Consider the following 72,089-nt stretch of genomic DNA (forward strand, 5'->3'; position numbering starts at 1 on the left):
GGAGCACAAGATTCGCATCGACTTTTGGGGAAAACAAAAACACCGAAAAACAAAACACTCGCGGAGAAACCAGCAGCAGCAACAGCCCCAGGCACCCGGGAGCAGGAAGCCGCAGCCCCGCGAGACCCGCCGGGTTGCCGGGGCGACGCTTCCGGCTGGCGCGCGCAGCCCCGGGAGCAGGGGAGTTGTGAAATGGGCGGCTAGATCTGCCCGGCGCTGTGAATTCGCCAGCGGGAGCGCGCTCGCGGCCGCGCGTTCTCCGCTTTCCCGGTTCCGTCGCTGACGCGTCGTAGACGTTGGGGAGCGGGAAGGCAGCGGCAGCGGGGTCGGGATGAACAGCGGCGGCGGCTTCGGTTTGGGCTTAGGCTTCGGCCTCACCCCCACGTCGGTGATTCAGGTGACGAATCTGTCGTCGGCGGTGACCAGTGAGCAGATGCGGACGCTTTTTTCCTTCCTAGGAGAAATCGAGGAGCTGCGGCTCTACCCCCCGGAGTAAGTGCTGGTGCTCGGCTGGGGGAGGGGCGCGGGCGCCATAGAGACCTCGGGAGCCGAGGCGTGGGGGAGAGCGCGGACGCGGGCGCGCGGTGCGTGTCACGTGATCGCCCGGGCTTACCTTAGTGCCCATATTTGATTACGGCACCGAGTTCCGCCGTCCGGCTCTCCTTACTAGTCGGATTTGGGGGGTTAACTACTGCACGGAGCCCTTACCAAGGATTTAGAATGGTTGCCCTTTCCGTGCCTCCGGGACTTGTGTTAGCTCATGGGTCTTCGAATTCCGTGCCCCCTCCTCCTCATTTCCCCCCGAACTTAAGATGGCCGCAGGTGGGCCCGGAACAGCCTTATGGCAAACGCCTCATCGCGTTTTTGCACTCTGAAAATCGCGGGGACCGCGCGTGAGCCACTGTCCGGTTTTTAAGGCCTTGGTGTCAGGCCGTTTTGCTGACGAGAAAGCCTGCTGCTGATGACAAGATGGAACTGGGGCTGTATTTGTTTCCCAGGACGGTCACACAAAACTTAGCATCTTGATTTATCTAACCGAGCGCATCCATGTTCCCAAAGATATGTCTGTTCGCCGTTTTGGCAACAGATTAAATTTTTCTCCTGAAAGGTCACACTGTCCCAGAGCTTTCAGAAAAAGTGTCAGTCGGTGCAGGGTTATCCCTGCCGTATACATTTAAAATCCAGATCTTGGCTGGCATTCACGGCTCGCGGCCACTTCCCAGATGGTGTATTTTGGAATGGTAAAATTTCCCTCGTACGATATTATCTATTTAGAAAACTCGCAAGGGGTTTGCAGGTTGTTCACATTCTTGCACACATAAACATTTTTTTTTTTTGATAGTAGATCTTACAGTATTAAGATCCTCTGTTTTTTGTTCGTTATATCAAAATCCTTTGAGGGAAGGGGTAATTGTTACCCAAGATTTCTTCCTTTAAAAAAGAAATTGATTTATTTCCTAGTGATGCATTTAGACCTGTTTTTCTTTAGTTTTCTATCTTAGGTTATAACAGTGCTGCTGCATAGCTATGTAAAAGTTGTGTGGTTATTTTTTACTTTTTAAGTTTTTCTTGTCTGCTTTTTGTTTTGGAATATTTCATCCATACAGAAAAGTTGAAAGAGTAATACATTGAACATCCATGTTCCCTTCACGAGCATTTTGTCTTTTTTTGGCTACAGTTGATTATTAAAATTTCCCCAGTTATTCTAATAATGCTTTTTTGTCTGTTTTTGATGTAGTATATAATTAGATATACTGTCTCCCTTGAATATGCCAAGTAATCCACGTATTAATAGTTATCTCCTTTAATCTGGTACAGTCCCGTCACCTTTTAAAACATTTGAAAGTCGTGACATTGACATTTTGTTCTGTAGTTCATTTTGTCTTGTAAAATGACCCATAATCTGAGTTTATATAGATGAGATATATAGAGATATGTGCATATATATCTCTCTCTCTTTATATTTCTTCATGACGAGATTCAGGTAGTACATTTTTGACGAGAATACTGCATAAGTGCACGCACATACATTTTGATTGATTAACCATGGCATTATTGCTTTAATTAACTTTTGGAAATGCTTTCAGCCATCTCAATTTAAGCTCTCAGAACATTTCTTAATAATTGAGAATTATTTGGGGTGAGTGCCGTATCCTGCAGGCATTGGAATCAATCAGTAAAATATTTTGTACATGAACCTTTGTAAATCTTGCTTTCAAGGCTGTGGTAATATGGTATCTCATAGGTAGAAGAAATACATTGCAGAATGTTCTTCATTATCAACATAACATTTATTTGGTTGAAACCTGGGTTTGGGTGACAACACATTACCAGTTATTAACTGACAGTAATGGGCTACTTTTTTGAAATCAGGTGTTATTACTTGGAGTTTAAAAGTCAAAGAGAATAAAAAGTACTTAAACATATGGAAGATTACGGTAGTGTGTGTCACAAACTGTAACACATAAAACAAAATTATTGCATACATGTAACATATATGGGCCAGGCAAAATCCTTAACTAGTTTTTCCGTAAGTGCAATACTAGATCCCTCATTCATGTTTTAAAGCAGTATTAACATGCTTTATTCACAGGTTTTCTGCTTCGTAATGAAGTTGTCATTGCCTGGTCCTTATATTAGAAGACGTGTTTGCAGATTTGGACCGAAATGGATAAAAATTGCAATAGTAGTAGTTGTATTGAAAATATATTGTTTTACAGTGTCACATAAATTATTTTATGACATCTTTAGAACCGAGTAGAAAATCGTTTTAAAATTGGAAATATATTCATATATTTATTTGCATATATATATTTCCAAGTATATTGGAAATACAGTAATAGAATGTGAAAATAGTTTCTCATTTAAATTTTATGATTGAGCCAGGTGTGGTGGTGTGCACCTATAGTCCTAGCTACTCAGGAGGCTGTGGTGGGTGAAAGCATAGCTTGAGCCCACGGTTTGATTCCAACCTGAGTAACATATTGAGATCCCTATCTCTTAAAAACAAAAAATGACTAAGTTGCTAATATGAAAATTCAGATTTTAAACTTAATTCTTTTGGCATGATGCAGTGATTGAGTTTCATCTTTATATTTTAAACGTTAAGAATTTTTTAAGGTTAGGGAATTCTTGTGAACATTCACTGTAAGCATTAATTTTTATTTGCAATTTGTCATCCTTTTTTTGTGCTGCCAGTTGATAAATATGTAGAATTACTATTAACTTTTTGTATGATAAATCAATCTCACAGCTTGTGAAAACTTCCTTACACAAGTAAGAAATCCTTGTTGTTTTTTCGGTAAATTTTTCTTTGAGGTTTAATGTACCTACAGAGAAGTGCACAGATGGTAAGCGCAGATTGGTGAATCTTTACAAAGTAGACATATACCTGTATAACCAGCACACAGGATTATCTGCACCCTGTAAGTTCCCCGTGACCCCCTTCAGATAACTAAACCCTGAAGGGTAAGCCTATCCTGATTTGTTACACTAGATATTTTTCCTGTGTTAATTTTTTTTGCTTGATTTCCTTCACTTCTCTGGTCTTCAAAAGTTCTAAGAAAGAATGGAAAAATCTGTCAACTACTTATTTAAGTTTATTTAGTTTAAAAAAAATAACCACTAAAACCACTTTATAGAAAATAGAGAAAAGGAAACAGCACTTGTGATCCCACCACTCTATCAAAGCTTCTTTCCATTTCCATGTATTTCCCTGCAGTCCTTTTCACATGCATTAATAAATATTGGACATATTACCTCATTGGTTTTAAAAATAATTGTATAGTGCTATCATTATGTAACATATGTAATATAGTGTAATCAAAGGAATCATACACTGTGATTTTAAACTTTTTTCACTTAATTTGTCATAAGCATTTTCCATATTGCTGTTTTATTTATAGTAATATTTAGAGATTAGTAATTTCTGAGTGTATTGTGTGTTTTTGAAATTCTATTGTTGGATATTTTGATTGCTTTTTTTGGTATTTCAAATTAGTGGATTTTAGCTAGAAACATCGGTAGGTGTGTATTTTTGATTGTCAACAATGATTGGAGGGTCTGTAGGCGTTTAGTGGGTAAATGTTAGCAATGCATAAGTAGTCTTAAGCAGGAGGAATTGTGCTAATCCATAGGGCCACTGAAGCCCAGTGGAGAAACCCTGTTATAAATAATGCACCAACTAATATTTTTGTACATGATACTGTATACTTTGCTCATGTTTTGGCGTATCTTTTTTGTTAGGTCCTCTGTCCTCTAAAGGATGTATATATTAATGTACTGATAAAATATTGGACATATTATTACCTCATTAGCTTTAAAAATACTGTATAGTGCTATTATTATGTTTAATAAAAGACAAAATAACCCATTAGGGCCAAGAAATTTAATTGATGCCCAAAAAGTTGGTTCTTTGGTTTCTGCGTTTACTACCCAGTGAGAAGTTTTAATTGTTTTTGAAAAATTGGTAAGATTTTGTATTTTAAAAAACCAAAACTTAAGTCAACAAATGAGATCAAACTAAAATCTGCTAAATTTGGGTACTGCTACTTTCTTTTTTAAAATTTATTTTTAAAATTTTATTTAATTTATTTAGTAAGTAGATTTCACCATGTTACGCAGGCTGGAGTCAAACTCCTGGGCTTAAGCAGTCTGCCTGCTTTGGCCTCCTAAAGTGCTGGGACGACAGATGTGAGCGACTGTGCCTGGCCTGCTTGTTTCTATAGATACATACATTTAGACCAAATGGAATATGTCACCCCCTTTTATTTGTTTTTTTCCCCAAGGTCTTCCTCTGTTGCCCAGGCTGGCCTTGAACTCCTGGGCACAAGCAAGTACACATTTGTTTGATGAGCTGTCTGTATGTTGGCTTGCCACTCTAATAATTTTAGTTTATAATGGTCAAAATAAAATAGTGTTACCTTTCCTGAAAATTCCAAATATTTTTATTTTTATAAAGTAAATGTAAGTTGATCTTTATTCTGTTTTAAGGAAGGTAATTGGAAATGAAAATTAAGAAAATTGGCTGGGTGCAGTGGTCCACGCCTGTAATCCCAGCACTTTGGGAAGCTGAGGCAGGCGGATCACAAGGTCAGGAGTTCAAGACCAGTCTGGCTAACATAGTGAATTCTCGTTTCTACTAAAAATACAAAAAATTAGCTGGGTGTGGTGGTGTGCACCTGTAATCCCAGCTACTTGGGAGGCAGCAGGAGAATCGCATGAACGTGGAAGGCGGAGGTTGCAGTGAGCCAAGGTCCCGCCATTGCACTCCAGCTTGGGCGGCAGTGTGAGACTCTGTCTCAAAACAAAAACAAACAAACAAAAAACGTTGCTTAAATTAGTGGAGTAGCCATACCTAGTATCCATACTTCCATGATAATGCTGTTCAGAAGAGACCAACATTTTTTTAACTAGTTCCCAGGCTTGTGAAATGTTGGTGGCATATCTTCACGTACAGTTACATTACAATCCAGACTCAGAGTGCATATTTCTGTGGATGTTTTAAATTTGAAATGAAGTAGATTTCAACTAGGGGTATTTGGAAATGTGGTTTTAGTTTTCAGTAGTTCTTTCTTACGTTTACATTCCTTCACCAAAGGATTGGTCAATTTAGGAATTGTTGCTTCAGTGATGACTGTCAGGCTCTTGAAGGTTTCAGAGGCAAAAGAGTTACTCTTGTTGGAATTGCTAGGGCTTTAGTAGGTTATTGTAATCATAGACTGCTTTCGGTTACAAAGGACAGAAACAGTGTTACCCAAGGTAGATCAAGAAGAGACATTATTATTAAAAAGAAAGATTTCACTACATTGAAAAATAAAGATTGTAGTACAGCCAGGCCTCATGGGAACTATGACTGGGAACTGAAAGGGTATCAGCAATCAAGATGACTGTCTGCTTCTTTCTCTCCAGTGTTTATTATCAATTCGGTTTATTTCTATCTACTCTATTTCTTTGCATACCTATTCTGTACTCATCATTTGGCTTACAGCTTACTGTAAATCACCTTCCAGCCCAATAGAGAGAACCTGATTGATTGATCTAGTGCATTTGGTTGAGCCTGACTTCCCAAATTATAGGTTGCTGGTCACCCAGGGAAATGGGCCCTTGAGACTGGTGACTAATCACTTGTGGCTAGAGAAGCTTACAGGATCTGTTGAGGGTTTCACATAAGGAAACCATGCTAAGGCCTGTGCCGAAGCAATATAGAACGTCTTGGTAGCACATGTAGGAGGCTGTACCTAATGATTGTGGTATCTTAAGATGGTTTACCAGAAGACTTGGAAATTTGAGCCTTGAAGAATAGTGGAATTAGCATTCAAAATGGGAGTTAGGTTACCATAACCAAATGGAACAGCATATATGAAGATCCTTATGTTTGTGATGTGTTGTTGGAACCACAGGTATAATTTTTGGTTATCATCATTTACATGATGAGGCAAGAACAGAATAGTACTTTAAGGAAATTTAATATGTGGAGTGACACAATGAAATTTAGTGTTTAGAAAGATCACTGTGGGAGTTTTTGTGGAAGACCATTAATAAGGATTTGAGGTTGGGTGCTGTGTGATTTGTTAAGGGCTGTTTAGTAATCCACATGAGAAATGATGAGGGTCTGAATTAAGGCATTGGTAATGAGAATGATGAAAAAATTAATGTGACAAATATTTAGAAGGTACTCTAAGCAGGATTTATTGACCAATTGGATGAGGAGGACAGAAAGGTCAAGGATAATTTTTCAGTTAGAATAAGTAGAGTTTTGGAAATAACTTCAAATCTTTGTAGTTTGACAATTTTTTTTTCTTTTTTGAGAGACAGTCTCACTCTCTTGCCCAGGCTGGAGTGCAGTGGTGTGATCTCAGCTCACTGCAACCTCTGTCTCCCGGGTTCAAGCGATTCTTGTGCCTCAGCCTCCCAAGTAGCTGGGATTGCAGGCGTGTGCCACCACAGCCAGCTAATTTTTGTATTTTTAGTAGAGATGGGGTTTCATCATGTTGGCCGGGCTGGTCTCGAACTCCTGACATCAGGTGATCTGCCTGCCTCTGCCTCCCATAGTGCTAGGATTACAGGCATGAGCCACCCTGCCTGGCTGACAAAATACTATTTTTAAGACTAAATTCATGGGGGTGGGAACTTTATTCATTGTGGTTATTCATTCTGGGATGAAGTTGATGAGTCCCAACCATCTTTTGAATGTTGCCAGTCATTGTGGCAGAGGAAAAGAGCCAAATAGTGGTTCTCAAAGCTTCTTCATAATAGTGACACATGTTGGTTCTGCTCATATTTAACTGACCAAAGCAGGTTACATGGCCACACCTAACTTAAAGGAACAGAAAAAGGAAATTTTATTGTGTACCTGGAAAGAGCTTTGGAAGTAGTTGGTGGGCGGCGCTTAGGAAGGTCACTCTAGTGACTCCTAGGTTTCAGACTTGGGTAATATGATGGTATCTTTCAGACTTGGGTAATATGATGAGATATGGAATATAGGGGACAGAGGGCAAGACTGGTAAGGAAGGAGGTTGATGAATGTATTTTGGACTTACTTAGTGACCGTCAAGGTGTAATATTCCAGCAGGCACTTGGACCTGGGAGTCTAGAGCTCACAAGAGGCCTGAATTGGCGATTTGGTCATGTAAAGATGGTGAGTTAAGTCTGGATGTGGATATGATTACCTCAGTGTCAGTACACAAATTGATTTGTCTTAGGTGTTGGGTTGGGTAAGGAGGGATTTTCGGTGAGGGCTGATGTGAATCCTGAATTGGTTGCCCTTAGGTAGAAGTGAGTTGGATGCTAAGAGGTACATCTTTTATTTTCAACTTTGGCCTTACTAATTGTGTTAATAATGTTAATAGTTTTAAGTTCTAAATGCAGATACATTTTATTATCACATTGTTTGGTTAATAGCATAAGTATATAAATTTAACCATTATTAATGTGGTTATTCTACATTGTTTAAAGATGGATTTATTTCTGAACGTGAAGAATTACAAAGAAATCTGGATTTTTGGATTTTAAAAATGACTGTGGAATTGCTAATTTAATAGTATATCAGAATGGTTTAAAGATTCTTGATTAGTTGAATGATTACAGTTGCATGAAGTTTGGAATTAGATGATTAGATGTTAGATGTTAACTTTGCCATTTACTAGTTCTAGAATTGTAGTCGGTTTTCTTTCCTGTTTTGTAAACAAAAGTAACTGACGATTAAGTCATGTATTTTTCAAGTGATCTCTCTTTTTTTAGTGTGAAAAATCTTAAATGTTTCAAATAGATTTTAGGATAAAATCTATGTTACAGTTTACATATATACTTAGTTTCGTCCTGCTAAACAATTACAGATTTTAATGAAAAGTAATTATGGATAGGCTGACAAAATGATTATCCATGAAGATAGTGTATTTTCGAATCTAACAGGATGTATTCATTTTAGGAAAGGTTCCTTTCATTTGTGCTGTCTGGTTCATTTTTACTATAGGCCTGCCTGGGTTGAACTGAATCAAGTAGGACCAATTAGAGTCTATGCTGTTTTGCCTATAAAATATGTAAGATTTTGTTTGTAAAATCTTTTGTCTGGAAAACCATATCACTGTACAGCTCTGGTGTATGCAAAAGACCTTAATTTAAATTCCATATTACCTGATTGTTTCTAAGACTTGTGAAGTTTAGTCATCTAAATGCTTGGGAAACACATTTAAGAAGCGTTGGAATGATGATAAAATTTGAAATCTTGAGGATTGGAGCTTTTATAAAGGGATTTTTGCTTACATATGATACACTTTTTGAGTTAATTTTTGGGTTAAATTACCTTTTTTTTACATTTCACTCGAATTAAGGATTGATTCGAGTTCCAAGTTTTACAAGTAACGCAATAGGCCTGCCTCGATTGCCTTCTGTCTTGGTAGACAAATCACCATTAAATGACTAAGTTTCACTATTTTATGTGTTAATGATCCTTAACGACAAAAAGTTTTAAAGTCTTAATTTCGTAAGATTATGTAAAGATTAAGAAAGAAATTTTAAGTGAAAATGATAAAACCAAGCAAATGTTTATTAGTTCAATTGTTTTTCTTTTTATCTTGCAGCAACGCACCTCTTGCTTTTTCCTCCAAAGTATGTTATGTTAAGTTTCGTGATCCATCAAGTGTTGGCGTGGCCCAGCATCTAACTAACACGGTTTTTATTGACAGAGCTCTGATAGTTGTTCCTTGTGCAGAAGGTTGGTATCTCACTTTTTTCCTCTTATTTTAATTTCTGTCCTGTCTGTTATTGCCTTTAGCTTTCCTAGAGATTGGCAAGTAGACAATACTCTTGGTTTTTGTGTGAAAGTAAGAATGAAATTTGGAGAAGGTAAACATTTTTACCTAATAGTATTATTAAAATGGTTAATTTATGACTTATGTACATTTGAGATTTTACAATTTAACATTCATAAATTGGCTTCTGGTTTGCTTTGGCTTTCTGTAGTCAATTTGCAGATTGCAAAGAAAGCTTTCTGAAATAAAAAAAAAAAATTGATATGGGAAATTACTTTAAATGTGTAATTAAGCATATACCCTGTGTGTTCAATATTAATACTATTACAAATGAAAACAATGTACACATTTTGGCAAATTGGGGTTAAGTGATATTTATAAGAAAAATATTTGTAATTTATACTTTCAAGTACACTCTTAAGGTAATTTACCTTAATTGTTACTATGAGATCATTATTTTATATTCAGTGTAATTGTTTGCTTTGCAACTGGAATTTAATTTTTTCTTTTATTGGCCCCAAAAAGGGGCAGGAGGAGTGTTGGAAAAAAAGAAAAGCAATTTTCCAAAGCCTCCATAAAGGAAATAGTTCTTGAAGATAGGAACAAAGGCCTTAAAGTATCCATTAAATTTTATGACCTAAACTGCTTTAAGAACTAATTATTACTAATATTTTTTAGTAACTTCTATTTACAGAGCCACTCACGTATAATAGACTGTGCTGAATTTTGACACTTCTGGTGTGTAATAAACTTTTATTCAGAGCACTGACTAGCGTGTGTACAGGATTTTAGAATTGGGTTATTATAAATTAAAATGTCTTTAAGTAGATTTTCTCCAGTGGATGATTGTAACTGAGACTGTTTTAAACATAAAAGTTTATGGGAAACAGTTTGATGGGCTTTCATATGTAATTTTTAAAACCTCTTTTAGTGGCCAGGCTACCATTAAAATAATATATAATAAGCAGTTTGCTGCGCTTTCAAGGTTTTATGCGTATTTCAGAATGCCTGTTCTGGGACGTCAAAAACATTACAAAAACATTAATACTATTACAAATGAAAACAATGTACACATTTTGGCAAATTGGGGTTAAGTGATATTTATAAGAAAAATATTTGTAATTTATACTTTCAAGTACACTCTTAAGATAATTTACCTTAATGGTTACTATGAGATCATTATTATATATGTAATATAGTGAGTACCAGGCTGGCATTTTTGAAGTCCCAGAATAGGACATTCTCAGTATTTTTCAGATAAACTTGGAAGTGTCTTTCCCATGCTTGGGGGTTAGAGTAGGTAAGGAAGATAAAAATGGATTAAAGTTCATTATTGGCCAAATATATCTTTATCTGCTGATCTGTAAGGCTACAGTGAGCTCCAGATTGGTGAGGTGGGAAAGGAGCTGGTTAATGGTTTCGTTCTACGAACTTTGTAGTGAAATTTCATACTGAGAAACTGCCTGGGAAAAAAGAAATCAGGTAAAAGGTTTATTAAAGTGGAATATTAATTATATCAGAAAATTAATGCCACCAATAACACAGGATCTTTTATTATGTTAGCTTATTACTTAATTGGAAGGAATAATTTTATCAGTGTTGCTTGGTTGGAAACTGCTATATTCCCATAGAATCTTTCATATATCTGAGAAGCCCTACTGTATTTTGTTATAAATGTTCAAGATTATGGGTATGTAGATGTCCCTTTTATTGTTTATTTTACTTGATAGAGATGAATAAATGCACAGTCAGATGTACCTTTTTAATATTTTTAATATTACAACTTGGACAGTTTTACCGTTTTTGAACAGAAAAATTTAAGCATACTTTTATTGCAATTTATAAGTAAGTAAATATTTTAAAACACTAACCTGCAATTGGTATTGGTGAAACATTCAGATATATGTTTTTCATTAGTTGTGTTAAATACAGCAGAGATGAATTTAGGGAACCTTGAGAATTTCACAGTGAGCTGTTGAAAGTCTGATTATGCACTACAAGCAAAGAAATAGTGCATTATTGTATTAAAAAAGATAGCAGAGATAGCAGAGTGAGTGTGAAATAACCAAAGGAAAGTATTCCAGTGGAGTACTGTAAGAGGAGATGTGCTGTGGTGCTATACGCAAGCAGTGTTCTGTTGACCTCACTGACTGCATCCTTTCCTTGATGTTGAACAAACAGCATCATAAGTGAGAAAAACCATAGAAAAAATTTTAAGAAGTTTTTTCAGTTTCTTTGAATTGCTGTTTTTTAGTGCAGACAGTAATGTGAGAAGATTGTAAGTTGTAAAAGTAACATTTGATGTGTAACAGTTTCATGCATATTAAGCCTTAGCCTTTGTTAATAAAACATGCCATTTCAAAATAAAATATGCTTTCATTATACTTGTCCAAATATGACCTCTTTTTGTTGTTGCGTGCATTTCAGATTTCTTTTTATAAATGTTAACACGTAGAAAAAGATACGGTCAAACATAACAAGGGTGTCAGCCTAATCATCAGTCATAACTTTATGTCCACATTTTCTAGTAGATGGATTTTGACTATTAATTTGGTTTTGTATGTTTTCTCTATGTGATATTTGTGCATTATTAGATGACTAGACTGGCCAAGGCAGACCTGTTACACTTGCCTGAGTTAGGCATTGTTTGCCATGCCACTAAACCTGCCGTCAAGTGAAATCTTCATTGGGGAAATGAGATCGGAGTCTGAACCGCAGAAGATGGACGCCCTGTCTCTGTTTTTTATTGTTTTACTTTAATTTCATTTCTTTTTCTTTATTTTGTCCCTTTTTTTGTTTTTGTTTTTGTTTTTGTTTTGTTAAATCTCTTTCACTTTAACTTGTGAGCTGGTTTTCCCAGTTCTTTGTAAATGGTATTTCATTAAGGGTTCATAACGTGTTGCAAATTATATTGGGAGATGATTAGCAGAGCTCAACCTTAAGATAAAGCAAATTTTCATGTGGTAAATTAGGATACAGTGTTGTGAAGCTCAGTGTGAGTCTTAATTCGTGTGTATGGACTGATAAGGTACATTTTGTTTTGAAACATTAAAACACTGATAAGTATCTCAGGAACACTTTCTGATCTCAGCGCAACATTTTTCCAGTGTTTTTTTTTTCCCCTAGTATACATCTCTCATAAAAACTGATAGCTTCTAATTTTTGTCCTTCCCCCTGAAATTTTAGGCATACAAAATCGTCAAGGAAAATAAGTAAATATAACAATCTGGGAGTAGAGGAGAAGAGCCTTTCATTTTTATAATGGTTATTTATTATAGAACTTATTTCCTTGACTTACGAAGACTTTGTTGCCTATGTGGGGAATGGATATTTGAGAAACTTACTTGCATGTAGGTTTTTGTTAGCTTGAATTTTTCGTTGAATATTTTTCAGAGGTTTTTAGCTTCTAAATGGATTCTGAGATTAGGACTATTACTTTAATACAGTGAGAGATGTTTTCCTCAGTTGATTTTGAGGAGTATAGTTTGGGAAAAATGCTAAATGCTTATTTGTTTTATACTTTTATAAACTCTGTTATTTGGAGGGTAAATTTGGTAGAATTCTGTCTTGGAAATTAAGCAATGGAGCTTTTTCTTAAAGTACTTTTACCATTACCTTTAGGTATTAGAATAAGTATATAGAGTAATTAGAATGGTAATTAACAGTTAATTTGTTTAAAAATGTGCTTATAGTGGAGTTATACATTTATAGTAGTTTATTACTCTTGTGAAAGGCAGTGAGAGTCTGACAACCTACTGATATTTAAGCTAAAAGTAAAAGACTTCATAACACTAAATAGTCAACTTTTGGCCGGTGTTGAATACCCTTTTTGTTTGTATAGTCTTTCTACAATGTCTTCAATAGGTAGTTTTGCTTGTTAATGGACAAGTAATATTAAATTTGGAACATTACTAGATTAGAACTCTTAGTTTCTTTAGGTGCATACATTAAGGTAGTGAAGATGGAGTTTCTGCCTCAAAACCTCAATTTATCAAGAATGTTCAGGTTTTACAAACCTTTTAAGATACCAATTTATAACAGATAAAACAGGTGAAATCAATATAAATAGTATAGTGTATATGTGGGTATATATAAATACATGTGTTACTATCAATAACTAATACATATAAAGCAGATTATTGTTATTTGATGTTTTCCATAAGGCCCACCTGCCTTTTGTTGATGCATGTTAAGAAATCTGTTCTCCAGAATTTATACTGAAATAATAAAGATAACTTTGTTTTTGAAATTAATAAAATAACATAAACTTAGAAGCTGCAAAGTTAGAAAATAGTAGGCATTTGCTAAAGCTAATAAAACGTAATTTTTATTTGCTTCCTATAAAGAAGACATAGCCATTATTTAAATCAAGTTTTAAATTCTGACTTGAGTTACATCCATGTTTAGAGATATATTCAGATAATATTGTTTAGGGATTTATCTCTGCACATCTGGTTGTTTTAAATATTTTTACAACTGAAACCAGGCATGGTGCTTGTGAAAATTTACTACATATGCTATATTTCAGTTTAGCATGCTTTTGTACATTGTCTTTTAAAACACTTTTGGAGAATTAATAATGGAAATGCTTCACCAGCTACCGCCTGAGTGTTATTCTAAATATATCCACATGTAGTCAACTATTTAAGAATTTTTTTTTTTTTTTGCCTAAGGGGATAAGGAAAAATAATGAGAAAGTTGCAGTCCTTATCAGAAGTAATTGGTTAGAATTCAGAAATGAATATGACAAATCGTACTTATTTCAGAGTAAGTTTCATTTTTTTAGGTTGTAGGGATTTTTTTTTCCTAGTTAATGTTATTAGATTATTTTAGTGTTACTATTTTTATTAGGCAGTTAAAATGTTTTTAAGCAAGCTCTAAATTGGTTCTAAAAGTTAATATTTTAAGAAGTTTTCTGAAACCAGGGAACTTTTTTGTTTCCTAAAACATTTTTAGTAGTTTCCCAAGGCAAATTTTTTGGTACTGAATTCTTTTAGGCATCTCCGACGTTGGTGAGATGCCTTATTAACTGAATGGATGTAGGCTTCCTTTTACATTGAAGTTGATTACATGGAGTAAGTTTTTGTTTTCTATTTGAAATTAAATGGAATCTGTTGGAGGGTTATCAAAATTGTTTGCATCACAAATAGGTAGTTTCAGTAACAGGATAGGGGCACTCATTAAGAAATTTCAATTCGCACATATTTGTTTTTTCTTTTTCTTTTTTTTGACTAATTTGGTTATTTGCCATTTCTGGGGATTAAACTTTAAAAAATGTTCTTCTTTTCTGTATCTGATGTTCTGTGTGCTATTAGTGATGCAGCCAACACGAACGGTTGTCATGTGTAACACAACTTTCGATCACCGCGAAAACACCGTCCTGGGAAAGCGTCCATGCTTGATATCGTTTGGTTCATGAACATTAAGTTTCCAGTACAGGTGACCCATAGCTCAAAGTGTTAAATAATTGTCTACATTATTCAGTTTTTAAAATAATATTCCATTAATGAGATTGTTAATATTTGAAGTTTTGCTCACTTTTATTTTTCCTAGTAGAGCAGGATAAAAGGAAAGACTTAAGTTCTTATTTATTTCTTTATACGGATCTGATAGATAGATACATTTATTATTATTATTTTTTAACTGCAAGGGTAATTATAAAATCATAGTGTAAAGTTTGTGTGGTGTTTCTGCTTTTTGTAATGTTTGGAACTTGCCTCTGCAGGTAAAATCCCAGAGGAATCCAAAGCCCTCTCTTTATTGGCTCCTGCTCCAACCATGACAAGTCTGATGCCTGGTGCAGGATTGCTTCCAATACCGACCCCAAATCCTTTGACTACTGTAAGTACTATAAGCCCTCTTATGAAAGAGGTGAACGTTAAACTATGTGACCAGTTGAATAGAGAGCTTCAAATTATTTGCATTTGGATCTTTTTTTTTTTTTTAAATGGAGAGGATTCAAAAATCACTGCTTAAACTTTTTTTTTTTTTCCCTCACTTTATCACTGACTTAAACTGTGTTTTGGATTTACTCCTGAAGTAATAGGGGATTCATTTAAATTTGAGAACCCAAATAGATTATTCATTAGAAAATCAGTTATTAAAACTCAATATTTTAAATAGCATAGATTATCTTGGTAACTGTATTTCTCAGTTAATGAGGACTAAGTCCATTTAAAATATGTGAAATGATCCACAACTTTGGTAATGGGAAAAAATAGGCCTTTGTCTGATACTGAGAAAATGTGATAAGGTGAAAACATGGCAAAATATTTTTCCATTAACTATGCAGAATTAAATCATAATTTAGTAATGCTTCCTTAGTGATTTCCAAGTGCGATTTAAAAAGGATGTTACTGTTACTGGCTCTTGGTTTTTGTTTAAAAAATTCTGGCCATATTTATTTTAAAAGAAGTGCCATTTTTTTTCAAAAGGCAACCTAAAGCAAAATAGAAAGCTCTCCTTAATTGGAAGTTGAATCTAGCTTTGTGGTGTTGGATAGGGATTGAATTAAGAAATGAACTATGTGATTGTAGTTAATTTATCTAGATTGTAAGAGTGGTTCCTGAAATTTTGAAGTGCAAAATTTTAGATTTGTAGTTTTTACATAACATTGCTATGCTAAAGACCTACATTCTGATTCTTGGGGGGAAATGTTTTTTAATTGAACTTATGTGTTCAAGGAACAGAATGGTGGTCAGTATGGGTGAAGCATAGTGAGTGAGGGTCATGAGTGTTTGAGATTGGAGGGGATAGATAGGACACAGATTATGGTAGGGCTTTTTAGACCATCGAAAGAGGGGTTTGAATTTTATTCTTAAGGTAATTAGAAACCATTCATGGGTTTTAAGCAGGGATATGACATGATTTGACATGTTTTAAAAAGATCAGACTGGCTGCTGCGATAATAAGTGACATTGATTTCTTAAACTTCTGCTTAGGAAGTGCCGTTACTTAACAGTTGTTAAATCTTAGTTCTGCGCCATGTTTGTATATATAGTCATTAATGGTCAAAATGTTCTCTAATAGCAAAGTGGAAATGAAAAGAGTTGTCTTTTTTTTTTTGAAAGCTCTTTTAATTCTGAAAAATTTTTTTCTGCTTTCAAATTCTGAGATCTTGTATTTCTTCTAGTTTATGTTCACATTAAAAATGATACGTTCCTTAATGCTGAAAGTAAAAATTGAATTTAGTAGTTACAGAAAGATCATTCAAAGTTTTTAAGGTTTTTGTCCTTTTCCTACCATGGCATAAATAAGGGCTCAATATTTTAGATATATATTCTTAGGTAAACTTTCAGCATGATAATAATATCCATTTCTTAGGGTTGATATGAGGATTAAGTTACTACTTCAGTTAAATTCGATGCTATGATAATTGTTGACTATTAGGAACGCATAGTCTGTGTTTTTCAATGACCAAGGTACAGTTTATTCTCATTCTTGTGAATTCTGTATTTTTGAATTCACTTAGTAAGTAAAATTTTTTTGAAACCCCACATCAACAGTTGCAGCACTTTTGTGGTCATTTGTGGACATACACAGAGTGATGAAAAATTTGGGTTCGTCTATATGCATGGAGGTCAAAATCTTCTTGTTTCGGCACTCAGGCTGTAAACAGGCACGTAGTCTGTTTAGTGCTATGTTCTTCGAATTGTGCTTTTTGTTGGTGATTTCACTGTTAAGATGGGCCCACAAGTGTAGTGCCAAACTGCTGTCTAGTGTTCCTAAGTACAGGAAGATTGTGAAGTGCCTCATGGAGAAAATATTAAATACATGTATTAGATAAGCTTCATTCAGGCCTGAGTTGTGGTGCTGCTGGCTGTGAGTTCAGTGTTAATGAATCGACAGTATATAACAGATAAGGTGTCTTTAAACAGAAGCACATATAAAATAAGGTTAAATATTTTATTAGTTAATGTAAATGTGACCAGAGGCTCATAGGAACTTCACCCTGTATTTTCCCTGGGAATAATGGTTCAATATTCAATAATTCATTGTTTGTGGAAACTATAGAACATAGCTACCTCAAGTAATGAGAAACAGCCTGTTTTTTAGGGTCAAGTTTAAAAGTGGCTAAAATATCCAGACAGTAAAATACATTTTGAATTACATTTAAAACTAATGTGACCTTATTTTAATAAGTCAGACATATATATGAGTTAAAGTTTGGAGTCCCTAGTCTCCTTTCATTCTTGTTGAGTTCATTCTTTTCAAGATTAGAGAATGGTAGCTTTGGATACTAATAGAAAATATGTGTTCTGTGTGTTTTTTTTCTTCTTTCGATAGCTTGGTGTTTCACTTAGCAGTTTGGGAGCTATACCAGCAGCAGCACTAGACCCCAACATTGCAACACTTGGAGAGATACCACAGCCACCACTTATGGGAAACGTGGATCCTTCCAAAATAGATGAAATTAGGAGAACGGTTTATGTTGGAAATTTGAATTCCCAGGTAACTAATTTAGGAAGAAACAAAGCAGCAGTAGCCCTTATTCTTTTTCTCTTCTTAAAAATCGTATCAGTGGATACAGTAATATTTACCTGATTTTTTAAATGGATGTATTTTATCAAAGTGTCACTTTGTTTCCTTAGACAACGACAGCTGATCAGCTACTTGAATTTTTTAAACAAGTTGGAGAAGTGAAGTTTGTACGGATGGCAGGTGATGAGACTCAGCCAACTCGGTTTGCTTTTGTGGAATTTGCAGACCAAAATTCTGTACCAAGGGCCCTTGCTTTTAATGGAGTTATGTTTGGAGACAGGCCACTGAAGTAAGAAATCCTAAACAAAGAAATTTTAATGATTTTGGAAAAATTTAAAGTATTTTTGATGTAATTAAGGCTTTTTTTTTTTCTTTTTAATAGTAATTGGCAATTTGTGGAAAGGAAGACTTTGTGTTAAGTATAAATGAATACATGAGATACTTACCATTTTAGTCTTTAAATTCCTTTATTTAGAGACATTTATTTTCTCATTTTCTGTTTTCTAGGTTCTAATTCAATGTTAACATTATTTACATACCTTGCACAACTGTTGTAGGTCTTTTTCATAGACTTTAATAAGTCAGGTTAGTTTTACATTATGACTCTAGACTAATTGAGCAACTTAACATGTAGGTTGAACTATAGTACTTCCAGTAATAACTGTGGTAAATTCAAAATCTCCGGAAGGAAATTATAAGTGCCCACAAGTGTTTTAAACCAGACATTTTGACTTTTAAGGTTTACTTACATCCTTGTTTGTAAAACGTTGATATAGCCTTCGAGATGAACTCCAGACCGGATACTCTATTTCATGCAGATTATTGAGGCAAATATAGTTTTGCTTGAATTTCATAGATTGCTTTAGTTACACAATTTGATCAGGATTTTTCTGTTAAAGGATAACTAATTGTTGTTGGTGGGTACTTGTCTTCTCAGTGTGGAAGGGGTAAAGCAAGACACATGACATCCATTCATGTGCATCAGAGAAGGCATTCTTATCTCGTAGAGGAAGAATGTGCCTTGCATATTCAAAGCTATGTCTGACTCAGCCATGGTTCAGGGTTGGTTACAATGATGTACATAATATGATAATATACAGATAGCTTTCCCTTCTTCTAGAGTGTACAGGATATCAATAAGATCTTTCGATCTGAAAATACAAATAATTCATTTTCATATTGGTATCAGCATTTTAATTTATTTTAATTCTAAGCTGTGGAAAAGCACTTAATCTTGTCTGTTTGAATTAAGTTAGCTAGGGTCCAATTTTCTTTTTCTGCCGTTTTTGGTTGTATTAGCAAGGAATGATAGAAAGTGGGGATGAGAGATTAATCATGGTTTTGAGGTTGCTTTTGGGTATTCTGTATTTATATCATTCTCATGTGCTTCTGAGATGTCCTCAAATTTATAAATATGTGTATCATATAAATGTTTGTTTTATAAAATGTGTGTATTTGTGATATGCTAATATTTTTAATTTAGAATAAATCACTCCAACAATGCAATAGTAAAACCCCCTGAGATGACACCTCAGGCTGCAGCTAAGGAGTTAGAAGAAGTAATGAAGCGAGTACGAGAAGCTCAGTCATTTATCTCAGCAGCTATTGAACCAGGTAAGTCCATAACGTTGTTACATAGGTCATAGTTTAAAGATCATAGAATCTTAGAACTGGAAGGAATTTTAGAAATCATCTTGTTCAGTCTCTTCGTTTTACAAACAAGAAGACTGAAACTCAAGAAATAGTAAGTAGCGTACTCATGTCAAAGAAAAACTTAGCACATATTTTATTCTTTTCCGTGATACTGAATTGAGGCACTTTAGTCTGAGCTAATCAGCCCTGAATTTTCATAGCAAAATCAGTGCTCAAAAATGATTTGCTGAAAGCAAAAATGTTATTGCAAGGCTAAAAAGAGTAAATATATTTAAGATGTTATGATTCGGCAGGTTTACTTTTCCTCAACATTTTAATTCTGAAAATAGAAAAGAGAGCCCGTGATTTAGAAAAAAGTACAGATACTGTATTTTAGCAAGGTAAAGGAACGCCTATTCAAACTTTTGTGTTGCTAATGAAAATAATTTAAAAACCCATTCTAAAAACATCTAGGTGGTTTACATTTGAGCAGATTTTCTAAATCAACACTCGGAATTTAAGCTTCAATTCTAGCAGAATAAGTGGAGAAAGGACTTAAAATCACTGTCACAGGAATTACAGACATGTTATAATCGTACGTTACGGCAGCAACATAATATTACGAACAGCTGTTTATAATCATCTGGTTTATATGTACTGCTGCAGGGTGGCTGCACTCAACGAGTTTATGCAATGACTTTCTTGGATGTTTCTGAAGGAGGAGGATGTACAGAGAGTAGGCCCCTTGCACTATATGTGGTACATTCCACTTGTGCCTGATTATTAACTGGGATCTTTAATTGTTCTGAGCTTACACTGCAAAGTGGTTTTTTCCTCCCAGAGTCTGGAAAGAGCAATGAAAGAAAAGGCGGTCGATCTCGTTCCCATACTCGCTCAAAATCCAGGTCTAGCTCAAAATCGCATTCTAGAAGGAAAAGATCACAATCAAAGCACAGGTGAGAATTTCTGCTGTCATATTTAAATTTTATTTTAGTTTTGTATTTAAAATATTAAGAGTTTATGAGTTTTTGTCAAAATATCAGAATTTAGAAATTTTAGTAGTGTACACCTGAAGTGTGATCACCATTAAATACTGTTCTAATTGTAATTCTGTAGTTGAGAATGAAATTTTGCCTAATGATATTTAATTTTTAAATATTTGAACTTATTTTTATTTTTAGAAATTAGTTTTGTGTCTAAAGATACTCTATTCCAGATTTTTCTAAGAGTAAACTAGTCTTTATATAGAAGTGACAAAAGCTGTTTTCATTCTTCATGTCGAGAAAAGGGAACATACTTAGTGACTATGCTAAAAATAATTGCTCAAGTTGCAGCTTTTTTGTTTTCTTTTCCCAGTCTATTCCAGGTCTGGGGAACACCACCCCAGATCTCAGTTTCGCACAGTTCCCTATTTTCAGTACCATGTGTCCGAAGGAACACTTTGAGTCCTTGGTATTGCTGGTGATAAGAGCCTCCTCTGCCCACTTTTGGACCTGAAACACAGGAGTAACATGCGGTTTCAACTTCGGTTGTAGTACTTTGCTTAAGCGCTCTTATTTTTCATCATAGCTTTGTCCTTTTGATTTTCTTTATCTGTCATTTCTTTGGTATAAAGGGAACCTCAAAATGCAAACTTGGCAATACCATCTTGATTGGAAGTACCCTAAAGATCATTACTAAAGTTACAAATTTTGTTGTGTTTTTTAAGGTACGGAGGGGCTGTTGTTGAAATGTGAAAATATATATAGTGGATTCTAATTGCATGTTATATGTACATATGTACTCATACATATGCCTTGAGAGAACAGAGAGGGAAGAGTATATCTGCGTATGTTGGGGTTTTAAAGAAGGAGAAAGGATTTGGGGGAGGGAAAAGGAACCAGTTTATTGTCCATTGTTTTACCAGCAGGCTCAGTTTACTTTTTTATGTGTTTGTGTGTGTTGATCAAGGAGATTCAAAGAATGAGGAAAAATAGGATGTTCTTTCTTAGATTCTAGTAAACAGGTATACACCAGATATACTAGTGTATACTTGTCTATCCTTAGTTTGCAAAATCTCCTTTAGAATTTGGTTTTACTGCCTTTATCCAAGGACTTACAGTAAGGCACTTTCAGAACCAAGTGAAGGAGGTTGTTTCATGTACAAGAAATAAGGCAGTGCAGCAGAGGCCAAATTAGGAAAGGATAGTGCAACAGAAGCTGCAGTGGTACTAGACTGTGGATATTTCCATACGTTGACAGGATGTGGTGAGGGTAAAGGAAATAATAGAATTGGTCTGAAGAGTAATATTACAACTTCTTTTCTGAGGAAGATTGATGACCTGAATCTCATTGTGTTGATTGTAAGAGAGAGCTAATGTCCAAGACTGGAACGAGTTGAAACTTGATGATTAATAACATTGTTGTTTCTTTGATGATCTAAGTGAAGTTTTATGTGCTTTTTGAAATTATAGCAAATAATTTTGCTATCTACTGTGAGGTTTTTGTTTTTAAGTATATACAGATATTCCCCCCTCCAAGGGTTTGTGGGGGAGGGGTTATTCAGTCTAAACTGAAATTTGTTGATTAGTATTCTTATTTATGGGAGTACTTTTGTGTAGATCTGTCTATACAGATGTACACAAAAGGTCTACGTAGCATTAGAAATAATGTATATATGTTCCTTTGTTGTTGTTGTTTTTTAAATGCAGTCTCAGTCTGTTGCCCAGGCTGGAGTGCAGTGGCTCTATCTGGGCTCACTGCACCCTCCACCTCCCAGGCGCAAGTGGTCCTCCCACCTCAGCTTCTTGAGTAGCCGAGCCACAGACAAGCACCACCACGCCTGGCTAATTTTGTATTTTTTGTAGAAACGGGGTTTTATCGTACTGCCCAGGTTGGTCTCGAACTCCTGAGCTCAAGTGATCCTCCCGCCTTCATCTCCAAAAGTGCTGGGATTACAGGTGTGGTATACATGTTCTTAACTGGCATGTATACATACATACATATTTTTGTCAGCATATTCTGTTTTTGTGCACGCATGTGGAAATGTAGCCTTAAGTTCATGAATAAATACAAAAGAGAATGAGTTCTCTTTAAATGAGAAAAAAAAAAAAATTCCTTACCTAAAAACATTTGACTTGAAGATTCTGACCTGGAAGGATCCGCTATCCCCCAGAAATCAGGAAGGGGATGATAGGCTTTTCTTGTCATTTCTTCCTCTACTAGCGGAAGTTGATGTTCTTGAATCTCACCCTGACCTATTAGTCTTAGCACGAGCGTGGGTTGCAGGAACCCTTTAACTTAAAGGCCCACCTTCTACTTTTTCACCATTTTCAAATGCTTCTAGAGCCATGCTTCCTACCTCCCATCCCTCCCCCCACAGCCTTTCCCTGTTCCTTCCCCTTCTTATGGTTAGAGAGAGGAAGGAGTTTCTTGTCACTGTGACCTTGGCTAGGACTAGGGAGGTATGTTTCCATTTTGTCCAAGTTTTGATGCCTGTTTTATTTATTGAGACATAGAAAAGATGGATAGTACTATAATTGTTATAATTTTAAGTTTATAGATTAGCACAGGAACTACTAGACATTTTATAATATTTTAATGGAAAACAACTGATTTACAAATGAACTTTGCAGCATAATGGTAAGTTGTTGTTTATTTACAGTTTAATTTAAAAATATGATTTTACATTTTCAGAATACAATTTCTCATTAAAAATGAGAGCTACTAGTGATAAATCTTTAGTTAGATTAGATCTGCTCTTGACTGCTTTTAGCATTCTTAATCAGAAAACTACTAGTGGGTAAGATTGACATGAAAATATTTAATGTCACAGTTAAAATGTAATAATTACTCTTAGTCACTGTCTTTTGACATCTCAGCTGCAGGGTAAGGTTGGAAGCCAAGTGATCAGTGCTTTTTATTATTAACTTATTTATGAGAGTTATACTTAATTTTTTAAAATAAGTTTTTTTGCTTAAGGTTGGAAAGCATTGCTTTGAGGAAAACAAAAGAATTGTATTTTTAGCAAGGACAGCTTAAAACAAATCTTATAGTAAGACTTTTTATTAAGTATATAGAAGCAAAGGTACTTTAAAAGATTACCGTGTGTGGATATCTGTAAATGGACTAATAATGTTCTCAGTTTTTCAGTTTTGCCTTAACATCTACTCCTTAACCTTCATGGCTCTTAAGTTACTAGTGATAAAGATTTCAGTAAGCTATGAATTATCTTTTTGTATTAAAAACGTGGTATATGATTTCTTATCTAGGGTCTTTGGAAAAAAATGAAAAATAATGTATGTTGAACCAAATGAGGCTAAAAAAATATATATGGAATGAAGACAATTGTATATTATTTTTAAAGCCAAATAGTAGATGAGTAGTTTAAATGGAAATTAGCTATTGAAATTTTGATTTGTAGTGTTGATTAGTATTTTAATCAACATTTTGACTAAACTGAAAAATGTGTTTAAAAACAAAAAATGATTTTGTTATTAATGAGGATTATTTAGAGGTTTTTCTGGTTCAGAGCATACCACAAAGCATGGTCTTTTTCTTTTTTCTTTTCTTTTTTTGAGATGGAATCTCACTCTGTTGCCCAGGCTGGAGTGCGGTGGCACGATCTTGGCTCACTGCAACCTCCGCCCCCTGGGTTCAATTGATTCTCCCACCTCAGCCTCCCGAGTAACTGGGACTACAGGTGCATGTCACCATACCCAGCTAATTTTTGTATTTTTAGTAGAGACAGGTTTCACCACGTTGGCAAGGCTGATCTTGAAATCCTGACCTCAAGTGATCCACCTGCCTCGGCCTCCCAAAGTGCTGGGATTACGGGTGTGAGCCACTGTGCCCAGCCCAACTATATTTCTTTTACTGATAATTGCTCTAAGTTAATTTATTAAAACATGACTATCAAGATGAGTTTTAGCTGTATAAAGGATACTTATGGAAGTTCATTCAGCTTCCTTGGAATATATACATAAAGATATAAAGTTTACATTTAATGTTAACTTTTAATAATGATGACATTGAGAGTTAAGAGTTTTAAACATTTACTTTTTGCTAGAGAATACTCCACAGTTTTACATACATTATCAGTTTTAATCCTCATGACAGCCCTAAGAGATGTAGGTATGATTCCTAGTCTACTTTATAGAGGAAGAAACTCAGGCTTGGAGAGGTTAAGTGACTAGCCGGAGTTCTCACAGGTAGTGTGTGGCAGAGCTGACTCTCAGAGCCAGATTGTCAGACTCCAAAGCTGTTGAGTCTAATCACTTTGCTATTTAAGTTGTGTGCGTCTGTTTTGTTAACATTTTAGTAAGTAGTTAGGATACCTCATTATGAAAAAAATCAAATTCTCAAAACACTTTTTCAGTGAGAAAGGGGGCCTAGTCCAAATTAAAATAACAGTTACCTTCCCTGCAATTGAACGTTTCCTGCAGTTAAAGGTTTCTTTTCATACAGGTTGAGACTCACAAATTTGAAAATCTGAAATCCAAAAGGCTTCAAGATCCAAAACTTTTTGAACACTTTCGTGATGCTCAAAAAAATGCTTACTGGAGCATTTTGGATTTTTCAGTTGTGTGTTTGGGATGCTCAACCAGTTTTATACATGTGTGTATGTATATAATGCAGATATTCCAAAATCTCCCAAAATGTGAAATTCAAAATACTTTTGGTTCCAAGCATTTCACATAAAGGATACTCAACCGGTAGCTGTGATTATAGTTACACATAATTTTTTAACTTGATATAGTTAAATCAAGGCATTGTAAATCCAATATTTGATTATATCTAGTTTTAACTTATGATTAATGATTTTTATTTTCCTGTCACAGTAGCGCTGTCATTAGGACTGTGCTTCCTTATATATTATTTTTGTTTGTTGACAAACAGTACACATTCACAGGAACTACTGAACCATGTAACCACTACTCCCTATCATGATGTGTTATGACCAGATTACATGCAAGTCAACAGGGAAAAATCTTCTATACTGATTGGAGGCACAAAATGACTAGCAAAAGCCACATCTGAAACTACACGAAATAACTGTTAAATTCTTTGTTTCTGTCTCTGTTCCAGACAGTGAAATATCCAGGAAAGTTTCCAATAAACGTTGGGATTATGTAACTAAAGTATTATTTAAGAGAAAATTAAAAAATATTGTCAAATACTGTTAGGACAGATTTTAAGTTTTCTTGTTTGAAGGATCGTAAATTCTTAAAAGTTGAAATTCTAAGAATAAGTTTTGATATTCTAACAATTTGTTTTTCTTTAGAAGTAGATCCCATAATAGATCACGTTCAAGACAGAAAGACAGACGAAGATCTAAGAGCCCACATAAAAAACGCTCTAAATCAAGGGAGAGACGGAAGTCAAGGAGTCGTTCGCGTTCACGGTGAGTTTTAGAGAAATTAACAATAATTTTTTTTTCCTCAGAGTTCTATTAGTGCTCAGGGATAATATTTTAATTGGCTTCATTTGTTAAAAATCTGTTGTAGTTTAGGTTTTTAATGAGAGAAATGAAACCTTTTTTATTGTTTTAGTAATCTAGTATTAGTATTGATTACTATTGATTTGAATCTGATGTCAGTGTGACTCATGAGGTTTCCAAACTACTCACTTCAGCTTGTATAATATTAATAGCTTTGTTTAGCAGCTTCTTGTACACCTGAGTTTCATGAAAATGTATATGTAAATATCTGTAGCTGCTATAAATTGTCTTGTGTTGGTAATTGTTGAAGAGAGAGGTCTTTTTGGAGATGGTAGAATTATTTTAGTTACGAATTTATTTATTTTTGTTTTTAAAGGGACAAGAGAAAAGACACTCGAGAAAAGATCAAGGAAAAGGAAAGAGTGAAAGAGAAAGACAGGGAAAAAGAGAGAGAGAGGGAAAAGGAACGTGAAAAAGAAAAGGAACGGGGTAAAAACAAAGATAAAGACCGGGACAAGGAACGGGAAAAGGACCGGGAAAAAGACAAGGAAAAGGACAGAGAGAGAGAACGGGAAAAAGAGCATGAAAAGGATCGAGACAAAGAGAAAGAAAAGGAACAGGACAAAGAAAAGGAACGAGAAAAAGACAGATCCAAAGAGATAGATGAAAAAAGAAAGAAGGATAAAAAATCCAGAACACCACCCAGGAGTTATAATGCATCGCGAAGATCTCGTAGTTCCAGCAGGTTTGATGATGCTTAAAATTTTTACAAAGGGATTTGCTGATGACAATTGGAAACAAAAATTTTTACGGAGGGAGAAAAGGTTACTGTATGCAAGTGGAACCTGTAAAGTAATATAAAAACGTTTTCTCCTAATTTCAGAGTAAACATTTCTCTAGCAGAGTGGAGAAAGAGATGATACTGGACATTATTTGAAAAGTTTTAGCTATTCTCTGTAACCACTATTTTAATAGAATAATAATAATTGTTATTTTCTTAGAGGGTGGGATGGCAGGGAAAGGTTACTTTTTAAAAAAATGCACAGTAAGAATTTGCCTCTTAGACTTTTTCCTGGACTTTTCTTGAATGGTGTGATTAATTTTAATATGTAAAATGGTTTCTGAAGTTGCAGTGTTAGCCTTCTTTGTCACCTAAGTTAATTTTTATCCTTATTTTGTTAAGTGCATAACATTTAAATTTTGGTTATGTTTTATTTTGTCAGTTTTAGAGGTTGGAGTTTTTCCTTAGGACTGTGATTTCAGTTTATTAATAGGTTTACTACCACCAGGTGGCAGCAGGTTGCCATAGTAACAGCTGAACAATGAGAACAACCTTGAGATTTGAGATTATCTAAACCTACATCCTTTACTTCAGATGATACCATGATTATAAATGGAAGTTCCTAACTTGTACTATACTATCTTAAAAATATTAAATATATATTAGCACGTTTTTAAAGATATTCTTAAGATGGTTTTTTAATAGAAAATAATTTGAGATAAAGGAATATATGTTTCCCATTTTTAAAACTTGTGCTTTAGTAGTTTATTTTTAATACCAGCCTTTGACTAGATAATAAAAGATAATCGTAGACCTTTATTGTGCACTTACTATATGCCAGACATCATGTCAGCAGACTTTTTCATGTCTCACCTTGTTTAATCCTCACAACAGGCCTGGGAGAAGATTATTATCATCGCTGTTTTAAAACATGAGGAAGCTGATGCTCTGTACAAGAAGTATAGTAATCCTTTTAGTTTATTTTAGAGATTAAGTTTGAGAATTCTCTCACTAGTACTTGGTACTTACTTTTAAAGACTACCTCAGAAGCGCAAAGTTGAAAGCAATAGTATATGTTAAAACAAGGCTGAAAATAAACAGATCACTGCTTTATTTCAGCACGTTGAACCACAAATTGAAGAATTAATGTAACCTCATTTGCTGTGGGTATCGGTTTGAGCCTTGTAACTGCACCTTTACTGCAAAGTGATTTTGTTGATTCTGAGTCACACGTGCCTTTGTGTTTCTGTGATTGTTTAGACATTACCTTTCACAGCACCAAATACTATTTTAATTCCTTTTTAATAACTTGAATTTACTTTTTCTGATGACATGGGAATATTTAACTTTTTCTTGGGCCATTTTAAGTTGTTTGGTGTAGAGGAAAGTTCAAGTGTTCACATTCATTCCTAAATATATATGTATATATTTTTCGAGACAATGTCTTGCTCTGTTGCCCAGGATGGAGTGCAGTGTCATGATCTGGACTCACTGCAGCCTCCGCCTTCCCGGTTCAAGTGATTCTCGTACGTCAGCCTCCAGAGTAGCTGGGATTACAGGTGTGCACCACCATGCCTGGCTAATTTTTGTATATTTAGTAGAGACGGAGTTTCACCATGTTGGTCAGGTTGATCTTGAACTCCTGGCCTGAAGTGATCTGCCCTCTTTGGCCTCCCAAAGTGCTGGGATTACAGGTGTGAGTCACCGCACCTGGCTCAAATGTATTCTTCAATAACATCTGGGGCCTTGAGAATAAAAGATGACTGACATTAGTTCATAAAGGCAGCAATTTGGAATATTTCATGCTTTCAGAAGAGCTTGGTAAAGAGTTACAATTTCTTTGAATTTTTTTTTTTTTTTAGACAGAGTGTCACTTCGTCACTCAGGCTAGAATGCAGTGGTGCGATATCTGCTCGCTGCAACCTCCGCCTCTTCAGTTCAAGCGATTTCTCCTGCCTCAGTTTCCTGAGTAGCTGGGATTACAGGCGTGTACCACCACACTCAACTGATGTTTGTATTTTTAGTAGAGATGGGATTTCACCAAGTTGGCCAGGCTGGTCTCAAACTCCTGACCTCAGGTGATCCACCCGCCTCAGCCTCCCAAAGTGCTGGAATTACAGACTTGAGCCACTGCGCCAAGCCAAGAGTTACAATTTCTTGTCTTCTAGCATTTTTCTGCATTTCAGATGTTGATTTGTTACTAAATGAAAAATATTTTAACTGTTCAAAAAATAGTTAATATTCTTATTTCTAACATTGTCTCCTAATTTATACTTTTAAAGAAAATGATATTAAAGAATTTTTTAATGATTAAAAGTTACTGTCAATAAAGGTGATACCAAGAAAGGGAAGGAGAAAACAGTATTTATTGAGCACCTACTCTGTGTCACACTCTATGCTTTGTACATTACAGATTTTATCCTAAATCCTCAACAACCTCGTAAGACTTAAATTATTAATTGTCTTTATTTTTCAGTTGAAAAAACAGATTAGGTTAAGTAATATGATCCTGGTTGTGTAGCTGGGTAAGGTGTGTAACTCAAATTTAAGTCTAAATCTCACCAACTTTAGCTGTTAATACTATTTCTTTCTCAAGTAATTGTCTAGCTTGCTGTTGTCTATGGGGACTTTCCTTATCATCAGCTAGTGGGTATTAGACATCCACTTGTACATACTGCTTTCTGAACAAATAAGTAAAACAATTACACTGATCAAGGCAGAGCCATTTTGTGTAATCTTAAAGTCTGGAATACACTGACATTCACATGCTATGTAAAAAGTATTTTTGGTTCTTAGGCTGAGCTGTTAAGAGAATGGCATTGATGTAATGAAATAAGGTATCTAATTTCCATTTTAGGAAGTATAATTTTGGAGTGTCTTGGGAATAAAAGTGGAGGAGAGAGTCTTAGGTAGAGGTAGAATTGACTTCTGTTCTCAGAGTTCTTGAACTTTGTATTTTAATGTCTTATTATATATACCGTATGAGTATTTTTTATTTTAGAAATGAAAAACTTTGAAAATATTTTATTGTCTCTTAGAATCAGTTTCCTGAGATGGTAAGGATAACATGAATTCCAGAGGATTTGGTTTTTCAGCTATGTGGTCACTGATTATCAGAACTTGTGAGATAGATCATTGGATATGTCCTCATACCATATCCCTTAAATTGTAGACCTAGTGAAGTTCCTTGTTTTTGAGTTGAAGTAGTTTAGAATATGTATCATTTGCTAATCTGATAAGTAAAATGGTTAATAATAAAAACGTAATCTATTTTATAATTATTCCTGTCATACTTATATCTCAGATTGTAACTATTTTGCTTAAATCTAAGCAGCTTTTACACTAAATTTTGAATTAATAGAACAACAGTAATGAAATGATAGGAGGTTGGAGGGAAAAACAATTTCTCTAAAATGATAGTAATGTAAATGCTTTTTAAAGTAGACATTGTTAATTGGGTATAGAAAGTTCACATTTTACAAGCCAATTTATGTTTCAGTTCTTGAAAAGGGCCTGTTACTTCATTATAATCCACAGTGGGGCAGTGAGGAGCTAGATACCTGACAAAGTATTTGATAAACAAAACATGTTTTAGCTACTGAGAAAGAACATACTTGAGAGAAGCAGAAACACCATTAATATTTTTTCTAGTGAAGAAATTGTTCGAATAAATGAGGTGAAAAGGAGGAGGTCTTCTACCCTTCCTAATATGAAGTCTTAGATGATGTTTTCATCAGTCTGTAAAATTTATGATTCATAATTTGACCCACTCTAAAGTTAGGTAATTGAACATGTTCATAAAGGACATAAGTTTAAACTGGCCTCTAAAAAATACTGTTCATATGAGAATATCAAGGACCCTTTTGCTTTTGTATATTTGAATTGCCCTTTATTTTAATTGCTGTTTTTAAAAATGATGTATTTTTGGCTTTCAGGGAAAGGCGTAGGAGGAGGAGCAGGAGTTCTTCCAGATCACCAAGAACGTCAAAAACCATAAAAAGGAAATCTTCTAGATCTCCGTCCCCTAGGAGGTAGGTTGGAAACTTGTGCTAAAACTAAACAGGAGAAAGCAAGAAATATTTTTAAATATTTTAAATTTATCTCTTTATTTTTTAACTTTATATTTTGAATGAATAATATATATGCATCATTCAGAAATTAAAGATAAAAAGTTATATATCAGGAAGTCTTAATTTCCACTCATGCCCATCTACATTGTCCCCATAAGTAATGACTTCATGAGGTTTTTTTGTATATGTTTCCAGTTTCATATACAGATAACAAGATGAGCATGTATCATTTTTTTCTAATACAAAAAGTAACACAAAATACACACTGTTGTGCACTTGCTTTTGTCATTTAACTACCAGGAAGTCTTTTTGTCACTTGACGAGGTCAGAGAGAGCTTCTTCAATTCCTTTTTATAATTGCATAGGCTTCCATTGTATGGCAGTACCTTGGTTATTTAACTAGGCTACAGTAGAAGGGGTTTTTTTGAATTTTCTTACCATAAATTTTGTAATGCTATAATTAATAACTTTGGACTTAAGTTGTTTTTAGTGTGCATGTGTGTAGGAAAAATCTGAAGAAGTGGCATTGTTAGGTTAGGTAATAAGCATGTTTGTAATTTTTGAGAGCTATTTCCAAATTATCCTCTATAAGGGTTTGCAGCAGTTTGCAGTCTTAATTATGAGAGAAGTGACCACTTCATACATTTGAAAGCCATTTGTATTTCTTTTTCTGCGAATTGTCTGTATACTCTGCCCATTTTTCTGTTGGCCTTTATGTTTCCTTTTCTGTTTCCAAGAACTCTTTTATTATAGGGAGTTTATTGTTTAGTGATGTGATTATAAATATCATTCTCAGTTTGCTGTTTCTTTTAAAAAATGGTGAGACTTGATTTTACAAAGGTTTTTCATTTTTAAAATAACTTTCTCTTTTTCTTCTATGACTTCCTATGTGAGTCAAAAACTGATAAAAGACTTTTCCTATTCCAAGATTATGATAGAACTTTTTGTTTTTCTTGAACTTTTGTGGTTTTAAAGACTTATGATGACAAGTCTTCTGTCCAGGAATGTGGTGTATCTGATGAGACTGGGCACGTTCAGGGTGATAATGGCTGTAGACAAGGAATGTGGTATATCTTATTAGGCCATCCTTAGTGTTTTCAGGAGTATTTCAGCGTTTGTTTCATACAGGGTTTATGCATGTCTTAATTCCTAGAAATTTTTGTTGTTGCTGTTGGAAATGAGGTATTTTCTTTCATTATGTTTAATTGGAGGTTAGGTTTGTACGTAGGAAAGTTATTGATTTCTGTATATTTATTTTTTTAATCCCACTGCCTTACTAATTGATTATGGTTTTTTAGATGATTTTCTGTGATTTTCCAGCAGAGGGATCTTTTGTTTATTTGCTTATAGGTTTTTGGCTTTTGTGAGAATAACGGAAGGCTTAGGATACTGTAGATGCAGGCCATATTTGTATTTTTGAAACAAATGCTTTACCCAGGAAAGTCAAAACTTTTGTCTTACAAACTGAAATTACACAAAAAGATACATTCAGAAAATGTCACTCCTGTCTCCATTCCTTCTGCCTTGTTCCCATTCATCCTGTGTAATTGACCAATCATTTGATTGTCTTTTCTTTGTTTCTCTTTGCAAAATGAGGCAGATACATATTCATTTGGTTTTATTTTCTCCTTATTGCAATACATAAACAAATCTTGAATATTCGAAAACTATTAAATAGGCTATACGAAACAGTGTTTTATGAGAATGTATGGTGCCTCTGCCAAAATGACTTGTGTATCCTTAAGAAACTAACTGGGGTAAGGGTGGAGTAGGTCAGGTTGTAGGTCTCATTTATGTTACTTTGCAAACCAGCTTACTGTTAATGCTTATTAACAATGCATTATTTTAGATATCCAGTGTTAGAAAAGGATATCTTGTCAAGAATATAATCGATCTTCAATTGCTTAGAATTTAACTGACATATCAATATTCTTATAGCAGAAATAAGAAGGATAAAAAGAGAGAAAAAGAAAGGGACCACATCAGTGAAAGAAGAGAGAGAGAACGTTCAACGTCTATGAGAAAGAGTTCTAATGATAGAGATGGGAAAGAGAAGTTGGAGAAGAACAGTACTTCACTTAAAGTAAGCAGTAGTCATTCAGTGTCTGGCACTTGAGATTGTTCTTTATTGCATACAAATGGTTTTAGACTGAAAGCTCTTTGGGGAACAGTGTCTTGTACATTGTTGGCATTTTAAAATATTTAAAATATTTAATTGGTAATTAAAAAAAACTAAATGTTGAAGAGATAAGAGCCAATTAAAACTAAAATAAAACTAAATTAAATCATAACATGGTATGCAAGAAAAATTTAAGAAATCAACAGTAACAAATGTATTTGATTTTATATAGATAGTATTTCTGCCTGATGCCATTTTCCTCAATTTATGTTTTAACAAATTTGAAAAGACTTTGTGTGGTTAACATTAGGTTTGTTGTGTTAGAATACCTAATGGAAAACCACATTCCACCAAGTGAGCTTTTTTGTCACTTGGATAAATAAGTAGTTGTGAATTAAGTTACTTACTTATATTTGTATTTTGAAATTATGAATTTTGGAACATCTGTCTTACAGTTTTATGTACTATAATACTGATAGAGGATTATCATCATCATCAATAACATTGATAACATTTATTAAGCATTTACGATGTTCCGGGCACTGTTTGTTCTTATTTAATTCTCGTTTAAATTGAGGGTAGAAATTGGAGTGTTCTTGAACAGCCTTTTCCAGGAGGCATAATGACTTCCTTTTCTACATTTCCTTATTTTTGCTGCATTGGTTTCCAGATTAAAAATATATCCTGGCATCCTTGGAAATTATTTCACTCTTTCAATAGATCTGTCTCACTTTTTCAAGTCTGTCAGCAACATTTATTGAGCACTTGCTTAAAATTTCTTTTCACCAATTCTAATTTAATTTCCATGGATTGTCCATCTTTTATGAGAATACAAAGGGGAAATTGATAGTGTTTGCGTATTCTTTACATGTGAAAACGTAATGGGAGAAAATAATACCCAGTTTTTTTAATTCGCAAAAGATAAAGTTTCACATTTTTGTCATAATAGGAGGCAGTTCTTGAGGGAAATAGTAAATGCATACGTTAATTACTCTTTGTAGGAGAAGGAGCACAATAAAGAACCAGATTCAAGTGTGAGCAAAGAAGTAGATGACAAGGATGCACCAAGGACTGAGGAAAACAAAGTACAGCACAACGGGAATTGTCAGCTGAGTGAAGAAAACCTCTCTACCAAAACAGAAGCAGTATAGGACCGACAAGTGTACCTCTGCACTCAATGCTGGAATCAAATCCAAAGCTTTTAATTCTCTCAACAAGATGGAAACAGCAAAGAAATCTAGTTGAGCGTAAAGATAGGATCTAACAGCTTTTCCAGTTGTTAGATGACTTTGTGACCATCTTGTTATTGAGTAGGAAAATAAAGCATGGACATCATGAAAATAACAGATGTTACCCAAACTCATCTTCTAAAAATCTGTGTATTTCCATGGTGGCTGACACACTTGTCATGTGATTTGTTAGTGTTTGCCAAGAACCATTGCAAATAAATTGAACATCAAAGATCCAAGTTTGTACTATCCCTAAAGACTGGAGATAAGCATTGGAGGCTCTTTTAAAAAATGCTAGTTACTGAATTTTGTATTGTTTTACTTTTTTTTAATTTCAGTATATACAGTTTGATGATGTGCTTGAAATTGGTGCAAATATATACACACCCTTGTAAGTGCAAAGTATGTAAGAAGTTTTAACATTTACTTCACAGGACTTATGGTGATTGTGTTAAATTCTCACTATTGTGTTTTCTTTGGCTCACTGTTTAGGACAGTTTTTCTTTAAAATAGTTTTGCAGATTAAAATTGCTTAAATAAGTGGATTCAAAAACTGACAATGCATGCTACTGTTCTCTTTCAAAAGGAAGAGCAACTGTGTTGAATACTAATAATGATGAATTAGTATTCAGTGTTTAGAATCATTGGGTCTACCTGCAAAATGAGCGTTTCTTTTTAAATTTTCTTGACATTTCCAAGCTTATTATGAATAATATTGCAGTGTGTCTTGTCAGCTGTAGGTGGCAAAGGTGCCCTTATAAAAAGAAAACTGGCTTTTCAAAATGGGCTATGGGAGCACAAGCTGAAGCTTTAGTGCCTTCTACAATGTGGTATACTGTTTTCTAGAATTTTATATGTGCTAGTCATTCTCAATTCATACGGAATCTAGATGGATATTTCATTCATACCTGTAGAGAAGTGTGTAAGTGGTATGTCAGAACAGCTTCTTACTGATTTCACCTGATACGAGAAGGAAGTCCTGTTTTCAAGAATGACATTAGAGTCATGCAGCTTTGGGACCATCAGTTTTATACTGTGATAATTGAAAATGAAACGTGTTCTTATTTTCCTTAAATAGAAGGAAACCCTTTAGTTCTCTACATTGGATGGCCTTATTACCTCTCAATCATCTTTTCATAAATGATGTGCAGAAATTGTACTTAAGGACTTAGGAGTATATGGGAGGTTATTGGTTTTATGTTTAAGGATACGTTTACTTGAGTTTAAGATACAGGTCATCCATCATTCTTAGGCTCACTTTTTACAGAAAGTATGCAAACAGTAAAGTGACAACACTGCTAATGTTTTCCCCCAGTACTATATGTGGTTTCTGAACTCATTATTATTGTATTTTCAAAAAAGTAATACCTTTTAATTAGTGTATTAAAAAATTAAGTATAATTATTTTAATGCAATCTAATACAATCAGATTACTCAGTTGCCTTACCTCATGGGAAGAGTTACTTTTCTAGATCTAAAAAGCTGAATAGCATGTTCGTTACTTGGTTTCAACTAGAGTTTTCTTTTAATGTTATTAAGATTGAAACTTTAGTATTTGGTGGGGAATGGAAAGAGTTGCCCTTATTGCAAGTAATGAAGCCTGATTTGATTATGAAGCTGCTTAATCACTCTTCATGTGTTCAGAATTACTGTTTTTTTGTTTGTTTTTCCTTTTTGTCACTGTGTACATTAAAATTTTGGAAGATGCTTTACTATGTAAAGTATAGATGGTCATTTTAATCATTCAGCCACATATGGTTGGCTGGTAAACAGCTTATTCTGATACAAGAATGCTTGGGTGCATATGGAAAGATTGTGAAAGAGTGTGTCTTGCATCAACAGCTGTCTTATTTATGATATATAAGTAGAAATAGAGCAAATGTTGTTGGAATCTGTTATTTTTAGTACCATTTCTTTAATAAAGCTAAGTATTTTAGAGGAAAATATTTGTTTATGCATTTCAAAAAAGCATTTTAGTTTTATCCTGCTTGTTTTAGTTGGCATTGAGATTGTTGTGACGTGGAGAGTGTGTGTTTGTGTGGTGTCTATAAAACAAGTCATTTAAGGTATGAGTGTTTTCTTGTACTCTGGACCTATTACATGTTTTTTTATGTCGGTAATTAACATTTAATTTGGTTCCTGCTGCTAATTATTTTCTTTGCTGATATTTATTCAGCTTTAAAATAATCTTACTATAATCTTGAAACGCTGATTTGTAAAAACTAAGAATGAGTAGGAATACAAGAGATCTGGAGAAACAAATCAGATTGTTATTGGGGTTTAACATTTTCTTATTTGGGCTTATGGAAGCAAGGCATTCTAAGGTCTAGAGGGATGTGTGTGTGTCCATGTGTGCGTATGCGCACGTGTGTATCTGTTTGAGACATACTTTCTCTGTTGACTTAAAAGAGCTCATATTTTCATTCGTTTATTTTCTTTCAGGGTATTTTGTTTTTTTCTTTAAGACTTCTTTTTTTTAAATCCCAGGTAGATGTTGTCAGATAAACTTGAGGTAAGGCCAAGAAGACAGACATTTTATACTTGATACTTTCTGTAATTATCTTTTTTTAGCTTGATTACGTAGAGTACACTCTGTTCCTTAAGTTGTAGTTGCTATTTATCATTGTAGACAAATTCTGTTGCCTTTCAGCAACGTATACTGAACTAGTATCATAAGATGGTGCATCAGTTCATAAGCTAGTGCATCGGTTTTGTGTCAAAACTTTCAAATCCTGAAGTTCTGCAGTTATTGTCTTAGTTATTTTCTATCTAATTAGCTTATAATTGCAAACACTAGTCAGCTTGTGATCTCTGTGTTTCAAGTTCTTTTCTTCAAGAGGTTCAGTACCTACTATGTTGATCTTTGGCAGTGCCGGAGGCTTAAATTTTGACATGCTCAATTAAAAATAAACACTGGCGTTTATAATGAAAAGGTTTTTTTTTTTTTTTGCCGGCGGGGGGCAGAGGGGTGGTCCAAGAGAATTTATTTTGTGATAGTATTAATTTTCAAGACCTTCAGTCATTCCTATGTCTATGTTGCTATCTTTATTTTAAAACTTAGAACCCTGATCAAACTCCCCTCTCAAGTGAAGATACTGTGTAGATTCAAGAGTTATAATGTAGAGTAATAGGCCTTTTTTTTTTTCAGTCTTATTAGAAATAAAGAGCATGATTTAATTATTGTTGAATTAGCAATTAAAATGAATCCCTTTGGAGGGATGGCATTGAATAACTTATGATTTCAGTGAATCATTTATGTTTTCGTTGGAAGACAGTATCTGATTTTAACTGGGTGCATTATGAAGTAGAGCCATTCCTACGAAGTAAATGTGCAGTGCCCATGTGTTTCTTGTGTTTAAATTTATTTTTACTACATACATATTATTTTCTCATGTTTATTTACTAATGTAATTTTCACTTAAAATTAGATTGTTTATTTTCAAATTTTAAAAGCTAGTGCTCTTAAAAGAGCTAAATTATATTTCTGGAAGCAGGAGTTTAGTATAAATGTAATAAAATTTTAAAATAAAATTGACTTCCCTACTTAGTCTTGGGTTTGTGGGTGAGTTTGTTTTTAGTACACTTTTATTGGTGGTTTTGCGTGAAGAGTAATACGTTTTTATTATTACTTTTCTTTTTGAGACAGGGTCTCACTGTCACCCAGGCTGGAGTGCAGTGACATGATCATGGCTCACTGCAATCTTGACCTTTCTGGGCATGGATGATCCTCTCATCTAAGCCTCCTGAGTAGCTGGGACCACAGACATGTGCCACCATGCCCAGCTAATTGTAGAATTTTTTTGTAGAGACAGGGTCTTGCCATGTTGCCTAGACTGGTCTCAAACTCCTGGGCTCAAACAATCCGTCTGCCTCAGCCTTCCAAAGTGCTGAGATTACAGGTGTGAGGCACTGCACCTGGCAATACATTATTTTAAAAGTGAACGCTAAGCCATTTATGACTTTGGTTATATTCAGTCAGTTGGATTTAGTAACTACTAACTAGCTTTCTTCCATTCTAAAGTCCTTTTATAGTTTCTAGCAATTAGTTTGTTACAATTAGCTTATATCAGATATAACATTTCTTAATATAATGTTTATAAAAGGTTTTAAGTCTGTTGCCTGATTTTTAAATTTATATCTAGTTAACATTTTAATTTTGAAAATTGCCAACTTTTGGGAGATTTCACATATTTTACCTCTAAATTTTATTTTTCCAGGATTGGTATGGAGGAGTAGTACCTTGTATTCTTGGTTTATTTTTATTTGCTAGACATAATTTCATAACTATATATGTAAGTATAAATTCATAAAAATCGCACTGAGAGAATAGGTTGATTTCAACCATTTTGAGGGTACTGGTAGGTAACACACTGTTGGGGAATAAACTAAAGAATTTCTGATTTCTACAGTAGATTTAAGTATGAAATTTGAGTATACTGTGTAGCTGTGTAGATCAACTTAATGCTTAAAAAATTACCTCCTTAATGATTAGGTTAATAGAACAGTGTTAGATTATCAAGGGAAGAGTTTGGAATGTAAACATAAACATGCTGCATAGGTGGTGTTTATTTGTGAGTAGGACTACTTTTAAATGGTACTAGTAAAGATTTATCAAATGATGCTGCTATTATGTTGCTATATTTTTAATAAAATGAAAATCTTAAAATCTTGCCACTGTTGAGTAGTAATTTCAACTATTTCTGGAACAGTTATTTGCATATTTACATCTTATTTCTGTAACTGAAAGGGGATAATAGGCTTTTCCAGGGTTCAAGATTACTACCAAAAATGGAAGGTTTTGCATACTGGGCAATCTTCGTGTTCTGTGGCAGTTAACTCTAGTCAAGGCTTTTCATATTAAACATTTTGCAGTACCCAAGTAAGTGATAGCTGCTCTCTGAATTTCCCTTCCCCCCAGCCCCCACAAATTCAGCTTCTTGCTAGGATATTTGTACAATGAAAACTATCACTTTGTCTTTTAACAGCAGGTGGAATGCCTTCTCCCATTTATAACAGGTGTAACTCTCCATTTGGTGAAAGAGCTGTGTGCTCAGGGTGGTCACTTAGGTAAGACAGCCTATTAGTCTAAAAAAAAAATTACCTGTTAGATAAATTTAGAATCCTGCCTGACCTGTTGGCTTAGCTGGCCTAGAGGTGTTGAGGCTATGCATATTGATTTATCTACATAGGCCAGCTATCTTAGCTGCCTTCTGTGGCTAAAGGACATGAGCCATTTTGGTTTTCTTTTCTCTTTTTTTCTTTTCTTTACTTTTTTTTTTTGAGGCAGAATCTTGCTCTGTTGCCCAGGCTGGAATGCAGTGGTGCTGTCTCAGCTCACTGCAACCTGCACCTTCCAGGCTCAAGCAATTCTCGTTCCTCAGCCTCCTGAGTAGCTGGAACTACAGGTGCCTACCACCACGCCCAGCTAATTTTTGTATTTTTAGTGGAAATGGGGTTTTACCATGTTGGCCAGGCTGGTCTCAAACTTACGGCCTCAAGTGAGCCTCCCACCTTGGCCTCCCAAAGTGCTGGGATTACAGATGTGAGCTACCGTGCCCAGCTGCCATTTTGGTTTTCAGATGTGTTAAACTGCATGTGTAGGGGTGGGAGAGCAGAGGCCTTTAAAATGCACCCCTTGCTGGTAGTGGGTTTGGGTTTGTGTGTGTGACCTTCTCCACAGGACCTCTTAAAAGCAATGCCAGGTTGGAATAGGAGCTGCTTTGAACAGCAGACTTCTACCAAATCATAATTACTTAAGGAGTACCATTACAGTAATTTAGTTTTTATAATTATCATTTTCTTACCTTGGGAAGAACATGCTAAGATTTGCAGAAAAGTATCTCTTTTAAAAAGTATACTACTGTATTTAATGTAGTAATAGCCACAATTGATGATGAGAGGTGGTAAATGAAATAAATTATATAGGCATGACCTTCAGTACCATGTTTCCCTCTCTCCTGAGCTTCAGTCACCTTTTCAACTATCTGACACTAAGAACTCACTGAATATCAGCTATTACAGTACTGGGTATCTTGCTAGAACTCTAAACTCATCTCATTCCAAATAAAACATTGAATTTCCAATCCCAAGTGTATGCCTATACTGTTTATTGTCTTTCACCAGCACTACCATTTTTCTAATTCCACATTGCCATCGTTACAGGCATACAGTTTTTTATTTTTTTGTTTTTATTTTTTTGAGATGCAGTCTCACTCTCTTTCCAAGGATAGAGTGCAGTGTGCAGTGGTGCAATCTCGGCTCACTGCAACCTCCACCTCTTAGGCTCAAGTGATTCTCCTGCCTCAGTGTTCCAAGTGGCTGGGATTACAGGCATGCACCACCATGCCCGGCTAATTTTTGTATTTTTAGTAGAGATGGGGTTTTGCCAAGTTGACCAGGCTGGTTTCGAACTCCTGACCTCTGGTGATACACCCACGTTGGCCTCATACTGGGATTAAAGGCATGAGTCACTGGGCCCAGCCACATACTTCATCTTATGGCACTTTGCAGATACTGTATTTTTACAAATTAAAGGTTTGTGACAACCCTGCATCTGACAAGTCTGTGGGCACTGTTTTTCCAATAGCGTGTGCTGACTTGGTGTCTCTGTCACGTTTTGGCAATTCTTGCAGTGTTTCAGACTTTTTCTTACGGTGATCTGTGGTCATTGATCTTTGATCTTACTATTGTAATTGATTTGGGAGTCCACAAACCGTACCCATATAAAATAGCAAAATAATTGAGAAATGTTTGTGTTCTGACTGCTCCGCTGACCGGCAGTTCTGTCTCTCCCTCCTCAGGTCTCCTATTCCCTGAAACACAGCATTATCAAAATTAAGCCAATTGATAATGTTATCATGGCCTCTTAAGTTTTCAAGGAAAGGACAAAATTTCGTGTCTCTCTTGAAAGCTAGAAATGTTAAAGCTTACTGAGGAAAGAATGTGGAAAGCCCAGACAGGCTGAAAGCTAAGCCTCTTGTACAATGCAGTTAGCCAGGCATGAAAGCCGAGTTTGAATTTAAAGAAGTTAAAGGAAATTAGAAGTACTACTTTGGTGAACACATGAATGATAAGAAAGCAAAACAGCTGTATTGCTGTTTTCGGTGGTCTGGATAGAAGATCAAACCAGCCACAATATTTGTTTAAGCCAAAGGCTAATCTAGAGCAAAGCCTCAACTCTCTTCAATTCTGTGAGGGCTGAGAGGTGAAGAAGCTGCAGAAGAAAAGTTGGAAGCCAGCAGAAGTTAGTTCATGAGGTTAAAGGAAAGAAGCTATCTCTAACAAGTGTAAGGTGAAGCAGCAAGTGCTGATGTAAGAAGCTGCCGCAAGTTATCTAGAAGTAGATTTTCTAGAAGCTAAGGTCATTGATTAAGGTGGCTACATGAAACAACAGATTTTCAATGTAGATGAAACAGCCTTATATTGGAAGAAGATGCCACCTGGGACTTCCATAGCTAGAGAGAAGTTAATGCCTGGCTTCAGAGCTTCAAAGCACAGGCTGACTCCTATTAGGAGCTAGTGCAGCTGGTGACTTGAAGCCAACGCTAATTTATCATTCTGAAAATCCTAGAGTCCTTAAGAATTGTGCTGAATCTATTCTGCCTGTGCTTTATAAACGGAACAAGGCCTAGATAACAACACATCTGTTTACAGCTTTATTTACTATTTTAAATACAGTTTTGAGACCTATTGCTCAAAAAAAACCAAAAAACAAAAAACCAAAATTCCTTTCAGAATATTACTGTTCCTTGACAATCTCCTGGTTGCCCAAGAGCTCTGATGGAAATGTACAAGGAGATTAATGCTTTCATGCCTATACAAACAATATTCATTCTGTAGCCCATGGATCAAGGAGTAATTTTGACTTTTTAGTCTTATTATTTAAGAAATACATTTCATAAGGCTATAGCTGTCATAGATTGCGATTCCTCCGATGGATCTGGGCAAAGTACATTGGAAACCTAGGAAAGAGTTACCATTCCAGATGCCATTAACATTTGTGATTCATGGGAGGAGAATAAAACATCAACATGAGGCCAAGCGGGGTGGCTCACGCCTGTAATCCTAGCATGTTGGGAGGCTGAGGTGGGTGTATCAGTTGAGGTCAGGAGTTTGAGACCAGCCTGGCCAACATGGCAAAAGCCCATCTCTACTAAAATACAAAAATTAGCCAGACGTGGCGGGTGCATGCCTGTAATCCCAGCTACCCAGGAGGCTAAGGCATGAGAATTGCTTGAGCTTGGGAGGCGGAGGTTGCAGTGAGCTGTGATTGCGCCATTACATTCCAGCCTGGGCAATAGAGGGAAACTGTCTCAAAAAATAAAAATAAAAATAAAAACATCAACAGGAGCTTGGAAGAAGCTGCTTCCAACCCACATGGATGACTTTGAGGGGCTTAAGACTTCAGTGAGGGACTTCACTGCAGATGTAGAAATAGCATGACAACTAGAATTAGAAGTGGAGCCTGAAGATGTGACGGAATTGCTGCAATCTCATGATAAAACTTGAAGAGATGAAGAGTTGCTTCTTATGGATGAGCAAAGAAATTGGCTCCTTGAGATGTAAGCTACTCCTGGTGAAGATGCTATGAATATTGTTGAAATGACCACAAAGGATTTAGAATATTAATTAAACTTAATTGATAAAGCAGTGTCAGGGTTTGAAAGGATTGACTCTGATCTTAAAAGTACTACATGGGTAAAATGCTATCAGACAGCTTCACATGCTACAGAGAAATCTGTGAAAGGAAGAGTCAATCAGTGTGGCAAACTTTATTATTCTAAGAAATTGCTACAGCTACCTCAGCCTTCACCAATCACTACCCTGATTTATTAGCAGTTATCAACATCAAGGCAAGACCCTCTACTAGCAAAAAGATTATGACCCACTGAAGGCTTAGACAATCACTAGCATTTTTTTAGCAGTATTTTAAGTTAAGGTATGTATACTTTTTTAGATATAGTGGTATTGCACACTCAATAGGCCATAGTTATAAAACATAACTTTTATATGCACTGGGAAACCAAAGAATTTATGTGACTTGCTTTATTGTGATACTCACTTTATTATGGTGGCCTGGAACTGAACCCCTAATATTCCTGAGAATGCCTGCAACTTCCATCTTGTCCCCACCCTCCCCACCTTGTCCTCCCCACATCTGCTAAGTCCTCCCAATTCTGCATTTCCTCTGGAATATCTTAAGTATGCCCTTGTAAGATTTTAGTTACATGGAGTAGAATCACTCTAGCAGAAAAGTAACTGTAGTATTAGAATTGCCATTTTCCTTTTAGTCTGTTTCTGTAGCCTACGAATTGGTCTTCCAACCCCAGACCTTTTTCAAATTCATTTCAACGTATGTTGATACTTGATTAAATGTATTTAAATTGGTCTGAGTTTTTTTCTATATGGGTCATGCTTGCCTAATAGAATGAGTTGGAAAGTAATACCCTTCTCTTCACTTTTCTGAAGGAATTTGTGTCAAATTGTTAGGAAGAATACCTCAAAAAAGCCAACCTGTGCCTGGAATAGCCTTTCACACTACAAATTCAATGTTAAAACTAGATTTAGAGTTATTCATGCTATTTATTCTTAGGGTTTATTTGTTCTGTTTTGTTTTGTTTTAGAGTTGGGTTCTCACTATGTGGCCCAGGCTGGTCTCAAACTCCTGAGCTCAAGAGATCCTCCTCCTTCTGCCTCCTGAGTAGCTGGAACTACATGCACACATCCACATGCTTGGCCTTTGTTTATTTATTCTTAAATGAGCATTGATGTTGTGTATCTTTAATGAAATTTGTCTATTTTTATCTAAGTTGTCAACTTTATTGCCATGAAGTTATTCATGATACTTCCTTATTACCTTTTAATACAAGTAAGATCTATACTGATGTCCTCTCTCACTTGTAATATCGTTAACTTGTGTCTTCCTCTTTTTATTCTGATCAATCTAGCTAGAGGTTGATCAATTTATTTTCTCAATCAGATTTCACTGTCATCAATTTTTCTTTTTTAGTTCACTGATTTCTGATCTTTATTATTTATTTTCTTTTTCTTCTTTTGGATTTAGTTTGCCCTCTTTTTCTAGTTTAAAGTGTGAACTGGAGTCATTGACTTCAGACCTTTCTTTTCTAATACAGTATTTAGTGCTATACATTTCCTTCAAAGCACTGCTTTAGCTGTATTCTAACAAATTTTGCTATGTTGTATTTTCATTTTCATTGAGTTCAAAATACTTCATAATTTTCCCTTAGATTTTTGTCTTTGATCCATGGGTTATTGAAATGTGTGTTAATTAGTGTGCAAATATTTGAGAATTTTCTAAGATCTTTCTGTAACTGATTTCATCATGGTTAGGACACATCGTTTGTATGATTTAATTCCTTTGAAATTGTCTGAGACAGTTTTTACGGTCCACAATTAATCCACTGTGGTGTTTTGCATGCACTTGAATGTGTCTTGCTTTTGTTGAGTGAAGTAATCTATAATGCCAATTAGGTCATGTTGCTTGATAGTGGTGTTCAAATCTTCTATATACTTAAAAATTTTCAGTCTGCTTTTTCTATCAATTCAAAGTCTTGAAATTTCCAACTGGATTGTGGATTGTTTGTTTCTTTTAGTTTGGTTCCTTTTTAATTTTTAATATTTGTGGGGTTCATAGTAGGTGTATATATTTATGGGGTATATGAGATGTTTTGATGTAGGCATACAATGTGTAATAATCACATCAGAGTAAATGGGGTATCTATCCCCTCAAGCATTTATCCTTTGTGTTACAAACAATTCAGATATACTCTTTTACTTATTTAAAAATGTACAATTAAATTATTATTGATTATAGTGACTTGTGCTGTCAAATACTAGATCTTATTCATTCTTTCTATTTTTTTTTTTTTGTACCCATTAACCATCCCCACATTTCCCCTCTACCCACCTGATTACCCTTCCCAGCCTCTGGTAACCATTCTTCTATCTTCATGAGTTCAATTGCTTTTATTTTTAGCTTCCACAAATAAGTGAGAACATGTGAAGCTTGTCTTTCTTTCTTTCTTTTTTTTGAGATGGAGTCTCACTCTGTCGCCCAGGTTGGAGTGCAATGGTGCAATCTCAGTTAACTGCAACCTCTGCCTCCCAGGTTGAAGCAATTCTTCTGCCTCAGCCTCCTGAGTAGCTGGGATTACAGGCACTGCCACCATGCCCAGCTAATTTTTGTATTTTAGTAGAGATGGGGTTTCACCATGTTGGCCAGGCTGGTCTTGAACTCCTGAACTCAGGTGATCCACCTGCCTCAGCCTCCCAAAGTGCTGGGATTATAGATGTGAGCCACCACACCCGACCGGAAGCTTGTCGTTCTATGCCTGACTTAGTTCACTTAACATAATGACCTCCAGTTCCTTCTATGTTACAAATGACAGGATCTCATTCTTTTTTATGGATGAATAGTACTCCATTGTGTATATGTACCACATTTTCTTTATCCATTAGTCTCTTGATGGACACTTAGGTTGTTTCCAAATCTTGGCTATTGTGAATAATGCTGCAATAAACGTGGGAATGCAGATGTCTCTTCAATATACTGATTTCTTTTCTTTTGGGTACATACCTAGCAGTGGGATTGCTGGATAATATGGTAGCTCTATTTTTAGGGTTTTGTTTTTTTTTTTTTTTCTAGATGGAATCTTGCTCTGTCACCTAGACTCGAGTGCAGTGGCATGATCTCGGCTCACTGCAACCTCCTCCTCCCAGGTTCAATTGATTCTCCTCCCTCAGCCTGTCAAGTAGCTGGGACTATAGGCAAGTGCTACCACACCTGACTAATTTTTGTGTTTTTGGTAAAGACAGGGTTTTGACATGTTAAGCAGGCTAGTCTCAAGCTCCTGACCTCAGGCGATCCACCTGCCTTGGCCTCGTAAAGTACTGGGGTTATAGGCATGAGCCACTATTTTTAGTTTTTTGAGGAACCTCCACACTGTTCTCCCTAGTGATGGTACTAACTTAAACTTCCACCAACAGTGTATGAGGGTTCCCGTTTCTCCACATCCTCACCAGCATTTGTAACTGCCTGTCTTTTGGATAAAAGCCATTTTAACTGGGGTGAGATGAAATCTCATTGTAGGTTTGATCTGCATTTCTCTGATGATCAATGATGTTGAGTACTTTCCTTTCTTTCTTTTTTTTTTTAAATTACATCACAGTTCTGTAGGTCAGAGTTAAAGAAGGCTTGCCTGGGTTCTCTGCTTAAGATCCCACAAGGCTGAAGTCAAGATGTCAGATAAGGTAGGCTCTTATCTGGAGGCTCTGGGGATGAATCCAGTTCCATGCCCATTTAGGTTTGGGACAGATTTCAATTCCCACATCCTTTCTAGTTGTCAGCTGAGAACTGTTTTCAGCTTCTAAAGGTTACTCACCTTCTTCTCAAATTCCCCTCTTCCATTTTCGAGCCAACAGCTTACATCAGATTCTTCTCATGCTTAGAATCTGTCTGACTTCCTTTTCTGCCACTGGCCAGAGAAAATTCTCTTTTAATGGGGTCATGTGATTTAATTGGTCCCAACTGGATAATCTCTTCTATGATTAACCCAAAGTCAACTGATTTAGTAACATTAATTACATCTAAAAAAAATTCCCTTTGTGCCATGTAACATAACATAATCATGGGAATGGCAACTAATCATATTCGTAATTCAAAGAGAGGAGAATATACAAAGGCAAGGGTCACTGGGGGGTCATTTTTAGAATTCTGCCTACCACAAGTGAGGAAGTGGGAGGACTCAGGTGACTCTTGAGATCTATAGTGACGGTATGTGGGTGGATGATGGGGCCACTCAGTGAGGGAGGGAAATCCAGGGCAAGAAGTAGGGTCATTCATTCACTCATTCATTGACAGGTTCTTGCTCTGTCACCCAGGCAGAAGGGCAGTGGCATGATCCTAGCTCCCGGCAGCTTTGAACTCTGGGGCTCAAGTGATCCTTTTGCTTCAGCCTCCCAAGTAGCTGGGACTACAAGCATGTCCCACCACACCTGGCTATGGGGTTTAGATGTACTGAACTTGGGGTACCTTGCTACATCTAAGTGGAGACTCCAGAAGGTTGTGGTAGATATAGACCTGGAGCTCAGGAGAGAGGTCTGGGCTAGAGATACAGATTTGGGAGTAATCTTCAAACAATGATAGTTAAAATCAGGCAAGTAGATGAGCTCACCAAGAGTGCATGTAAGAAACTGTCCGAGGAAAAGACCCTGTAGACATTTGCATTAAATGGATGGGTAGGAATAGGAATCTGGGAATTTTTAGAGAGAACCGTGGAGAACTAGATGAAGATGCATCCAGAGAACGCTAAAAGTCAGTTGTGGGCAGCTGTGTCAAATGTAACACACAGGGTCTATTTCAAATAAAGATTTAGGATAGTAAATTAACCAAATCCAGATGATTCAAATAGTCCTTATTGCTGGGAACAGAAAGCAAAATGTTGAGCACCTTTTCATACACCCGTTTGTCATTTGTATATCTTCTTTTGAGAAATGTCTGTTCAGCTCTTCCATCCATTTTTAAATTGGATTATTAGATTTCTTTTTCCTATAGAGTTGTTTGAGCTCCTTGTATATTCTGGTTATTAATCCCTTGTCAGATGGATAATTTGCAAATATCTTCTCCCATTCTGTAGGTAGTCTGTTCACTTTGTTGATTGTTTTGTTTGCCAGGCAGATGCTTTTTAACTTGATAATTACATTTGTCTGTCTTTGCTTTGGTTGCCTGTGCTTGTGGGGTATTACTCAATAAATCTTTGCCCACTCCAATGTCCTGGAGAGGTTCTCCAGTGTTTTCTTTTAGTAGTTTCGTAGTTTGAGGTTTTAGATTTAAGTTTTTAATTTGTTTTGATTTTTGTGTATGGTGAGAGGTAGCGGTCTAGTTTTATTCTTATCCAATTTTCCTAGCACCATTTATTGAAGGGCCTAGCCTTTCCCCAATGTATGTTTTAGGCACCTTTGTCAAAAATGAATTCACTGTAGATGTATAGATTTGTTTCTGGGTTCCCTATTCTGTTCCATTGGTCTATGTGTCTGTCTTTATGCCAGTACCATGCTATTTTGGTTACTATAGGTCTGTAGTGTAATTTGAAGTCAGGTAATATGATTCCTCCAGTTTTGTTTTTTTTTGCTCAGGATAGCTTTGGCTATTCTGTGTCTTTTGTGGTTCCATATAAGCTTTAGGATTTTTTTTTTTTTTTTTTTCTGTTTCTGTGAAGACTGTCATTGGTATCTTGATAGGGATTACATTAAATCTGTAGATTGCTTTGGGCAGCATGGACATTTTAACAATATTCATTCTTCCAATCCATGAACATGGGGTATCTTTTCATCTTTTTGTGTGTCTTCAATTTCTTTGATCAATGTTTTGTAGCTTTCATTGTAGAGATCTTTCATTTCTTTGGTTAATTCCTATGTATTTTATTTTATTTATAGCTATTATAAATGGGATTACTTTCTTGATTTTTTTCAGATTGTTCACTATTGGCATATAGAAATGTTACTGATTTTTGAATGCTGATTTTGTATTCTGCAACTTTACTGAATTTGTCTATCAGTTTTAATAATTTTTCAGTGGAGTCTAAGTTTTTTCAAACATAAGGTCATATCATTTACAAAGAAAAGACAATTGCACTTCTTCTTTTTGAATTTAGATGCCCTTTATTTCTTTCCTTTGTCTGATTGCTCTAGCTAGAACTTCCAGTACTATGTTGAATACCAATGGTGAAAGTGGGCATTGTTGTTATGTTCCAGATTGTAAAGGAAAGGCTTTTCTGTTTTCCCCCATTCAGTATGATACTAGCTGTGGGTCTGCTGTACATGGCTTTTATTATGTTGATGTATGTTATTTCTATACTTAGCTTTTTGAGTTTTTTTTGTTTTATCATAAAAGGATGTTGAATTTGTTACCACATGCATCTTGAACATCAATTGAAATGATCGTATAGTTTTTGTCTTCATTCTGTTGATATAATGTATTACATTGATTTGCATATTTCAAACCATTCTTGCATCCCTGGAATAAACCCCACTTGGTCATGATGAATGATCTTTTTAATGTGTTGCTGAATTTGGTTTGCTAGTATTTTATTAAAGATTTTTGTATCAATGTTTGTCAGGGACATTGGCCTGTGGTTTCTTTTTTTATGTATCTTTGTCTGGTTTTGGTATCAAGGTAATACTGGTCTCATAGAATTAATTTGGAAGTGTTCCTTCCTCCTTTACTTTTTGGAATAGTTTGAGTAGGATTGGTGTTAGTTCTTTAAATGTTTGGTAAAATTCAGCAGGAAAACCATTGGGTTCCAGGCTATTCTTTGCTGGGAGACTTTTTATTATGACTTCAATCACATTATTTGTTATTGGTCTGTTTGGGGTTTGGATTTCTTCATGGTTCAATCTTGGTAGATTGCATGTGTCTAGGAATTTATCAATTTATTCTGGGTTTTTCAATTTATTGGCATGTTGTTGCTTATAGTAGCCTCTAATGATCCTTTGAGTTTCTGTGGTATCAGTTATAACGTCTCCTTTTTCATCTTTGATTTTATTTATTTGGTTATTCTCTTTTTTTTTCTTAGCATGGCTAAAGATTTGTTCATTTTGTTTATCTTTTCAAAAACTCAACTTTTTGTTTCATTGATATTTTGTATTATTTTATTTCAATCTCATTTATATCTGCTTTGATCTTTATTATTTCTTTTCTTCTACCAACTTTGGGTTTGATTTGTTCTTGGTTTTCTAGTACTTTAAGACTGTTAGATCATTTATTTGAAGTTTTTCTGCTTTCTTGATATAGGCACTTACAGGTATAAACTTCCTTCTTAGTACTGCTTTTACTGTATCCCATAGGTTTTGGTATGTTGTGTTTCATTTGTTTCAATAAATTTTTCAATTTGCTTCTTAATATCTTCATTGACTCACTGGTCATTCAGGAGCATATTGTTTAATTTCCATGTATTTGTATAGTTTCCAGAATTCCTCTTGTTATTGATTTCTAGTTTTGTTCCACTGTGGTCAGAGAAGGTACTTGATATTATTTCAATTTTTGAATGTTTTAAGATTTGTTTTGTGGCCTAACATATGTTCTATCCTTGAGAATGATCCATGTGCTAAGAAGAAGAGTGTGTATTCTGCAGCTATTGGATGAAATGTTAAGTAAATAACTATTAGGTTCATTTGGTCTATAGAGCAGATTAAGTCCAAGATTTCTATGTTGATTTTCTGACCGGATGATCTGTCCAATGCTGAAAGTGGGGTATTGAAGTATCCAGCTATTATTGTTTTGGGTCTATCTCTCTCTTTAGCTCTAATGATATTTGCTAAACTGGGTGCTCCCAAATTGGGTGCATATATATTTATAATCATTGTATCCCCTTGCTGAATTGACCCCTTTATCACTGTATAATGACCTTCTATGTCTCTTATTATAGCTTTTGTCTTGAAATCTATTTTTCTGATATAGGTATAGCTATTCCTGTTCTTTTTTGGTTTCCATTTGTGTGGAATATCTTTTTCCATCCATTTTTATTCAGTATATATGTCTTTATTGGTGAAGTGTGTTTCTTGTAGGCAACAGATTGTTAGGTCATGTTTTCTATCCATTCAGCCACTTTATGTCTTTTGATTTTGCTTTCTGGTTGTTTTGTGGTCTTCCCTTCCTTCTTTCCTGTCTTCATTTTAGTGAAGGTGAGTTTCTCTGGTGCTTTTTATTTTTTTGTGCATTCGTTGTATGTTTTTAGATTTGATGTTACCATGAAACTTGCAAATACTGTCTTATAACTCATTGTTTTAAAGTGATGACAACTTGATGCTGGTTGCATAAACAAGCAAAAAGAAAACTAATAAAAACTACACTTTAACTTCATCTCCCCCTTTTTAAACTTTTGTTGTTTCTATTTATATCTTATTATACTGCCTGTGTCTTGAAAAGTTGTTGTAGTTATTGTTTTTGATTGGTTCATCTTTTCATTTTTATCCTTAAGATATGAGTTGTTTACACACCACAATTATAACGTTATAATATTCTATGTTTTTCTGTGTACTTACTATTATGACTTTCGTACCTTCAGATGATTTCTTATTGCTCATTAACATTCTTTTCTTTCAGATTGAACTCCCTTTAGCATTTCTTATAAGGCAGGTCTGATGTTGATTAAATTCCTCAGCTTTTGTTTGTCTTGGAAAGTCTTTGTTTCTCCTTCATGTTTGAAGGATATTTTCACTGAATATACTATTCTAGAATAACAATTTTTTTTTTTCCTTCAGCACTTTAAATATGTTATATTGCTCTCTCCTGGCCTGTAAGTTTTCCACTGAAAAGTCTGGGGCAGATGTATTGGAGCTCCATTGTATGTTATTTTTTTTAATTTTCTCTGAATGCTTTTAGGATCCTTTCTTTATCCTTGACTTTTGGAAGTTTGATTATTAAATGCCTTGAGATAGATCTTCTATTTTTTTGAGACAGAGTCTCGCTCTGTCGACCAGGCTGGAGTGCAGTGGTGCAATCTCTGCTCACTGCAAGCTCTGCCTCCCTGGTTCACGCCATTCTCTTGTCTCAGCCTCCCGAGTAACTTGGACTACAGGCACCTGCCACAACGCCTGGCTAATTTTTTGTATTTTCAGTAGAGATGGGGTTTCACCGTGTTAGCCAGGATGGTCTTGATCTCCTGACCTCATGATCTGCTTGCCTTGGCCTCCCAAAGTGCTGGGATTACAGGCGTGAGCCACTACGCCCGGCTGAGGTAGGTCTTCTTTAGGTTAAATCTGCTTGGTGTTCTAAAACCTTCTTGTACTTGAATGTTGATATCCTTCTTTAGGTTTGGGAAGTTCTCTTTTATTATCCCTTTGGATAAACTTTCTACTCCTATCTCTCTCTACCTCCACTTTAAGGCTAATAACTCCTAGATTTGCCCTTTCAAGGATATTTCCTAGATCTCATAGGTGTGCTTCATTCTGTTGTATTCTTTTTTGTCTCCTCTGTGTATTTTCAAGAAGCATGTCTCCAAGCTAACTAATTCTTTGTTCTGCTTAATTCTGCTGTTAAGAACTCTGATGCATTCTTTGGTATGTTACTTGCATTTTTCAACTCCAGAATTTCTGCTTGATTCTTTTTTAATTATTTCAATCCCTTTGTTAAATGTATCTGATAGGATTCTGAATTCCTTCTCTGTGTTATCTCAAATTGCTTTGAGTTTCCTCAGAACAGCTATTTTGAATTATCTGTCTGAAAAAACACATATCTCTGTTTCCCCAGGATTGGTTCCTTGTGCTTTATTTAGTTCACTTGGCAAGGTCATGTTTTCCCAGATGGTCCTGATACTTATGAATGTTCATCAGTGTTTGGCCATTGAAGAGTTAAGTGTTTATTGTATCTTTGCAGTCTGAGCTTGCTTGCACCTGTTCTTCTTGAGAAGGCCTTCCAGGTATTTGAAGGGACTTTGGTGTTGTTATCTAAGCCATATCTTTGGTAGGGCACACCTCAAGCCCAGTAATGCTGTGGTTCTTGGAGACTTGTAGGGGTTCTGCCTTGGTGGTTTTGGAAAAGATATGGAAGAATTCTCTGGATTACCAAGCAGAGACTCTTGTTCCCTTACTTTCTACCAAAGAAATGGAGTCTTTTTCTCTCTGTGCTGAGCTGCCTGGAGCTGGGGGAGGGGTGACACAAGCACCTCTGTGGCCACCACTACTGGGACTGTGCTGAGTCAGACCTGAAGCCAGCACAGCATGGGGTCTTGCTCAAGGCCTGCTGTAACTACTACCTGGCTACTGCCTGCATTTGCTCAAGGCCCTAGGGTTCTACAATCAGCAGATGGTAAAGCCAGCCAGGTTTTTGCCCTTCTCTTTAGGGCAGCAAGTTCCCTCAGGCCCTGGGTGGGTCCACAGATAGTGTCAGGGAGCCACGACCAGGACTCAGAAACCTTAGAAATCTATGTGGTCCTCTATTCTACTGTGGCTGAGCTGGCATTGAAACCATACAACAAAGTCCTTCCCACTCTTCCCTCTCCTTTCCCCAGGCAGAGGAGTCTTTCCCCATGTCAACCATCATCACAGGCCCACAAGGAGTAGTGCCAGTGACAATGTCCACTTAAGGATCAAGGGCACTTTAGCCAGTTTGTGGTGAAGGCTACCAATCCTGAATCTCTCCCTTCAGGGCAGTTGGCTCCCCTCTGGCCCAGGGTAGGTCTAGAAATGCTGTCTAAGAGCCGAGGCTTGGAATCGGGGATCCCAAGAGGCTGCTTGGTGCTCTACCCTACTGTGACCAAACTGGTATCTAAGCTGCAAGACAAAGTCCCCTTTACTCTTCTCTCTGCTTTTCTCAAGCAGAAGGAGCTTCTCCTTGTAGCCACCACAGCTGTGAATGTGCTGGGTCACACCTGAAGCCAGCATATCTCAGAGTCTCACCCAAGGCTCACAACACTGCTGAGTATTCAGGGCCCAAGAGCTCTTTAGTTAGCAGGTGATGAATCCTGCCAGGACTGTGTCTTTCCCTTCAAGGCAGCGGGTTCTCTTCTGGCCTAGGTGTATCTGGAAATGTCGTTTAGGAGATAGGGCCTGGGATGGGGCCCTCACAACTCTGCCTGGTGTCTGTCCTACTGTGGCTGAGCTGGTATCCAAGTTGGAAGACATAGTCCTCTTTACTTTCCCCTGTTCCCAAGCAGAGGGAAGGGGCGTCTTTTAGAGCTGTGAGCTGCACTGCCTGGGGTTGGGGGAGGGGTGGTGCAAGCACTCCATTAGCTGCCTCAGCTGGTGTCTCACTAGGTCACGTGCCCCCCAAGTCTACTAGCTCTGAGCCCAACACAGCACTAGGACATGCAGTCCTTGTGGCCTAGACTGCCTTTCAAGTTTATTTAGAGCACTTTAGCTAATGGTGGTCAGGCTTGCTGACACTCAGGTTTTGACCACTGGGATGGGCGATTCCCCTCTGGCTAGGGCTTGTCTAAATGCTCCCTGTGTGGGTGTCCGTTGAGTTCTGTCTGGTGTTGGCAGCACTGAGTTCCAATGTAAAGTCCCACAATTGCTGTACTCTCCTTCCCCCAAGCACACATATTCCCTCTGCACACTACATGTCCGCTGCTGGGGGATGGGAGAGGCGTAGCATAGCAATTCTAGACTGTCTTTTCTACCCTCTTCAGTGTCTCTTTCAGTGATGTTAAGTTAAAACTAGGCACTGTGATCACTCACCTGATTTCGTTTCTTATGACGGTGCTTTTTTTGTGTAAATAATTGTTAAATTTGGTGTTCCTGTGAGGAGGAGGATCAGTGGAGGATTTTATTCAGCCATATTGCTCTGCTTCCCACCCTTTTTGTTTTTTGTTTTTTAGATGGGGTCCTGCTCTGTCACCTGGGCTGAAGTACAGTGATGTGATGATAGTTTACTGCAGCCTCAAACTCCTAGCCTCAAGTGATCTTCTTGCCTCATCATCCTGAGTAGGTAGGACCACAGGTGCATGCCAGCATGTCCGGCTAGTAAAAAAAAAAAAGAAAAAAAAAATTAATAGATAAGGTCTTACTATCTTGCCCAGGCTGGTCTTAAACTCCTGGCCTCAAGCAATTCTCACGTCAGCCTCCTGTGTAGGTGGGATTACAGGAATGAACTACCATCACCAACTTAGTTCTGTTTTTGTTTTATGTATTTTGAAGCTGTTATTTGGTTCATAAATGTTTCAGATTGTTATATCTTCATATTAAACTGACCCTTTAATCATTATTAAATTACCTTTTTTATTTCTGATATTTTTGTTTTAAAATCTTTCTGAAATTAATACTAGCATTGCAATTACAATTTGTTTCATTTTTTTATTAGCATTGTATAATCTTTTCCTATGTTTTACTTCAAACTTATTTGTATTTTCATATTTAAAGTGCACTTCTTGTCGGCAGTATATAGTTTGATGTTGCCTTTTTATCCAGTCTGACAATCTCTGCCTTCTAGTTGGAGTGTTTAAGCCAGTTGTGTTGAATGTGATTACTGAGATCACTGGATTTAAATGTGCCACCTTGCTATTGTCCTCTACTTATCTCTTCTATTCGTGTTCCCTTTTTCCTCTTTATTTGTCCTCTTTTGAACTAATTGAATATTTTTAAAATTCCATTTTATCTTCTCTGTTGGCTTATTATCTAAAGTTTTTTGTTTTAATTTTTGAGTAGTTTTAAGGTTTTGTGTGTGTCTGTGAAATGGGTGTATTTTTAAAGTTATCACAGTCTACTTTTATGTAATATTATACCATTTCATATATAGTATAAGAACCTTCCAATAATATTCATTCAGTTTTAAACTCCCAATTTTGTGCTAATTTTATCATGCATTTTACTTAACATATGTGTGAAAATCCCCACAATATGGTGTTATTTTTGCTTTAAACAGTCAGTTTTATTTAAAAAATAAAAAATTCCTCATATTTACCCATAGGTTGACAATTCAGGGTACTTTTCACTTCTTTGTGTAGATTCAGATTTCTACTTCACACTATTTCTCTCCTGCCTGAAGACATCCTTTAGCATTTCTTATAGTGCAGGTCTGCTGAGGATGGATTCTTTCACCTTGTTAAAAGAAAAAAACCTTAGACAAATTACCTTTAATAGAGTTTAATTGAGCAAAGAATGAGTCAAGAATTGGGCAGCACCTGAAACAGAATAGGTTCAGAGAGACTCTAGCACAGTCATATGGTAGAAGAAAATTTATGGACAGAAGAGGGAAAGTGATGTACGGAAAACAGAAGTGAGGTACAAAAACAGCCAGATTGGTTATAGCTCTGCATTTGGCTTATTTGAACACAGTTTGAACAGCTGGCTGCCTTTGATTGGCTGGAACTCAGTGATTAGCTCATGAGTAGATTATTCATCCAGTTAGGTTAGAGTTCACTGTGTACAGAGAAACTGTTAGGTCAAACTTAAAATGTGTAAAGAGACAGCTTTAGGCTAACGTTAACAACCTTTTGCATGCTGAACAAGTTTTTGTGTCAGTTTATTTTTAAAGATATTTTTGCTGGCTATAGAATTAATTTTTTTTTTTTTTCTTCTCTTAGTTCTTTAAAGATATGCTGCCACTGAACTCTGGTTTACTCTGTTTCCAACAAGATGTCTACCATCATTCTTGTTCCTCTACACAGAATGCAGCTTTTTTCCTGTAGCCACTTTTAAGATCTCTTTTCTCATTGGTTTAAATCAATTTGACTATGATGTGTTTGATGTAGGTTTATTCATGTTTATTGTGCTTGTTGTTTCTTGAGCTTATTTAGTCTGTGTTGAGAGTTTTTGTTAAATTTGGAAATTTTCTAATCATTATTTCTTCATATATGTTTTCTTTCTCCTCCCTCCCCACTTTATGGTCTCCAATTACATGTATATTTAGTCACTTGAGGTTGTCCCACAACTCGCTGATGCTTTGTTCAATTTTTTCATCGTTTCATTTTGGATATGTCTGTTTCTGTATTTCTGAGTTTACTAATATTTTCTTCTGTAGTTTCTAATCTGTTGTTAATCTCATCTAGTGTATCTTAAAAAAAACCCTCAGATATTGTATTTTATAATTCTCTGGATTCAAGTCATTTTAACATCTTCCATGTTTCTATTTTCCAAGCTTAAATGTAATTTCAGCATGTAAAAGATAATTCAGATTTTTACCTTGTTGCGTGCTTATTATTTTAGTATTCTGTAGATATTCTTGATCTTTGTTCTTCGATGCACTTCAGTTACTTGGGAACAATTTATTTCAAAGCTTGATTTTTAAGCTTTGTTAGAGATCAGCCTTTTCTCCAGAGATAATTTTGAACATTCCTGAAGCGATATCCTTCTGAGTACTTCATGCCCCGGGAATGTTATTCCCTCCTCTGCTTTCCACCAGGCTCTTAGAAACACAAATGATTTTCCCCCTGTTTGAGCTCTAGGGACTTTTGTTTTGTTTTGTTTTTAATCATTCAGATGTTTTTTCCTGGCCTTGGATGGTTTCTCCCTATGCATATGTTGATCATTACTTAGCTGAAGACACAAATAGACTTACCTACAGATCTTCAAAGCTTTTTCTCTGTGCAACTCTCTTCTCCACACTCTGTCTTGGCCTCAGTGGACTCCCAGCTTCATCAACTCAACTCAGACCACTGGGTTTGTCCTCCCTCTACTTGAGCGGTACACTTTTTCAAGGCAGTAAGCTGGGGCACTCATAGGGCTTACATCCTTTCTTAATAAGGGATCACTAACTTGCACTGCCTGATGTCCAAAGTCTGAACCCACCGCCCACCACCCCCCACACACGTGCACACACACATATACATATCTAGTTTTTTGTTGTTTCAGGTGGGACGGTAAACACAATTCCTGTTATTCAATTTTGGCCCAAAGTAGAAGTTCAGTGTCATAATTTTTAGCCTGTGTTTTTTGGCTGTATAGTTTTTGCTGATAATATATTTTATTTACTACAAAAAAATTCACCATGTAAATGAATTGCTAAGGTCCCTCCCAGAAGTTTGGAAGGGGTTGGTACAAGTGAGGGGTTTCTGAAGCTTAAACCTTATTAGCTTCACAGTAAATTCCTATTTGGGTCTTATTTAGGAAAAAAGGAAGGACAAGAACTAGCCTCAATCCAGCCCAATTAGACCTCGCCCAAGTGTAACAAGCCAATGACAACCAATGATGGAGGCAGTGTTTACAAGGATCTTGATGGATCATTTAAAAACTCTTTAAAAGATTCAGGGAAACCACCCAGCCAGAGGCTTGATATCAAGACCCAATGCATCTACTTGTGTCTCCAAGGTAAGGTAACTTGGAGTCCAGGTGGCTCAGGAGGGGATAGAGGTATGGGCCATCCATCCAAGAGATTGCTCACCTGCATGGAAGAGGTTTCACTTTACTCCTTGTGCTGAGTCTGTGTTGCATGCCTATATATTTTTTGTCCTAGCTTCAAGTTTCTGTGAATTGCATGGTGTGAGAGCAAGCTGATATCAGAAACTTGACAGGGTGACTATATTCAATAATAACTTAATTGTACATTTTGAAATAACTAAAAGAGTATAATGGGATTGTTAGTAACACAAAGGATGAATGTCTTGAGAAGCTGGATACCCCATTTTCCATAATGTGCTTATTTCACATTGCCTGCCTGTATCAAAACATTTCATGTTCCCCACAAATATATACGTGTCCTAGGTACCCACAAAAGTTAAAAGTAAAAAAGTTAAAAAAAAAAAAAAAAGAAACTTGGATAGAAGTTAAACTGAGATACACTATAATCAGGATAATATGATTATAGAACAAATCATGAAACTAACAATTTAAGCTAAACAATTTAAACTACAGCTAACGACTTAGATTGTTGTCATGTGTATAGTCTGGTGGTGTAAGGACAACTTTTCATTTTTGAAATTATATAGCTAATGTGTTTCTTTTGAGAGTTCTCTAGGTTCATGTGCATGTAAGCTTTTCATCATTGTTAAGAATAATAATAAACAGTAATAAATCAATAGCGATAGTAAAAATATGTTCTTTAGCTGTCTTCTCTGAAGCAAGAAAGTAATCTGGCAGCCTCCCAAAGAAACTGTGAAGCCCAGTGGGGTGGGAGCAAGACTGCTGCTAATCTCTTTGGTGCCTTTGTGCAATTAGGAAAAGGTGCTGCCCCTGGGCGATGCAACCTCATGGGTGCATGGCTTGGCAAGGGGAGCTCTGTTTGGAGTTCAGGCTCCTTTGTCTCCTGGACTGGGCAAGGTTGCACGATAAATAGACTACAAAATTGTAGGTGAGGTACCAGTTGCAGGACGCTGCTTCAAGTCTCCTTCCTTCAGTCGTAGCCTCTGGCTGGCCTGTTTGGCAGGCAGAGGAATGAGAGGTTAGTGAGAGATTTGTTGATTTAAAAAAAGGATGAAAACCTGACTATGAAATCCTGAGCCCATATAAATATGCCGCAGAGGAATGAGAACAAACTGTCCACAAGCAACAGGATTTTAGAGCTTGAAAGGATCTTGTAAATAATGCAGTTCTTTCCTTTGTACCTTTACTTTACAGTTTTGGAATCCCGAAGCCCAAAGAGGAAGTGAGGAGCCCCAGGTCCCACCATCAGGTAAGCAGCAGAGTCTGGGAAGGATCTGGATGTTGCAATTCTAGCCCACGTTCTTTTCACGACCCAGCATTCAACCATCGGCAATTTCTTTTCCAATATTTACCACTTTTATAAATTAATATATGAATAGATTTTCTTCCAATGTGCTTCTTACACTACAATTGATCTTGAAAATACAGATAAAAATGTAAGTTCTCTGATTCAAGGATTACAGGACTTCCAAACATCATTTATAGTATTTAAAAAATTGCAATTTTAATTTCCATGGAAATTGTGGCTTATAGCAATAATAATTCCATTACTGTTGATGAACCAACCGAGTTAATACAGTTTGTGTTCAAAGGTGTCCTAAAAGGCTGATGTAACATTATTATCAGTACATGACTTTTAAAACTATTATAGCTATTAAAATAAACAATAAGAACATCTTCTAACATCACCCTAATACGATTTCCTGTTCTTCCAGGTCTGGTGGCAAAAGTTTAATGAGGAATTTAATTGCTTAATGAATCAAATAGGTCATGTTTTTGCTCCAAGGGTTGAGGTAACACTGGTTCAGATGAAATATTAGAGTTTGGGTTAGAGAGTTTTACCTTCGAGGAATAAGACGTGCTTTAGAAATCATTTCCAGGTCCTCCAAATACTTTATTGTGCTTACCTTCATACCGTTACTAATTACTATCCATAAAATCCACCAACCTTAGAGCTAGATTTCATTTTAGAAATATTTCGTTATCTCATTTTACCCAAATGGGATACAGTTGGGCAGCCGTAACAAAGTATCACAAACATGGGGGCTTCAAACAACAGAAATTTATTCTCACAAAGTTCTGGCTAGAAGTCTGAAATCAAGGTGTCTGTAGGTCCACGCTGTCTCTGAAGGCTCAAGGGGTGAGTCTGTTCCATGCCTTTCTCTTAGCTTTTGTTGTTGCCAGCAATCCTTGATGTTACTTGGCTTATAGACACAGCTTTCCAATCTCTGCTTCCATTGTCACATGACATTCTCCTGGTGTGTGCCCTTGTTCTCTTCCTCTTCTTATAATGACACCAGTCACATTGGATTAAGGGCCCATCCTACTCTAGTATGACCTGATCTTAACTAATTACATCTGCAAAGACCTTATTTCCAAATAAGGTCACATTTGTAGGTACCAGGGGTTAGGGCTTGAGCATCTCTTTTTAGGGGACACAATTCTACCCACTGCAGCATGTACCCCTACTGCTTCTATGAATACAGAACTCTACAGGCTGTCATTAATTACCAAAGCTTTCTGTGAGGCTCTTTGTGTTAGGTAAAAGTAGGATGCAGATGCAGGGTATAATCCCATACACACACCATTACTGTCTTCAGAAGGCTTACAGTCTCATAAAAAAACTGATCATAAATCAACCTGTAGCTATTCCTTAGAAAAAGTCCTTTAGGGCTTAGTCCATTTGGACTGTTGTAACAACATACCTTAGATAGGTAACTTACAAAGAACAGGAATTCGTTGTTCACAGTTCTGGAGGCTGGGAAGCCCAAGATCAAGGCAGCAGCATTGGTGTCTGGTGAGGTCCTGCTTCCTCATGGATGGCACTTTCTCTGAGTCTTCACATGGCAGGAGGGGCTAACAAGCTTCTTCAGGCCTCTTTTATTATATGAAAGCACTAATCCCATTCATGAGGGCCTTACCCTCAAGACCTAATTATTTCCTAAAGGTCCCACCTCTTAATCCTATTGCTTTGGGGATTAGGTTTCAATATATGAATTTTGGGGAGATGCAAATTTTCAGGGCATAGCGTGTAGTGATGGGAAATGCCAGGAGAACATGGTTTACATAATATGGATGGGGGGCCTCTCTGAGGATATGACATTAAACTGAGACTTGAAGGATGGCAATGAGTCAGCCATGGGAAAGATAAGGAGAATGTTCCAGGTAGAGTTAACAGCAAATACTAAGGCCCCAAGGCAGGAAAGACCTTACCACTTTCCAGGGACTAAAGGAGCAAAGAGGGGGAGATGACAGAAGATGAGATTGAAGATGTAGGCAGGGGCCACGTCTTTACTCTTTAATTGCCTAACGGGCAATGAGTGGCTTCCAAACATTTTTACTGCAACCCTACAGCTAAGAAATACCTTTGACACACTACCTGGTCCACAGATGCATATATACACAACTGGACAGTAGATGGGAAGATAGTGAGTCATCATTAGATTTTTTTTGTTGCCTTTTGGAGGTAGCATCTCTGGATCTCATGGTTTGTGCATGGGAAGGTGAAAGGATTCCAGATGATGCTCAGCAATTGGGCTTGAGCAATTGTGTTGAAGGTGGTGCCAATAAATGAAATGACAGCCTGGGGGAGGAAAAGGATTTTATTGGGGAGGGTGTAGCTGAAAATAAACAGTTCCATATTTGACATATTATGTTTAAGATACCTGGGTAGTAGTAAGAAAGCAAACTAACTGGCTATTTTCTTCTACTATACTCTCAACACTCAATGCACAAAACTTCACATCAGGTCACAAAAATGTGTCAGGGGATTTCCACAACAACCAATTCTCCAACAGACACCAACTGGGTGTCCTAAAGTCAGCTCAATTCTGACACTGTAACCTAGAGTCAGATCCCATAGGTTAGGGCTCAGTCCCATAAGACGACCTCCTATTTCCGATGCCAGCTGAAAATCCCAGGTTGTGACTCGTGCTTCTAATGACCAGGTACAAATTGGGGGTTCCCATGACCCCCTCCTCAGGTTCACTCATTTGTTAGAGCAGTTCACAGAACTCAGGAAAGTGTTTTGTTTATGTTTCCTGGCTTATTATATAATACATCACAAAAGATACAGATGAATGGCCACGTGGAAGAGACGGCATGGTGGCGCACATCTGTAACCCCAGCACTTTGGGAGGCGGAGGCAGGAGGATCATTTGAGGTCAGAAGTTTAAGACTAGTCTGGGCAATATAGCAAGACCCTGTTTCTATTTAAAACATAATAAAAAGTTAAAAAATATATAAAATATATATAAAGGAAGAGATGTGTAAGACAAGATATGAGTAAGGTGTCTTTGAGCTTCCATGCCCCCTCTGGGTGTGGTAGCAACCTGTAAGCTCTCTGAATTATCTTACGGTTGCTATGGAGGCTTCATTATGTAGGCATGAGTGATTAAATCATTGGCCATTGGTGATCAACTCAACCTTCAGCCTCTCTCCCCTTCCCAAAGGAGGGTGGGGTGGGGGTGCTGAAAGTTCTAACCGTCTAATCACGTGGTTGTTTCTCCTGGCATCCTGAGGCTCTCCATTAGTCCCCAGCCGGGCATCATCTCACTAGCATTCAAAAAGATACTTATAACTTGGGAAATTCCAAAGGTTTTAGGAGTTCCGTGCCCTGAAACTGAAGGAAGACCAAAATATGTTATTTCTTCTTATAAATCACAATATCACGGTTACTGAAGCAAAATCACAGAGATTATCACTTAAATAAAAGGAAGCAAGCTTCTTTTGCTTCTGTCTTGCTGCATAGCTCTGAAACCCAGTCCTGCCTTTTGTAAGAGTGAGTGAGCGTGTGTGTGCCTGTGTGCTGTGCTGAAGGGCTTTTCTGAGGTAAAGCGAAGTTCATGAGCTGAGACTGAGCTGAGCTGTCCAAATTGGTTTCAGCTGACGGCCTTTGTTAGTGGAGTTTGAATTCCTGCTATCTGTCTTGTTATTTTTTTTCATTTTCTTTCCAAATTCATTTCTGGAGCTTGGGGCCTCAAAAATAACAAGTTGTTAAAATGACTGAGTATGCTGTCTGGCTCCACCGAGCCCAACTTCCCCCGCTACATGTCCTAAGCGGGACTGTGAGTCCTTATTTTCCAGATCAAGCTTAATGGAGCAGTGGCAGGGAACCAGGTCTGTTGATCCTCACTCAGCTGCGGGAGGACGGTGAGGCAGGTGGGGAGGAGGCACATGAAGGTTGGGAGGGCAAGAACGTGGAGGTAAAATGGTGAGTCAGAGGCAGGTGGAGATGCTGACAAATCCTTGGCAAATCCTCAATTCCAGAGCGTTCTTTAGCAATCTTAAGATGGAACTGAAGTCTGGAATTGCAGAGCGAAAGTCTTTTGGTAACAGAGGCCTCTTTGTTCTGGCTCACATCCTCCTGGACCACAGTCACCCGAGGAAGCCTGCCCCACACTTACAAAGACAGGACCTCGCCAGACAGCGTCTGTCCTCTTCAATATCTGCCCCCACCAAGATGTGTCTCCAGACCAAAACCACAGTCAGATCGAAGCGCAGCCCAGTACAGAGGAAATACTGAACACAGAGAAAAAATGGCAAGGCCCTAAATAGTAGGTTCAGCAGGCCCCAGGGGGCCGAGTGTGGAAGTGGATCTTGAGGGCTTGGAACTGGTGTTGGGGGGAATAGAAGGGTGGGAAGGTGAGAATTTACGCACATGGAAGCCCTCCCAGCAAAGACACCTGGGCCCATCCTCACCCGCACCCAGTTGCTCTCATAGCCGCGGACACAACTTGGGCCCACAGTTGAAGAGAAGGAAGGCAGAGCACGCTGAGCAGAGCACCAAGGAAGAGAGCTTGGCCCAGGAAGGTCCGAATGGATTTATTTGGTGAGACCAAGGAACCCACTGCCTCCACGGCGTTCCTCCAGAGGGCTGCTCCCTTCACCAAGGCAGCAAGGAGTACACTGGTGAGGGAAAGGTAGGTGTTTTTCAGAGGCTGCGGGGGTAGGGTGGTGGTGGCTGAAGGCTGGGGCTGACCCTGGGCCATGCTGTCCCCGAACTGGTCTCCCTAGTGTCAGTGGGTGTGACACCAGTGGATGCAGTTAATCCAATAGGCAGGGGAAACATCAGCGCTGGCTTCTAGTGATAAAGGTGGTAGTGCTTTCTCACTAGACTTGACCTGAAGAAAGTGCTCCTTCTCCCACAGTCCATCTCTCAGTGAACAATTCTGCTATCAGACAGCAGCTCAGGCCAGAAGACTGCAGCCATTAGCGCCAAGTCATGCCCTCACTGCCACCAAGTCCTGCTGTTTGTGAATGTTACTCACCCATGAGACATCCTCGCCACTCTCTCCCCTACTGCTGCGGTTCAGGTCCTCATCAATTCTCATTCTGATTCTTCCTGGAGCCTCCTTTCTCCCTCTGTACATCTAACCATTGTACACAGTGGTCTGTTAAAACTGCAGGCTGCTCATGCCACTCCCCTGAAGAAAATCTTTCAGTGGCTTCCCAATGCCCTCAGTGCAAAATCCCAGCTGGGGCATGATGTGCTAGGGGCGATGACTGAGGCCTTCTAACCACCCCAGACCTACTGGACTACCTGGAGGAAGTTGGCCTGCAACTGGGGAGAGTGAGGCCGACACCTGTTGGTGAGCACAGCTGAGGAAAGGAGAGAGAGAGAAACTGAGGATAGTTTTTGCGCTAGGATCCAAAATACTCGAGGCCTGCAGCATCCCTGGATGGCCTAGTTGTAAGAGACAATTAATTCCCTTTTTATTTTGGAATTCACCTAATTTGAAGTGGCATCAGTTACTTCCGATGGATCAGGAGGTCAGGAGATCGAGACCATCCTGGCTAACACGGTGAAACTGCGTCTCTACTAAAAAATACAAAAAACTAGCCGGGCGCGGTGGCGGGCGCCTGTAGTCCCAACTACTCGGGAGGCTGAGGTAGGAGAATGGCGTGAACCCGGGAGGCGGAGCTTGCAGTGAGCTGAGATCCGGCCACTGCACTCCAGCCTGGGCGGCAGAGCGAGACTCCGTCTCAAAAAAAAAAAAAAAAAAAAAAGAAAGAGTCCTTTCAGGCCCCATCAGTTGTTCCAACCCGCGTTCTTGTCTCTTCTATTGATGGCAGACTCTGCGCTCCACACTCTGCTCCTACTGCCGGCTCCCTTTCCTGTCCTTGCCTTCTCAGTTTGGAATGGTCTCTGTGCCCCACTGCCCCCAATCCCATTCATACAAGTGCAAATTCCACCTCTCCTTCAAGGCCCACGAAGAGTTCCCTCAGACATGATCAAATGGTTAGCTGTGGTTTCTTCCCTGCACACTGCAGCTTTAGCCTAAAACATTCAGACACGGCAAGTGCTTCATGGTGCACAGAGAGCTGCGGGTCTCTCAGGAATGAACACGCTGTGCTCAGACTGCACTGCCAGGAATGCCCCAAGACAAAACAGGATCCATACCATTTATCATAGAAATTGATTTTTCTCCAACATGTATTACTAAGGCAGATCCATCTTACTTTGAACTTGGAATGTGCTGCAGCACAAAAATCACAATAAGTATTCAGCAGCAAGGTCAGTCGAAGGTACTGATGCCCAGAAATATAAATTGTTTCATTCTGATCTCAGTGAGACTCAAGAGTGGCTCTGCAGTTTTTGCACAAAACTCCTTCCAACTATTTGAGCCTTTTCTTGCATGTTATTTGGCGTCTAAGAGGAGGCTTAAGAGCCATAGCCAAGATCTACCAGTTCACAAAACTTTTACTAGCCTGTACTTCCTCTTTTTTTTTTTTTTTTTGAGACAGAGTCTTGCTCTGTCACCCAGACTGGAGTGCAATGGTGTGATCTCGGCTCACTGCAGCCTCCACCTCCCAGGTTCAAGTGATTTTCCTGCCTCAACCTCCTGAGGAGCTGGGATTACAGGTGTATGCCACCATGTCTGGCTAATTTTTTTTTGTATTTATAGTAGAGACAGGTTTTTGCCGTGTTGGCCAGGCTGGTCTCAAACTTCTGGCCTCAAGTGATCTGCCAGTCTCAGCCTCCCAAAGTGCTGGGATTACAGGCATAAGCCACTGTGCCCGGCCAAGCCTGTACTTCTTTTGAGCTTATGGACTGAACTCAATTTTGAAATAATCCAACCCAACCCGATACTGTCCATTGTAGAATTCAAGGATTAAAGTGGGAGCACATTGCTAAGGTTATTCCAGCTTGGGTTCTCCGAACCAAGAAGATGCTTCAGGATACATAGAAGTTTGCAGAACTTAGTAAGTCTAATTATTGTCAATAAGACCAATGTAAAAACCACTGTCACGCACTGAGTCTGTTTCCTCTTTTGTCAAGGGAGGAATAATATTACCTACCTTGCAGGGTTTTTGTAAGAATTGGAAATAATATTTGTAAAGCACAGTATCTGGTAGAAAAAAGATAGTTAGTATATGATTGCTACTATTATTATTAATATTGCCAGTTACTGTTTATTTTAAGAACCTTCAGAGAGTTATAAACCAAATACTAAGGGGGTGCCATGGAAGAAGAAGAGAAAGGTTTCATGAAGGATTTGTGGATTTGGAAGAAAGGAAGGATGGATAAAGTTGGGCTAATCCCAGCAATTTGGGAGGCCAAGGTGGGCAGATCACGAGGTCAAGAGATTGACACCATCCTGGCCAATAAGGTGAAACCCTGTCTCTACTAAAAATACAAAAATTAGCTGGGCGTGATGGTGCATGCCTGTAGTCCCAGCTACTTGGGAGGCTGAGGGAGGAGAATTGTTTGAACCCGGGAGGCGGAGGTTGCAGTGAGCCGAGATCTTGTCATTGCACTCCAGCCTGGGTGACAGAGCGAGACTCCATTAAAAAAAAAAAAAAAGTCCGGCTTCTGTAGGTGAAGGTGAGAATAGGCCTTTTGGTCACAGAACTGGCTCTTGTCTGGAGAACATTCTCCCTGCTCCCAATTCTTATCTAGAGCATGAATATCTTTCCGATTCATAAAGATATATTCTAACTTCACCACCATACAGGCCCCTTCATCCTCCTCTGTTGATGTGATGGTCATATATTATGTCTGCATACAATAAAAAACCCAGCAAACAATTTTTATCTTCAATTGTCATGCATATTTTGAAGAACCCAAGAAGAGACTAATAGTCTTTCATATATGCCAGATATTTGCCATTTCTGTTTCTCTTCCTTTGCTCCTGACAATCCAAATTTCCTTCTGGTATCATTTCCCTCTGGTCTGAAGAACTTGTTTCAGTCCTTTCTTAAGAGCGAATCTGTTAGCAATGAATTATCCTAGTTTTCCTCCATCTGAGAATGTCTTTCTTTACCTTTGATCCTGAGGGATGTTATCCTGGATATAGAATTCAAATAGTTCTTTTCTTTCAGCACTTACAGATGTCGCTCCTCTTCCTTCTGGCCTCCAGGATTTCTGAGGAGAAATCTGCATTTATTCAAATTGTTCCCTATAAGCAGTGTATCATTTTTCTCTCAGAGCTTTCAAGATGTTTTCTTCGTCTTTAGTTTTCAATAGTTTATGATGTGTCTGGGTGAGATTTCTCTGGGTTTTTCCTGATAGGGTTGCTAAGCTTTTTGTATCAGTGTTTGTGTCTTTCACCAAATTCAGGACATTTTCAGGGATAATTTCTTCAAATATTTGTTTTAGACCACACTCTTCCCTCTCCTTATAAAAGTCTGATGACATGAATGTTAGACCTTTTGATATTGTTCCACAGGTCTGTGAATCAACCCAGGGACTCATTCTTTTTGACGTTTTTTCTCTTTGTTGCTCAAATTGTATAATTTCTATTGATGTGGCTTTACATTCACTGACTCTCCTCTGTCATCTCCACTCTGCTTTTAAGCCCTTTAGGGAAGGGACTTAAATTCAAAATTTCAGTTACTTCATTTTTTTGTTTGAAATTTTCCATGGGCTCTTCTTTCTATCTTCTGTTCCTTTGCTGACACTTCCTATCTTTCTGTTCATTTCAAGAATGTTTGCCCTAACTTGGTGGAGGACTTTGATTATTAGCTGCTTTATAGTCTTTATCAGATAATTCCAACATCTGTGTTATCTCTGTGTTAGCATCTGTTGCTTGTCATTTTTAATGGAAATTGAGATATTCCTGGTTCTTCATATTCCAAGTATTTTTGAATTTAATATTGAACTTTTTTTTTTTGAGGCAGAGTCTTGCTCTGTTGTCCAGGCTAGAGTGTAGTGGCATGATCATAGTTCACTGCAGACTCAAACTCCTGGGCTCATGCTGCCCTCCTGCCTCAGCCTGCCAAGTGGCTAAGACCACAGGTGTGAGCTACTACACCTGGCTAATTATAATTCCTTTTTTTTTGTCAAGATAGAGTCTCCCTGTCTCCCTATGTTGCCCAGGCTGGTCTCAAACTTTGGGTCCCAAGTGATCCTCCTACCTTGACCTCTCAAAGTGTTGAGAATGACAGGCATGAGCCACTATGCCTGGCCTAATACTGAACATTTTGACTATTTTGAAAATTTAAGTGTTGTTAAAACTCCAAGGCATATGCGGATATATTTTCTTTTGGCATATCCCTGCACTGATGCCAAATTAAGTATCATAAATTAAGATGTGTATTAAAAGCCAACTGAAATAGTTCACCAAGTAAGGGTGAACATCCTTGAAATGATTGGAAAGATAGGAGATGTCAGGAAAGGAACAGAAGATAGAAAGAAGAGCCAATGAAAAATTTCAAACAAAAAATGCAGTAACTGAAATTTTAAATTTAAGCTCCTTCGCTGAAGGGGCTTAAAAGCAGAGTGGGGATGACAGAGGAGAGTCAGTGAATGTAAAGCTACATCAATAGAAATTATACAATTTGAGCAACAAAGAGAAAAAAGATCAATAAGGAAGTTCTTCACCGGTCTTTTGTGGATTGTGGTTTCGGTGGCAGGTGCTTTTCCAAACCTTTGCAGTGCTATTCAGATCTGTCCTATGTGTGTGCCACCTAGTGTCCTGTCTGACACCTGGGTGGTGACTTACCCCTTTGGTTCAGCTCTCAAAGTCATCTCTTGGCTAGTTAGGAGCAGATCCATGCATGCACGGCTTGACGATGAGCCCAAGAGTTCATCAACAATTTTATGGGATTGATTTCCCACACTCCTTTCTCTGTGTGATTTCTTCAGTACTTTCCAGTTTCCTGGGGATCTCCTTTTTTGTATTCCCCCCAGAAAGCTGGGTTTTATTGACCCTGCTCTGTTGTTCACTCCCACAACTGCATCTGCATTCAGGGCCAAGTGCTGGGAGGACAGAGAGAAAAGAGCAATGGGGATTTGCCCCACCTTTTGGGACTATTGCTCCTCTGATTAGAGAAGAAGGTTCCCCTCCCTAACAGTTTTAGGTGTCTTGGGCCCCCTTTGCCACCACGGTCGCTACCAGGACACCTGTTTACTGTTCCTGAGACTTGGAACTCTGCACTGATGCCCACCTGGGTCCTCCTGTCTCCACCCCTTCTCCCTTCCCATGCCACCAAGGCCAGGCAAGGCTATTCTGGAGTTTAAACAAAATGGTAAGCTCTCCACTGGTCTGGTGGCACTTTGAGAGCTGATCCTCCTCCCCAGTCCTCCTCTGTTTTTCAGAGTTGTTAAGTTGCATTCTGTTCAGGTTTTATCACTATATTCAATGAGGGAGAGCCAGAGGGGTCTTGCTTATGTCATTTTCCCTAGAACTGGAACCTCACTACCCAGATATCAACATTGCCAGTATTTTGGAGTCTCTGTGTCCAGTATATATTCTGGACACGCACACTCACTGTTGAAATCACACCCTATGTACAGTTTAGTCATTTCCTTCTTTCAATATCATTGTGAGAATTTTCCAAAATATTATTAAAATATGAGTAAAATATTTTAAATCTGATTTCAATGTGTAATATATTTGTCATTGAAATGTTAGAAAAGGAGAAAATCATAAACAATAAAACAAATATGTAGTCCACCACTCAGAAATAACTCTTAACATTTTGATGCATACCCTTTCAGGTTTCTAAACACTTTACATGTTTAAATAACTGTGCATACTACTCTGAAAGTTGCTCTTTTTTTTGAGCTTGATAAATTGTATTAGGTTGGTGCAAAAGTAATTGCAATTTTTGTACCAACCTAATATTTTCCATACTTTTGAGTAATCTACAGGACATTTTAAAAGGCTTCACTGTATTCTATTATATACATGTATTAGAATACATTTGACTCTTGAACAACACAGGTTTGAACTACATGGATCCACTTTTATGTGGATTTTCTTCTGTCTGTGCCACCCCTGGGACCAACCTCATCATTTCTTCCTGCTCAGCTTACTCAATGCGAAGACAGTGAGGATGAAGACCTTTGTGGTGATCCACTTTCACTTATGAATAGCAAATATATTTTCTCTTTCTATGATGTTCTTAATCATATTTTCTTTTCTCTAGCCTATTTTGTTGTAAGAATGCAGAATATAATACATATGACATACAAAAGATGTGTTAATTGACTATGTTATTGGTGAGGCTTCTGGCCAACAGGAGGCTATTAGTGGTTATGTTTGGGGGGAGTGAAAGTTATACATAGATTTTTGACTGTGCGGAGGGTTGGTGCCCCTAACCCCCATGTTGTTCAAGGGTTAACTGTATATTTAAATAACCAGAAATTGTACGTTTAAGTTGCTTATAGTTTTTCATTTTGGAAGGAAGAATTTAATTTTAGCATTTACAGAAGTGACTCTTTTTGTGCATCCCTGCTTTTATTCTTAGGATAAATCCTAACATATAATTGCTGGGACAAAGACATCATATACTTATTACCAAATCATCCTTGAAAAAGATTGCACCTATTTAGAATATTAACATATCCCTGCACTTATGCCAATTATTATTCTGGAGTCTTTTGTCCAGTATACATTCTTTTAAAATATATTCTAATCTAAGAGATTAATATAGGCCATTTAAAAATTCCACTTAGTTACTATTTTGTAAATATAGTAGTCCTCACTTATCTGCAGGAAATATGGTACAAGATCCCCAGTGGATGCCTGAAATCTTAGACAGTACTGAATTTCCATTTTAGCTAAGCACTTACCACACATGGTGGGTATAACTTTTACAGTTTGAAGTTCGACAGTAAAACTTACACAAATTTCTTTTTCCTTCTTCACAATCTCACTAATAGGATACAATTTTTATTTTTCCTTATTACGTCAAAAAACTTCACCCCTTTACTTAAAGGAAACACTTTATGCATTTCTTTCTTTTTTTTTTTTTTTTTTTTTTTTGAGACGGAGTCTCGCTGTGTCTCCCAGGCTGGAGTGCAGTGGCGTGATCTCGGCTCACTGCAAGCTCCGCCTCCCGGGTTCACGCCATTCTCCCGCCTCAGCCTCCCAAGTAGCTGAGACTACAGGCGCCCGCCACCACGCCCGGCTAGTTTTTTGTATTTTTTTTTTTAGTAGAGACGGGGTTTCACCATGTTAGTCAGGATAGTCTCGATCTCCTGACCTCGTGATCCACCCGCCTCGGCCTCCCAAAGTGCTGGGATTACAGGCTTGAGCCACCGCGCCCGGCCGCATTTCTTTAGCATATCCAAACTGCCAGCATCAGTACGATTGGTGTTTGGGCCATTACGAGGTAAAATAAGGGTTTCTTGAACACAAGCACTGTGATACATCAGCAGTCGATCTGATAACTTAGCCAGCTACTAAAAGACTCACGGGCGCATCGTGTAGACAGTGTGGAGATGCTGAACTAAGGGATGATTCATGTCCCAGGCAGGACCAAGAGGGACTCTGAGAGATTCCATCATGCTGTTCAGAATGGTATGCAACTTAAAAGTTATTAATTGTGTATTTCTGGAATTTTCCATGTAATATTTTTGGACTGAGGTTGACCATAGGTAACCAAAACTGCAGAAAGTGAAACTCTTGGTAAAGGGGGACTACTGTACTATGGAAAATTATTTTTTGATTGAATAATATTTCACAATGTGGATGGAGCATTTTGTTATTATTAGAAATTTTTTTTTACCATTTAACATAATTCTGTCATGGATGTATGACTTTATCACTATCAATCAATCATCAATCATCTATCTGGCATACCTTTTTCCACAATCTAATTTTTTTTATACTTAATGAGACAGTTTATATAAAGTAAAAAAAAAAAAAAAAAACCAGGCAGAACTAATCTATGCCATTGGTAATCAGAATAGTAGTTACTCTGGGGGGTTAATGACTGGAAGGAAGAGAGGGAGGGGTTAATGACTAGAAGTGAGCAGGCAGCTTTCTTGCAGGGGCTGGTAGCATTCCATTATTTATTTATTTATTTATTTCATTTTTAAAAATTATACTTTAAGTTCTGGG

At 37.1% G+C, this 72,089-nt stretch overlaps 1 protein-coding gene across 5 annotated transcripts; it reads left to right on the forward strand.

Annotated features, from left to right (window-relative positions):
• The first annotated feature begins 254 nt into the window (after nucleotides 1-254).
• Nucleotides 255-38,647, forward strand: SREK1 (splicing regulatory glutamic acid and lysine rich protein 1). Of its 5 annotated transcripts, none has more exons than XM_005557045.5 (12): nucleotides 255-492; nucleotides 9,081-9,214; nucleotides 14,977-15,092; nucleotides 17,538-17,702; nucleotides 17,843-18,021; nucleotides 19,216-19,346; nucleotides 20,206-20,320; nucleotides 25,627-25,746; nucleotides 26,159-26,527; nucleotides 30,499-30,594; nucleotides 32,572-32,716; nucleotides 33,754-38,647. In XM_005557045.5, the coding sequence occupies exons 1-12, from the start codon at nucleotides 332-334 to the stop codon at nucleotides 33,901-33,903; spliced, it is 1,881 nt and encodes a 626-aa protein (XP_005557102.1). In that variant the 5' UTR covers nucleotides 255-331; the 3' UTR covers nucleotides 33,904-38,647. The 5 variants fall into 5 exon arrangements, 4 of the variants coding, with proteins under 4 accessions (XP_005557102.1, XP_015307055.1, XP_015307056.1 ...); XM_015451569.4 differs by having other exon boundaries at nucleotides 32,575-32,716; XM_015451570.4 differs by lacking the exons at nucleotides 255-492; nucleotides 9,081-9,214 and adding an exon at nucleotides 14,510-14,690.
• Nucleotides 38,648-72,089: the final 33,442 nt, after the last annotated feature.

Source organism: Macaca fascicularis, chromosome 6 (genome assembly GCF_037993035.2).
Source record: "Macaca fascicularis isolate 582-1 chromosome 6, T2T-MFA8v1.1".
NCBI lineage: Eukaryota > Metazoa > Chordata > Mammalia > Primates > Cercopithecidae > Macaca > Macaca fascicularis.

Bases quoted from the DNA above. Each gene is read 5' to 3' on its own strand.
- SREK1 (XM_005557045.5), top strand. From the start codon at position 332: ATGAACAGCGGCGGCGGCTTCGGTTTGGGCTTAGGCTTCGGCCTCACC. The intron at 18,022-19,215 runs GTAAGAAATCCT...TTTTTAATTTAG, and splicing joins TTTGGAGACAGGCCACTGAA to AATAAATCACTCCAACAATG. The intron at 19,347-20,205 runs GTAAGTCCATAA...TTTTCCTCCCAG, and splicing joins CTCAGCAGCTATTGAACCAG to AGTCTGGAAAGAGCAATGAA.